Source organism: Eubalaena glacialis, chromosome 14 (assembly GCF_028564815.1).
Source record: "Eubalaena glacialis isolate mEubGla1 chromosome 14, mEubGla1.1.hap2.+ XY, whole genome shotgun sequence".
Classification (NCBI taxonomy): domain Eukaryota; kingdom Metazoa; phylum Chordata; class Mammalia; order Artiodactyla; family Balaenidae; genus Eubalaena; species Eubalaena glacialis.
Window position 1 is genome coordinate 59,521,781 of NC_083729.1, and position 72,089 is coordinate 59,593,869.

General features: G+C 41.0%; 3 protein-coding genes across 3 annotated transcripts in view; 2 read left to right on the top strand and 1 right to left on the bottom strand.

Annotated features, from left to right (window-relative positions):
• The first annotated feature begins 19,571 nt into the window (after positions 1-19,571).
• Positions 19,572-29,446, top strand: LOC133104981 (gastrokine-3-like). The gene is given in 6 exon segments (XM_061210887.1): positions 19,572-19,798; positions 25,482-25,608; positions 27,228-27,288; positions 27,291-27,331; positions 28,300-28,441; positions 29,355-29,446. Coding segments are annotated over 6 exon segments (690 nt in total).
• Positions 29,447-40,125: 10,679 nt separating this feature from the next.
• Positions 40,126-46,703, bottom strand: GKN2 (gastrokine 2). Its single transcript, XM_061168551.1, has 6 exons — positions 46,692-46,703; positions 44,649-44,702; positions 44,072-44,209; positions 42,130-42,240; positions 41,328-41,484; positions 40,126-40,208 (listed from the first exon to the last, which is right to left on the bottom strand). Exons 1-6 carry the CDS (start codon positions 46,701-46,703, stop codon positions 40,126-40,128), a joined length of 555 nt encoding a protein of 184 aa, XP_061024534.1.
• A 21,430-nt stretch (positions 46,704-68,133) lies between these two features.
• GKN1 (gastrokine 1) overlaps positions 68,134-72,089 on the top strand; it is a 5,083-nt gene continuing 1,127 nt past the window's right edge. The window contains exons 1-4 of the mRNA XM_061211375.1: positions 68,134-68,178; positions 70,011-70,064; positions 70,153-70,287; positions 71,252-71,362. Of these exons, the coding sequence (XP_061067358.1) occupies positions 68,167-68,178; positions 70,011-70,064; positions 70,153-70,287; positions 71,252-71,362 (312 nt within the window). The 5' untranslated portion in view covers positions 68,134-68,166. The remainder of the gene's footprint in view (positions 68,179-70,010; positions 70,065-70,152; positions 70,288-71,251; positions 71,363-72,089) is intronic.

Below are 72,089 nucleotides of genomic sequence, written 5' to 3' on the forward strand. Positions count from 1 at the left end.
CCTTTCTTTTTTTTCATTAAGAAAGTATGGTCACCTTATCTAAGAATTCAGTGTACATACATTTTGAAGGGACAACACACATTTGCTCTTTGAGTGATCACGACCAAGACCTTCCCTAGAGAGCTGCAAGGTCAAGGCAAACCACTCACAATATTATTGAACTTGGAAAGTGACTATTACAAGATGATGAATACCTGGAGAAGGGAGGAGGAATGTGGTTTTATCAGAAAGATTCATCTCAGCCAAATCAATCTACGAATGTCAGTGTCACAGTCTGAGACCATATAACCACCTAGAATGTTACAGAATAACCCCTTTCTCCCCAGTGTCATGATCCACTGAGGCAAGTCCTATGACAGAATTGTTGACTCTCCAAGTTGGAAGAAACACAAGAGGTGGCCTCAGACACTCTGCAGGAAGAGAGAAGGAAGGAGAAAAATAGCTGAGACCTGCCTTATCAGCAGGCAGACACTTTTCAGACTACTTTCACTTGACAAGTTCAGAAGGTTGCATGCCAGAAGGGCTTCTTGGAGAAGGTCTTCCATATCAGAGCGATAGCCTAAGTGTCTTGTGACAGAACTGTTGCTGAGCATCATACATTTCTTTGTGAAATTAAAGTCTGCATGTGACCCATCTTCATTAAATGCCATTCATAGAACAAAGAGAAAAAGAAAATTGAAGCCATGAATAATCGTTAGGTAATGTTGGAAGAGCAGATCCATTTACAGAGTCAAACTTCGGGTTCCTAAACAGAAAGGGATGGTCACTTTTGCCTTAAAAGGCTTAGTTACCTCCCTAAGAAAATCTCTTTTTCTTTTTTCCCTTCCATGGAAAAAGGTCAGGTTACAGAGTCAAGTTCCAATCTAATCATATGATGTCATAAGACAGAAATTTAGTTTAAGCAATCCTTACAAAGCGATATGAATATATGACTGGAAGATGACAAAGTGAATTTTAGATAAACACCTTCAATTAAGCTTGTTCTGATGTAGAAGTCCAGGGGACCAAAACCATTTATATGGTCTTTCACATACCTTACAAAATTATTATTAGTGAATTATCTGTCAAGGTGTTGTTTAGGACTCATTGATTAATTATCTCTGGGGATTTTGTGCAGTTAGGATTGAAAACAGCACCTAAAAGAAATTCTAGTGAAGGATAAGAGCAGAATTCTTTAAATAGCCAATCAAACAGCTAAATGGAGTTTGGGTAGCCGAGGAATAGAAACAGGTAGGACTTGGTTTAAGGAGATTGCTACAGTCACCTGATTCTACCACTCTCAGCACATAACAATCATTGGCTTAGCTAAGGTGAAACACCCAAGTGAGCTCTGTAATAAAGCCAAATGACCAAATGTGTGATAAAAAGAATTCCAAAATATGCATCCCCCAGCTGTTATTCCAGGCAGAAGAATGGCCATTCTCTGTTACGTGGTTGACATACTTGTGAGTTGTATCAGCTTTCCTGAGATAAGGTTAGAATGCCTGTCTTCTCGGACAAGTTGAAGGCAGAGGCTGTATTCCATTCATTTATCCCCGGAACCTAGTATGAAGCTGGGCACATAGTACATGCTCAATAAATCAATAAACAAAGAAACACACTTTTGACATGAGGCCATCACATATTTATCTGCCTTGGGTTTTCTATAGTACTGTAAAGAGAATTGAGCTTAAAGATATTCAAGGGAATCTACATTTAAATTAAGGATACTAATCTTCTTAAGTGTCCCAATCTTTCTCAAAACTGCTGCTGCATTGAATCCCTAAAGGCACTTACATCTCCTGCCTCTTGCCATCCACTTTCTATCCCATGCCACACCAGCCTACTCTCCCTCCTTGGTGTCTCCTTTGAAAATACTGAGATTCTTTTTTGATTATTTTTCTATGGATTAAGTTTTTTGGGAACACTGGCCAGGGCTTGACTCATGGGAATCCTTCATCCACGTGGCTGAGAGACAAGAAGAGTCTGGGCATCCTCCAAGCAGGAGGGCACACCCTTCACCCTTTCCAAGCCACCACTCTCTTTGGTAGTTTTTCAGGATCAAAGTGTCTGGACCCCTTCTTTTTCTTACTGTGTTTCTATAGGGTTGCTTTTCTTCTCAAATGGATTGAAGTGTGGTCTCCAGGAAAAAAGACAAGGAGATTGCAGCTGCCCTTGGGCTCTAAGCTTAGAACCTATGTATAGCCAGAGAGGAGGTGTTCCTCTGCCTGGTCCAGTTCAGCTCATCTGGAGATTACATTAGGTTCGGGGCAAAATCCTCATAGAGATACAATGTTTTTGCCTAGAGCGTCCCCCTGCTACATGAATGTTGGTCCCTTGAACTTGTGATATCAGCCAGCTCTCTAAGGAGTCAGGAATCTTGACCCCCGGCCAGAGCCAACTTATCATGGCTAATAATTCATCATTCACCACCACCTCTAGAACAAATGTTTATCAAGCACCTACACTGTGTAATGCACAGTGGCACGAGGCTGGCAGCACTCACAGACATAACAGTGACAATAAAAGGCTGCCATTTATTCAGGTCCTACTCTGTGCCAGGCACTGAGCCCCATGCTTTATGGTCATTATCTTATCTAAGTCTCCCCCAAACTCTATGACCTAGAGTCATAAAGACATTGTCTCCATTTTACAGAAGAGGAGGCTGGTTGGAGAACCAGGAAGAGGGAGATCCAAGATTGACACCAGCTCTGTTCAGTTCCAAAGTCTAGTCATTCACTGCAACACTACTCTCCATCCCCAAGAGGGGCTGATCTGATGGACTGAGGGGGGTAGCAAAGAGAGCACAGCTGGGAGGAAGAGGATAAGCCATAGAAAGGGGCACATCTTTGTCTACAATGAAGGAAGAGAGGAAAAGATGGGCAGGGACACAGCCATCTGCCACACTGGAGGTGGTAGGAGAAGTTGAGGAACTTCATACTTAATATCCTCAATTTCCTCTGGGAAGTGAGAGGCAAAATCATTTGGTGAGTAAAATGAGTGCAAGGATGGGGCAGGGGTAGTTAAGATGATGATGATGACAGCAGCAAATATGGAGTTCACTATGTGATGACAATGCACTAATTTATTTACATGAGTGATCACTTTTAATTCTCGCAATTCCATGAGATAGGCACTATTTTGGATTCCAGGAAGCCAAGGCTTATAAAGTGAAACAGTAAGCCTATTGGAGGACATGGACTAAGTAATAGAACTGGAATTTTAATCCAGGAAGTCTGATTCCAGAGCCCAGACCACTGAGGGGAAAGTGAGAAGACCGCTTGGGATGCGTAAAAAGATGACTCCTCACACACTTTTCATTTAAAAGATAAACATTGGAAAATTAGTGATCTGATAGGTGGTTTGTGGGGAGAACTTTAGCTTAGCAAGTTAGAACAGAAAATGGAGCAGCAAGGTCAACATGCCAAGGAAGCATTTAGAGTTGCTAAAACTGGAGTTCAGGAGAGAAATTAGATGTAGAGTTTTTATAGTAATAACATATCATATATGTATGATATGTTACAGTCTCCAGAATTTTGACTGAGTGATACATTTCAACACATATATATATATAGATCCCAACGTTCATGAATGTCAGTAAAACGTATCATTTCTGTCCATAAAATTCAGTTAAATATAACATAAATTTGAGGCAACCCCTATAGAATCTCAACCAGTCTATACAAGTAGGACTAGAGCCATTTCCATTTTTACTAAAGTCATCTCTACTTTGAATTTCAGTAATATGGAAGTAATACTGTAAACTTCAGGAGTAAAGTAACTTGGTCCGCGGAACCACAGGGCTGATGGCAAATACTGTAGGCTGCCCTGAAACAGTACATAAGCTGAGTGTACAGGTGAAGGAAATAGATGAATGGTCTGTAGCACCAGAAGCAGTCACATTTACAGCAAGACAAGGTCCTCCATGGAAACAGCCAGTGGGTTCAGCAGTGAGAAGAGGAGGAGGACAGCTGTGAAGGAAGCTGCCAAAGACCAGAGGGAGAGGGTCTTGGGGAAATAGGGGCTTTCCAGGGAGAAGATAAAGATTGGCTCCTGCTTTATTTCCTTTGCTACTTGCTGTTCTTTACTTGGTACAGAGCCAACAAGAAGTTAATTTCTCCATGGAAAGAAGTTCTTTCACTGCTGAATTGTTGCTGATGCAGAGGCCAGGATCCAGTGTCACTCACTCAAGTGTTTTATTAAATGAACAAATGTCTCCTGTAAGTTGGTAAAATTCTTTAAGAGGATCTTCAACTTTTTCTTTTTACCGGTATCACCAAAGTTTCTCAGACATTTTCCATCCCTTCCTCCCCATGACCCTCTGTTGACTATTCCCCGTCACTCTCAGTCAAGCCCACAAACTCTTGCTCTGCACACACGTGGCACACTTGTTTCCATGCTCTGTGGAAGGAAACTTCTGCAGGGCCTTCATCCACGGGGCTCTCACCAAGCAGTCAACCTTTTGGCGTTCCCCTTTATAGCATCTTTAAGCTGCATCACCCCAGTAGCATAGTGGTATTCCCACTTTAGCTATGAATTGAATCTGTAGGTAAATTTCTATTCTTTCTATTCCTAGGAATAATTCTTTAAATTTTGAATATTTTATTTTCACCTTTGTGACTTGAAAATATAATTTAAAATGTATTGCCCAGAATCAAACGTAGTCTCGCCTAGGACTTCCTGCTGTTCAGAGTGTGACCCAGTGGTCAGAAAAACTTGATCTTTGCCCTGATTAGGCAATTTCCTTAAGCCCTCAAAGCCATAGATTTGCCACCTATAACGCATGGATAACAGTGTTTGGCATAAGGCTTAGCTCTAATAACCATTATGAATGTAGAGATCTGTTCATCTCCAGGCTTTGAAACCAGTTATTCTCCTTTTCAGATAAAATCTTGCTTTAAAATTTGCTATCTTCTCTGTCTTTTATCGTGCCCTAAGCTGTGGTTCAAACCCTTTTGAAAACTACTTAGAAAATTTTTTTTAAATGATTAGATGAATACGTAGTTAACTCATTGAATGGGAAGTTTTCATTCCTTGGATGGCCCATTTCTTTTATGCTGACTAATACAGCCATTAGAATACTCCATACAAGAGAAAGTCAAACCCTGAACACCAACGAAGTTTCCATTAGCTGTGTCTGCAAAAAGAAAATAAAGTTCATGGAAAACTGAGGTCTGCAAACCCAGGAGAAATAGGAGGAATCCTCCAGCTTGTCCTCTTATGGCCACGTGGGTGTGAATGAAGTAACCGCAGTCAATAGAGGTAAAGGAAAGGGGAAAGGTCTGGGAAACCCACAGCCTTTGTAACACAAGTTCTGGAATAATTTATTTACTGCCTCTTCTCTCCCTCCTTCCCACCCTCCCTTTCCTCCTTCTTTCTATCTTCCCTCCCTTCCTTCCTAAATATATGCTTTGAATGTTAATTTCAAACATTTGATGGTTTAAAGGTTAACCTTAGTTTGAAGTTTAACTTTTGTAATATATACATTTAAGGAAAGAAAACTTGACTAGTACAATACTCTCAATTCACTTCCATGTCATCAGATCCTCACCATAATCCTGTGGCAAAAGCAGGGCATACAACATTATCCTTTTTTTTATTAATAGGGAAGCCAAAATGCCAAAAAGTGAAATGACTCTTCCTGGGTCCTTGTCAAAGACATCTTACAGTCATCCTGAAAGTCAGGACTGAGGTCTAACAGTTAAACTAGGTCTAAGCTAAAGTGAACTGGGAAATAGGCAGGGTTTTTTTTTTTAAAGAGTAAGAAATATGCTGGACAGCATCAGAACAATGAATTTAGTAGGTTGGTTAATGGTTTTAATAATTTCAGGCTCTTAATACAGATTTAAATATTCTACAGAATGTTTGCTGACAGTATTTTAAAAATTGGAATCAGTAATTCAGGCAAAACAAGGCACAACCATATCTAATCTCTCTCATATATAGGACATGACATTTTCTCTATGTTAATCTAAAAATATTTCTAATGTCCCAAATATGTCCAAATATAAAGTAATCCCTCCCATTTTTCCCAAGGAAAGATTAAGGAAAGAGACAGATTGGGGAGAGGAGGGGTACGTCTTGAATATATACCTTTTAAAGATGTAGAAGAAATAGTCAAATCTTTACTTATATTATTTCATTTAATAATATTGATATGTATATTTAGAATAGTGTTACATAAAATATGAATTTAAAATTGTTTCCATTTTCACATTTTTCAAAAGATTGCATTTAAACGCTTTACGTGAATCTTCAACATCACTGTCATCACTTACGTCATTTTTGAGTCATTTATCACATCTTCTAGACCTCATCATTTTCACTTTTAAGACGTCAGCAACATCAGCCTTTCACTAGAAAACTGATCCCAAACACAAACGTGCCTTTGGATAACATTAGCTGTCAGTTTTTCAATTGTCCTGAGGTATGTATTCATAACCTATCCAAGGTAACCATGCGATTTGTTGCTTTTTAAGCTGATCTTCAAATGGCTTTTATCCCCCTTGTAACACTGGGTGGTTGCAATTGGGAAGCATACATCCAGAAATAATTATGAAATATGGGTTAAATTTCTTTGCTTCTTTTTTATTTTATCAGTTCAGACAGACCTCAATAAATATCCAACTAAGGTTATTAGGTTGATGTTTTCTTCAAGCAGTACTTCATTGGTCGAGAGAAAGGAATTGAGACAGTAATTGTAGCATGAGACTTTGTAAGTCCTCAAATATAAGGTGGGCTCTTCTCTGAGGGAGATCTTTGGGGGAAATCTTGGTCTTTCACTTGGGCCTCTACAACAGCTGGTCTGCAGGGCTTGGTGCCGTGATTCTGGGAGAGAGTTTTTCCAATTGTCTCTTAACCATCCATTCTCTGACCTCCTTGCGGAATAGGGTTGCCTATATGCAACACCAGGAGGGCCAGGGAACTCTAGGTCAAGATGGGTCTCTATCAGTAGGATGCATTATCAACCTGCAAGTATGCTCCTGTATGTTTGAGACATCTCTATACAAGGCCAGAAACAAGGTCTTGCGTCAATACATAAACATGGTTCTCTTCCTAGCTGCTTTTCTGGCAGAGTGAGAAGATTCCAGAGTAACAGTTTGAAATGTTACACATTCATTCGTCATCAGAATTTCAGTAGCTTTTTCAGCACAGTTGACATTTAGACCTCTGAATGGGGACCATCTCAGAATGGACCATGTATGGGGAAAAACGTGGAAATGACAGCCATTCCAGAGAAGGCAGAAATGAGAAGCTCCAATTGGAAACTAATTATAGTTATCCTGCATGCGCTCACCCCCGTCACGCTCCTCTGTATCTCTCTTCTCATTGAAGATTTTGCTCGTGCGGCAGGCAGTGCCTGATAGCATTTATGGGCATCATTGTGATGCTCTTCCCAGAATGCTTTGGAAGAACTTAGCATTGCCCTTTGGTACCAATGACTTATGAGAACGACTTGGACCATTCTATTGCCCCCAAACATTGATAGATGTCAGGACTCTAAAATAGCTGTAGAAGCAGTTGCCAGCACATACTTTGCAAACAAAAATTATAGAGTGGTGGATACCAATGACAGAACTTTGGGAAAGAGTATTCATCATAAGATGAAGTCAAGTGGTTCACACATTGGTGTTTTATCAGTTGGTGATTGTTGTTAGTAAACTCAGAGGTGTCCTACCAGGCAGATCGCCTCTGCCCAAAGACTGCCTGAATCATAGATGCCACAGAATTCTGAGTGGAATGTATTAGTCAGAACAGGACCCATTCAGAGTTCATATATCTCCTCTGATGTTTTGTATTGCTATTCAATTTTCATGAGTATGTATCTTATCCTTAACTAGTTTATGGTTGGATATTTGGAGTCCATAGGAAGAGAAAAACTTAATATGGACATTAAATTTTTGTCCAACTGTTTGAAGATTCTTGGTAGTGGTCAGAGATGACTGACTGAAGGGGAATTGAGTGGAGCCTTCATTTTCCCAGAACCTCTGAAAACAAAATCAGGCAGAGATAGGGCTCAAGGGAAGATGTTATAGCATGAGGGGACATTATTCTGTATGCTTTAGAATATAAAAGAAAGATATGAAAATAATTTCATGCTTTGGCATTTTTATTAGCATTAATCATTCCCTTCTCTGACCTCTAATTTTATTAAACACCCACTGTATTCTAGACACTTGGATACCAACTTGTCCATAGCCATTTCTTTCTCTACAATTCCCTTAATGTTTTCTATAATACAATATTTAAAAACATAGTCTTTTGTGTTACACAAACCTTTCTGTGTGTCATACAGACCACTTATTGACCATATGAACTTGAGTTGATTACTGAATCTTTCCGAGATTCTGTTTTCTTGTCTATGAAATACTATGTATAAAGTAAATAAGCTACAAGGATATACTATACAGCACAGGAATATAGTTAATATTTTATAATAACTTTAAATGGAGTATAATCTATAAAAATATTGAATCACTTGTACACCTTAAACTAATACAATATTGTAAATCAACTATATTTCAATAAAAAAAGAAATTAAAATTAAAATTTAAAAAAAGGAGATCAAAATACTACTTACCTCATAAGGTTGTTGTGAGACTAAATGAGATAAAGCCTATAAAATAAAGTCTACTACTGGTAAATGGTAAGCATTCATTATCATTATTTAGTGCAAGTTTTTCTTATTTTATTAGATTGAGCCATTTGCAATTGCCATTTTTGTATGTCAAAATGGTAGAATATTGGTGGCTTCATGTGATTCAACTTCGTGTATGTTGTTCTTCTGGATGGGCTTTATGTTGGTTGCCATCAGAGTTAAGGAGACTGATCTCCTTAATAGTGTACATAAGGAAAGGATTATGGTGTCCAAAGGCTGGAGGTCCAGGCTTACAAATTTTAAGTTTATTTCAGTCAGATTACACTTCTTTGTATAACTGAGCATTTAACTCAGGGCTGTCTACATAGCAGATGATTAATAAATATTAGAGTAATTTATATACACAAAATAGCTGAACTTTAGGAAATAGGAAACTACTTTTTAAAAATCACCCTATATTCCTTAGTTATAACACTCCATTTCTGATACCTAAAACCAAGTTGACACATCATTTCAAAAACTCGAGTAGCAAATATGTATGACTTGAGTTGACCTGATTGAGTTTGTAAACTAGATCTATCATATAGAAACTATTTCACTTCAAACCAGTGACTCTTGATGAAAAACAAGGCTGTGCAAATCATAGCATGAAAATGGATGTTGTTAAGGGTGAGGGTTTCAGTCATATCTCTGTCCCTCTCCAAAAAATGAAAAGAGATCCCAGATCAGGAATAAAAGGAGCTAAAAATTGCAGAGCTCTCTCTCTCTCTCTCTCTCTCTTTCTCCAGCCCGGGATGAGAGTACCATGAGAAGTCAAAGGAAGCTTGGGATCTTCACACCTCAACCCATGCCCTAACCCATCCAATGCTGCCAGATCTAAAAACCATAGTTATAAATGCAACTTTGGTTCCTAGTCTGGGTCCAGAGAAAACAGTTTTGTGATGGTTGTTTAGATGCATGATCATTGGATGTACCTCAGGTGAGTTCTACTAAAAAGCCAACTTAAGATATATAAATGTAAATTTAAAATATAAATCCAGAGGATGTTTTAAAATCTATAGAGACAAAAAGTAGATTAGTGGTTGCAAGGGTATGGGTGCTGGGGTGGGTGGGACTCGGGGGTGTTAGCTAAGGGATGCAAGGTTTCTTTTTGTGGTGTTGAAAAAGTTCTCAAATTGACTGTGGTCATGTAGTTGCACAACTCTGTGAATGTACTAAAAGTCATTAAATTACACACTTTAATTGGGTGAGTTATATGGTATGTGAATTATATCTTGTTTAAGATCTTTAAAAGAACAAATGGGAAAAAAAAGAAAAAGGAAGAAAAAATTTATTTCACAAATCTTTAATCCTACCATGAAGATATATAAACCCTGTAAGCATTTTGGTGTGTTAAGTCTTTCAGTCTTTTTTCCATGCTATGAGAGGTTTGTAGTAACCTACCTTTTTAAACTTAATGATATAACTTGAATATCTTTTTGTGTCACTGTGCATTTATATAATCTTTATTACATGGCTACATAATACTCCATTTATTTGCACAGACCTACATGTCCTTACCCAGTCTTTTATTATTAAATATTTAGATTGTTTCTTTCTTTCTTTTCTTTTCTTTTCTTTTTTTTTTTTTTTTTACTATTTAAATACTTCTTTGTACCTAAAAAACGAAAATGAACAGGGAGAATCTTTGATAAAAGACTAGATGATCTCATAAAATTCTCAGTGGTACAAGCAGAAAAATTGACTTTTTCCTTCCATTAAAATGCAGGCTTACATTGTATAAACATGTCTCTATAATACATAAATAGCTACTGTGTGCTGGCATTGTGCTTTGTGCATCTAAAAATGACAGCAACTATCTGTCCTTAAATCAGGCCTGAATTACCACTTCATAGGCAATATTCCTAATTCCTTTTAGATAATAATTCAAGGTAATGGTATATCATACACCAGATGGTAGGTTGTTCTCTAAGACGTGCTTTGCTTTCACAAGCTAAACCATAGAATCCAATAATGTTAGTGCCTGAAGATCATCTATTGAAGCCCTACATCATTATATAGTAGATGTGAAATCTTAGGCCTAAAGATGTTAGATGACTTTTCCCAGGTGACTTAGTCTCTAATAGAACTGAGATTTGAACCCAATTCTCTGTGAGTCCAGAGTATTTCTGCCATTTCACATTGGCACCCACAGCCAACCCCCTCTCTACAATACCTTCCCTGCAATGCCCAGCTCTAAAAACCCTTTCCCCCATCAACCTGTGGTGTGAGAGAAGGAGCTTGATCTGAAACAAAATTCTCTTTTTCCACTGCTAATATAGTTAAGAATTGAGAGAATGCTATCTGCTAATGCAATTAACACTAAGATGTGAGTGGCAATAGGTTACTCCTCCAGGGAACATACGTGTTTTAAAAGAAGAGAAGTCACCAGTATCAATACGGCTGTCTTCCAGACTAAGATGATAGACAATTTCCTTGTCTCCAAAAGGATAGTGTTCTTCATGAAGTTCATGAATGAGCACAAGGCAGTGCAAACTTTAAGCTTATTTAAAACTCAGTTTTAGTGGAGGCCAGGCTGAAAGATTAAAAGGAAACAGACATGAAACGTTAAAAAGATACATTTTGTATTTCTTTAAAAAATTATGCCCAGGGAAGCAAGACCTAATTCTCTCTAAATTCTTCCCGATGACCTCATCCCCCACTTGCTGCCCACATGAGGATCACCCCCTTTCCATTATGGGAATCATCTGCCCTGACACGTCCTGGACGCTGCTTCTCCTTCCAGCCTTTCAGCACCAAATATTGGACACACATTCTTTAGAGGCTGCGGCTGCTGCTGCCTCATGCGACCAGAAGCCACACGCCACAGTCTACCAAGAGTGATGGAACGGGTTATCACAGATCAAATTCCTGTGGCAGTCACTTCCTCTCCTTATCGGGGAATCGGGGCTTTTTATGAGGGACGGGGTGGATGTTAGCTCGTGCAGAGCACCAGCAGTCCTAACAAGCCTGACTTCTTGCAGTGCAGTCTGGGAGGGAGCTCTCAGCTGTGCTAAGAGAGGATGCTTTTAAAGAGGGAGACCAGACCGGCCAGCCTGGGGCCATCAGTCATGCACTCACTCACCCACAAAGGCCAACTGAATGCCTATAGTTGCCAGACCTGGCTGGGCACAGGGGAGATGATGAGTGAGGCTTGTCCTTGCCCTGGAGGAGGGTGCGTGGACAGTACGATAAATGTGCAGAGTGCCGTGGGGACCCTGCCCTGTCTGACTGTAAGAGGATCTAGGGATTACCAGGCTTTACTCACAAGAAGACCGACACTCAGCAGGTTTAGCATCCATCGCGTGGCCCTCCTTGAATGGGTTGTGCCGCCCATATTAGAACTCAGAGCTGGCTCCCTGCTCAGCACACTCCGTGCCCTGTCCACAGTGCCCTCCCCCGAGAATCTATAGGATAAATCATAAAGAGAGACGTTCATAGGGTCTTTATTCACACATTGCTTCTGTCATTTCTGGGTTAGATCATCACGACTTGTTGAGGCTGTCTTTAAACAGAGATTACCTACTCAGGAACACTTCTTGGCGTAAAACTTTCGGAATATCATTCCCAGATTTATTCCCTTCAACTCTAAACCAGCTCAAATACTCACCATTAAGAACATTCACATAATACAGTGTTATAGTAGAAAAGCTCTCCTCTCCTTTATTTTGTCAAAAAAAGAATAAATAAATAAACAAATGTGTTGTTTCTAATCTTTTTCCTTCTCTTCCTAAACAATTTCTTCCCAAACTCATCAGGTGGGACCCAGCAAAGTAGGTATCCATGCTGGAAGGATGGAGAGTGGGAACCATGGTGACCCAGAGCAGTGAGTCAAGGTCTGAGTGGGGTGCTTCCCACACAGGGAAGGGGTGCTGGTGGCTCTGGAGGAATCGATCACTGCAGGATGATTGATCAAATAAGTAAATATATTAATGGTAACAGGAGTCAAATCCCTCACTGTCAAAGAAGGGAGTTACAAATATGGAAAGTGGGAAAGTCAAGTCCCTCACTGTCAGAGAAGGGAGTTACAAATATGGAAAGTAGGAAACTAAAATGAACCCCGTGGTGTTAAATTTAAGTCAAAGTATTGGTGTTAACTATGATTGTCAATTAATATAGATCTAAATGATATATGGTTGATAAACTGAAAAATTATCAATATCTATAGATATAAAATGCAATACATATATATCTATTTCTAAACATGTATGACTATTTTAAAATATGTATGTACGTACATATCCTCCCTCACTCTGACCACTGAGAAGGTAAGGGCAGAGATACTGCGATATGAGTATCTCTGTGAGCACATCTTGAGCCCAGATCCTGGCTTCTGAACGTCACTCTCCAGTTAAAGGAACCAGAGCTCCTTTTAGAAATGGCTGATTCCAGGACTGGAGCAGGGAAATTACAAGATGAGCCTGGAACATCTGTTGTCCTCAAAAGACAGTAAGGAAGAACACAAGGAATGATAGGGGCACTCAAAAGGAAACAGAGGCCAGTGGAAAACCTTCCCTCTGGCCAAATCGAGGACAGTTTGAGCATCCAATAAATAATCATAGTAATGGATTACAGCCCATTGAATAAAATCGGAAACCTGGCATTTACAGATACAAATAAATAAATGAATCGATTGAATATTCAATGAGAGATGGGATAGTTACATGGTTCCAGAGTATCTCTCAATAAAAACCTCATTAAGTATAAAGGGAAAAGGAGTGACTGACTACATGAAAAAGCTTGGCAGAAGCCACCTTAATCAAGGGATCAAAGTAAGCATCATCAGTAATCAGAACAAAACAAAGCCAAGCAACCCCCGTTGGGATGCAGTGAGAAGAATACAGCATCACTTCAGTGGTACTCCTGCCAGTGGTGTATAACCTGAATTTAACTATAAGAAAACATCAAATAAAAGTAAACTGAGGGACGCACTACAAAATAACTGGTCTGTAACCTTCAAATGTGTCCAGGTCATTAAAGTGAAGGAAAGACTGAGGAACTGTTCCAAACTGCAGGGAACTAAAGAGGCATAACAACTAAATGCAAGTCGTGATTCTGAACTGAATCTTTTTTCTATACAGGACCTTAATAGGACAGTTGGCAAAACTTGATTGGGAGCTTAAGAATTAGTTGGTAACAATGTACCAATGTTCATTTCCTGACGTGTTGGTTGTATTGTGGTTCCACAGGTAGAAGAATGCCCTGGTTTGCAGGAAATGCAAATAATTCATAGGTAATGGGCATCAGGGTGGCAATTTACACTCACATGGGTCAGGAAAACAAGGTTCTTTTCCCTCTACTTGCAACTTTTGTATAATTTTTTAATTGTGTCAAAATAAAAATAAATTATAAATAAATAATGTGGAACTAGTGCTCATCTGTTGATGAAATGTAGGAACTATTCTGCTCCACCCATTCTTCCTTATTTATATTGGCATGTGAACCCCTGGTTCGCACCCAATGAGACCATTAAAATGGGATATTAATTTGTTACTTTGAACAAGAAAAGCCCCTAAGCAGTGAGCATTGCAGCATTTCCTTTTTAGCAAAGGCATGAGAGGTGACATTCAGTTGACCAGCACACTGTTTAATTATTAAAATTAAATATCCCAATGCACGCTAACTAGCTCTGGTGCTCAGTTTTTGTCTCAATGCTGTAAATAAATTGGAATAGACCCCTTGGTCTGGGAACATGGGAACAGTGTGAAGCTGTAGCTGGCCCCCTGCCAATCTTTTCCTCTGTGGCAACTGACATTGAAAATCTGCTGTGTGTGCTTGCATGTGTGTGTATGTGCGCATATGCACGTGAAGCATAGTGGTAAAAGAGGCCCAGAAACAGCAGGCATTTGATACTCCTCCCAGCTCCAACATTCTAACATTCTCAAATCACTTTTGGAGGGATCCCTCCTGCACTGTTGGTGGGAATGTAAATTGGTACAGCATCTACGGAGAACAGTATGGAGGTTCCTTCAAAAACTAAAAATAGAATTACCATAGGATCCTGCAATCTCATTCCTGGACATATATCCAGAGAAAATTGTAATTCAAAAATATACATGCACCCCTGTGTTTATAGCAGCACTATTTACAATAGCCAAGATGTGGAAATAACCTAAATGACGAATGGATAAAGAGGATGTGGTACATACATGCAGTGGAATATTACCCAGCCATAAAAAAGAATGAAATAATGCCATTTGCAGCTACATGGATGGGCCTAGAGATTATCATACTAAGTGAAGTAAGTCAGACAAAGATAAATATTATATGATATCACTTCTATGTGGAATCTAAAAAATAGTCCAAATGAACTTATTTACAAAACAGAAACAGACTCACAGACAAAAAAAAAAAAACCTTATGGTTACCAAAGGGGAAAGCGGGGAAGGGATAAATTAGGAGTTTGGGATTAGCAGATACAAACACTGAGGTCCTACTGCATAGCACAGGGAACTATAGTCAATATCTTGTAATAAACCATAATGGAAAAGAATATGAAAAAGAATGTGTATACATATGTATAACTGAGTCACTTTGCTACACACCAGAAACTACCACAACATTGTAAATCAACTATACTTCAACAACAAAAAATAGTGGAAAAAAAAAAATAGTGGAACCATCGAATCTCTTTTTGGATGTGTAGGCTCTGAATTCCCTCCTGCAAGATACAGAATAGCTCTCGGACTGAATTTCTGAGTTTTACAATACTAACTTTTATAATACAACTGAACAGAATCGGTAGTAGAGTCAATTATGGAATCAGATTTGGGGCAAGTTACAAAAATTATCTGAGTCTCAGTTCCATCATCTTTAAATTAATAGTAATAAGACTCACCTCGTATACCTGATGTGCGAATTAAATAAGATGATACATGGCGAGAGGCCAGGATGGGGCTGGGCCCACAGGAAACCTTCAATAAACTGTCACTATTATGACTATTTAGTTTGAAAGGAGGCACAGAGACAGTAGCTGTGTGGCCTTCAACAAGTCCCACAACCTCTCTAATTCTCATTTTTCAACATGAAACACATACTGAATGCTCCATCGAAAGCCATCGTCCTCTTCTGACGGAGCAGGCTAACCCACTAGCTTTAGGAGCCTGGGGTTGAGGATGCCATGGAGGCTCTATTTCTACCATCACTCCTGCTGCCCCCCAGTCTTCCTTGGTTAGTTCTTCAGAGGGAGGCAAGGGTCAGAGCTGAGTGATGCAGAAGACAAGTGGATTTTCCAAGGGAATGGACCTGGGTAAAGAGGTGTGGACCAGAGGTGCAGTCCAGGACCCCTTCAACCGTATATTGAGTCCCTGTTTGGGGTTATAGAAGCAGTTTGCTGAGAAATGGCATGGGGAGTTGGATAAATGATGACTTCCGAGTTTTAATGAATCACAAGCAACAGCCCTCTGACCCTACCTGGGCAGCTTCTTCTCTCCTGCAGTCAGAGCGGTAACAGCTTCCTTATACCATCTTCGGCTTGCTGGGTTGTGCCCTCTAGTCTTTCTGGATGGTCAAAGATCCCCCAGGAACAGCTCTGGGGATGTCACTGATGCTATATGATAAGATGCAGGAATGGAGTTGGGCCACATAGATGCTGTGTATTGGAGTCTTAAGGAGCAAATACATAACACCATTATTTCCAGGTTCAGATATGGGAGTTAGACGCACTCACTAGGAGCAGATATACGGAGATCAAAATATCATCTTTATTACCAATAAGAGGTGGGTTGGTTTTGATGTTTGCCCACGGACAGCTGCAGGCCAACACACAGGGCCTGTCCCTAGGGGTTTACCACACTGCTGCATGCAGAAGATGCCAAGTCTGCAGACAGGCATATCCTGAAGGGAGCCTGGAAGGAGGGGGCTACCTATGCCAGCTCCCTCTCCCCCATCACCAATCAGATAAGGTACATCTCCTCCCCTAGGAAGGAGGGAGGAGGAATAGGGCAAAGCTGGAAGCATTTCTACTCTATTGTTTCCCTCCTGAAGAATGGAAGAAATGCCCTCCCCTCCATGGAAACATGAGGGTAGGGGGTTACTGCTCCCTAAACAACCCCCAAAGCTCAAAACTCTGGCAACAAAGGTGTATTTTTTGCTAATCTTTTTCACTCTGGGACTCAGGAAGACAGAGTAGCCTCTACTTGGAATATCACTGTTGCTTGCTGCAGAAGGAAAGGGAATATGGTGCCACAGATGTTGGCTCCTAAAACTTCTGCCTGGAAGTGACACATCCCTCTTCCCTTCACATTCATTGGCGAAAACAAGTCACATGGGCAAGTCTGATGTCCATAGGGCAGGGAGATAAAATGCTTTCCTCCCTCTCAGGGAGGGGCATCCCATATTTGAAACAATAATACAGTCTCCTTTACCTCCTTCCAGTGAGAATAGGGGAGATCTGGCTAAGTGAGCACAAACAATTCTGCTCTGGTAAGGAAGGTGGAAACTTTCTATGGTGACAGGTAAATAGCTGGTGACCTACCAGGAAAGTATATCTGATATTTTATGAACTGCTGTACTTGGCAATTAGTCTGTAGGTCATGGGCGGTAGAGAGGTAATCGTGAAGGGCCTTGAACAGCACTTTCCAAAACCAGAACACTAACCAGGGAAAAAGGTTAGATATCAGGTAACTTGGGGATCCTGGGTGTGGAAGAAAGAGGCAGAGGAATAGCCCGCTAACAAGATGGCATTATAGTTGGAGCTTGGGCAAGGAGGTAAGGCGGGCCTTCTCTTTATAAGGACAGGGACTTCCCTGGCGGTCCAGTGGTTAAGACTCCACGCTTCCACTGCAAGGTGCACGGGTTCGATCCCTGGTCGGGGAACTAAGATCCCACATGCCTTGCTGTGTGGCCAAAAAAAAAAGGTTTTGAGGACGGGTACAGAAGAGTATTGAGTGTTGGGTGGCTAAGTTGGAAATGAGATACGATGTGAAGGAATCTCAGGGGCTTAGAGAGGGGCAAGGCTTGCAGCTGTTGTCCGGGGGGGCTTGGGGTGATCCTTGATCCTTGAGTAGGAACACGGGTGGAAGCGTACAGGCCACAGCCACCAAAAATCTCTATTGGCCACACACAGGGGTTTGAATGGGCAGCAGTGGCTGCACAGGGAGGTGACTTGACCCAAGAGAAACACTTGGATCAAGTGTTTCTTGGTCCTCCCCAACCCGCCCTAATAGTTCAAACTTCCTTGTCCTTCTCCAGGGGCCAGACCACTCCCCAATTCACTCAACAAATTATCCAGCGTCCCCTGTTGCCAGGCCACAGGGTCAACTGGAGCCCAAAAGAGAGGGGAAAGTGTCTTCTTCCAATTCTCCTTATTTTATTCCACTTACATAGGGATCTACCACCATCCACTTGGGGTGTAGGGTGGGATTAAGGAAGAATGGAGTGAAGATGGTTTCGCTTTTATGACTCTTCAAATAAAGTGTTATTTTTTTTTTAAGGTTGTGGAATGCTTGCTTTAAAAATGTTTGCTGTCTAGTGAAATTTTTTTTAAAAATCTAACACAATTTCTGATTCTATTCACCGGATTGGCTAAGGTTTCCATCTTTTTCCTGCCCCTGCCCCGTGCTGGGCCCTTCGAGCTGATGTTTTCCTTTTAGAGGCACAGTTCCTGTAGACCTGCTTTTTTAGATGGTGGGAATAAACACCTCCCCTCCCCATGCCCATACTTGCAATAATGAATCCAGATTCTGTGAATTTAGAGGAAAAGAATTCACAAAACACAAAGAGGAGCTATAAGGCTTGCATGTGTGTGGTGGGTGAAGGAATCCCATCCTTCTCCCAGACCAGAGCACAGCTCGTGTGTGTGTGTGTGTCTGTGTGTGTGTGTGTGTGTGTGTGAACATCTGAACTACACTTGCACAGAACCCTTCTCTCAGGCCCCCCTGCAGGCCTCCCTGAGTCACAGCCCCGCCCTCCCAAAGAGTTGCCCCAATTTGCATTATAAGGCAAAACTGAGGTTTCTGACTTCTCTTCTTAAAGCTGTAGGAAGTAGAAGCAGCAGGTGCTGAGAGGCGTGGCCCGGAGTCACATTTCCACCGTGACTCAGGGAGTCTTCTTGGAAAACAGGTCCCAGAGCGTGCTCGTCTTCAGCAGCCTCTCGGTGATAAGCGGTGAGGGGTTGCCCTGTGCTGCCCGGCGCTGCCTGGTGCTTCTCCCAACATGACTGCCTGCTCTGCCCATTGCCTGGGGTCCACGGACTACATGCCCTTGGCCTTGGAAGCACCTCAAGAGGCTCCTTGTGGGCGACAGTAGAACCGAGAGAGGTGCCACGGGCGGGGCCGCAGCAGATGCGGGGAATGTTGCGAGGCAGGCAGAGCCCAGTGGGTCGGGGCAGGTGTGCAGGTCGGGAAGTTCCAGGAAGGGAGTAAGGGTCACAGCGGGAGGCGCCCTGGCCTGGGAGTAGAATCAGGCGGCAGGGAGTCTGGGGCCGAAAAGAGTTGGCGCTCCAGGGAGGCAGATGTCCAGGGTCAGGGAGACCTGCGAGGCTGGGTTAGGACCAGGCCCTGAGGACCCGAGGCAGGACCCTGGAGCTGGAAGAACTGGGGAGCTGAGCTCAGAGCCAAGTCAGCCGCTCAGGTACAAGACCATTATTGGGTCCAGATGTAAAATAAAGCCCCAATCCTGAGGCATAGGACAAGGGCTCAGTAACCAGATCCCTGAATCACCAGAACCTTGAAGCAACTGGCTAAGGCTGTCGGAATTAGCATGGCCTAGAGCACAAGGGATTCCAAAGTCGGGGCCATGGTTGAGTGTGACTGTGGTCCTGCTGACCCATGAGGCATGAACCGATCTCCAGGAAAACCACAAGGTCCCTGCCTGCCTATCTTCGAATAGCCCCTCACCTGCTTCCTGTTGCATCTTCCCTCCCCAAGCCCTACCAGGTAATCTGATAGTGACAACCACCTGACCATGTCGCAGCTTCCCACGCCCTTGGCAACCTGTACATTGACCCACCCAAATGTTCTCGGAAGGTCCCGCCTGCTTTGGAAGCCCCACCAACTTCCCATTCAACCCCAGTCATCCCATCCTTGAAACAATAACCTTCTTTGTCCCAGTTTCCCCATCTCTGACTGACAAAAGGTATTACCTTGGTGAAGGGGATGAGTTGGATGGGAAACCTGGAGTCATGGATGCCATCAGAAGTGAGATGAAGATGATGACGTTGGGAGGAGGGAAAAGGCAGATGTGAGATATGTCACAAAGGAAAGATTCAGAGCTTTAGGGACCACCTAAATTAGGGAAAGGAGAGGGGGACACACAGAAGTGACACTAAGATTTTGAACATAGTGATGACGGTCCTGCACACATTTTCCTGCTGTCGCTTTGAATTTTAGCTTTCACTAATTTTGTTTTCCTTTTGTCTGGTGTGGAGAAGTCTGAAATCTGCACGAGGATGAAGTGGAAAGAGCAGTGGGCTTGGCACGGAGGGTGTGGGCACTGCATCCTCCCAGACTGGCTGCATGTTTCATTCTTTCACCTATAAAATGGGGAAAGATCACCTTCATCACCTATTCCAAGGGAAATAATGTAAATGAAATATTTGTAAACTATGCAAAATAAGTGTAAGGTGTTACGTGCAGATAATTGCCAGCTCACTCTGCCACAAGCGTTCTCCTCTCTCAAGGGCTTCCTGGCTTCCCGGGTCTCTCATGAGAGGCCCGAGTTTCACCTTCTTTGCTCCTACCGCCACCCTGTGGCTGCTTTGCGAATTGCATGCTACAGTTAGGGATGCTAAGGAAGAAGGGAAAAAATGACAAGTTTACAAATAGAAAAGTATTTGTTAAGTCTTTCCGAGTTAGTTAATAAATTCAACGCATTGCCAATCAAAAGCTCCTAATAAGTTGATTCTAAATTCCTATGGAAGACTGAATGGGCAAGAATAGTCAAGACAAATTTGAAAAATAAGAATAAAGAGGGGGAGAAAAATATGTTAGAAAGCTGTAGTTATACAAACTGGGATATTGTCACAAGAGTAAGCAGATGCATCAGTGTAGCACAATGGAAAATCCAGAAGGATCTCTGCATATATGGGAATTTAGCATACAATAAAGATACTATTTTAAATAAAAGGGGGGAGAATTCAATAAATGGGATTAGGACAACTGACTGCCCACTAAGACCTACGTGACACTGTCATAAAACTTAATCCTAAACGAATTGTAGATCTAAACTTACAAAACGCAACTATATAGTATTAAAGGAAAATATTTGGGGAGTAACAAAGACTTCAAAATATTTTAAAACCCACAAAACAAAACCATAGCCTAAGTGATTGACAAAATTGATTACATCAACATTCTAAAAATTCTGTTCATCAAAAGAGTGTAAACAAAGTTAAATAAGTGAAAGTATGAGAGAAAAATTTTGCAACAAATGAATATTATATAAAGAAAATCCTACAAATGAATTTTTAAATGACACAAAACAGGAGCAAAGTATAAAAATAAGCAAGTCAAAAGAAAAGCAAATGGTCAATAAGCTTATGAAAATATTCACTTCATAATCCAAGAAATGCAAAGTAAAACAATTATCATGTCATTTTCACCAATTCGACTGCAAAAATTGAAAACATTTAACTGTCAGAGAGAGTCTGGGAAAAGGACACTCATTTTGTGTTGGTGAATACTGTAATTATTCAATAAACTATGCTATATCTATATTGTGCACAAATGGAAAAGGATGAGGGAGATCTTAGTGCATGACATAGTACAATCTCTGGATGTGTTGAATGAAAAATCACATTGAAATGAAATACAGTACGATACTATTAATGTGAACCATTAGAAACACTACAGATTTTCTATGGATGCCTGTGGGCATGTGTGTATGTGCGTGTAGGTATGCACAGGCAAAAGGTCCCATCAGATGTTCACAAACAAAATATGGTAGTCACCTTTGGAGAGGAGATGGGAATTGAGGTGCTGGTCAAAAGGGACGCTAGCCTTAACTTTCATGTTTTAAAAGGATGCATTATTTGTGTAATTAGAGACTTATTTAAAGAAGAAACTGACTAACATGATAGATGGTATTTTCCAAAGATGGCCTCAACGATATGTCCAATCCCTCCTGCTCTTGGCAATGTGAACTTGCCAATCCCCACCTCCATCAGCTTTCAAATATCAGAGTTGGCATCCAAAGCCAGATAATCTAGATGACATCCAAGCTAAGCCTATGACCACTATTCAACACTGCTCTGACTAATTAACCCTTACAACAATCCTATAAGGTAATACTGCCAACATCCCCATTTTACAGAAGAGGAAGCTGAGGCTCATCCAGGAACTACAAATAGCAAGGAACTAGTTAAAAAAAGAAAGAAGAAAGAAAATCTTATGGAAAAATATTCAGTCATCTCATCTATAATCAAGGAGATAGAACTAAAACAAAAATAAGATATGATGTCATACTTAAACCATTAAAACTTTTAAAAAAGAATAATGTTTATTGCCATAAAATTTGTATATGCATACATTATGGGTGAAAGTGCAAATAAACAACAATACTTTGAAAAGCGTTTGGGCAGTGTGTATCATGAATCATAATGTGTTTCAAACACATAATGTGTTTCAATTTCAATCTACTTCTGGGAGTTTATCTTATAGAAATAATACAAAAGAATAAAAATGTTTTCACACCAAGACATTCATTGCAACATTATGCATATAATTAGAAAAAAAAACCCTTTTGGATTTTGTATTTGTATATCCTCTGCTTCCCCCTGCTTTTTAAATGTCTTTAAATGATTAATAGAAATATATCGTTATAAAAAAAGTAGAACACCACAATTATTTATGGAAATTATATTAATAAATTCCCATGGGAAAATACCAGGAGAAATTATGCCAGAATAATCATAACTTTGTGAGAGTATTGGGGTGAACTTTATTTTCAAGATGTTCAGTAATGTTCTCATCCTGTTTAAAGATTTATTTTATTTATTTATTTATTATTTTTTTACAGTAGGACCTTGTTGTTTATCCATTCTATATATAAAAGGTTACATCTGCTAACCCCAAACTCCCACTCCATCCATCTCCCAACCCTCTCCCCACTGGCAACCACCAGTCTGTTCTCTATGTCCGTGTAGGACAAAACTGTTATGATGCTTGTCTGTCTGCCAATCTCTTTTCCTAAATCATAGTTTTTGCCTTAAAGAGGCTGGGCCAGGAAATCCCACCCTACAGTCTGGCACAGGATGGGTTTCTTCCTGCCACTGGGTATGATGCCGGCAGGCAGTAAAGCATCAGGCCATCCAGAAGCTCGTGGTCCCCGCCCCTGTGCCTACGGAGGGGAGTCAGGCCTGGAATGTCCACGGTCCACAGTCCCAGCCCTGCATGCCTGGCATTCTTCATCATCCAGGCCTGTCTGCTGGCAGCCGAGGTCCTTGACAGTTGGTTCATCTGCAGTGGGGTTTAAAGCCAATGTCTGCAACTGCATTATTCTGTTATCTAGATTGAGGATTAACACCTCTATTGATTTGATGGGGAAAATGGCTCCGAAATCCCCCTTGACAAGCTCTCTCTTTATCAAGAAACCACTCTGATCTCACCCACTTAGCCATTCACAGCAAGTGCCTATATGAACTGAAATTAGGCAGCTCCCAATCTGCCCGCTCTGTCCAACTCCAAGAGACAAGGTAGCAATAACTCAAGCCTGGCGCCTCACCCTCACCCCAAGGGCCTGGAATGAATCTGGAATGAAGCTCATAAAACCCAGACCGGCTTTCAGAACCCTTATTACCAGGAGATAACACGTCTCCACATTCACTCATACTGGCCTCCAATCCGTTCTCCGCAGAGAGCTGGAAGAGGTTTCTTAAAGACCCTCTGGTGGCTCCCATCACACAGATAATAGAAAACCACCCAGGCCCAGCCTCCATGGCCACCCAGCCTGCACCCACTACCTTTCCCACCGAGCACTGGCACTTTTCCCAGCCTCTGCTGGGGACACGCTCTTCTCCCTCCTCCAGAGTGACCCACGCATCCTGGTTGGCCTGGCACTTTCCTCTGGCACTCAAGAAACCTCTCAGTCCCCAGCAAACCCAAACCGTGCATCAGGTTGCTTCCCCACCCAACCCCACACGTCTAACTGGCCACACCCAGGCTTCTGGAAGGTCTTAGCCCAAAAGTCACTTCTCAGAAAGGCCTGACCCTTCCCCAACTACTCCCCCGGCATCTGAATTGGGTCCTCATTGCTATTCTCTCTCGTGACACTCTTTTCAGCTGAGGGCACTTCCGGAAATTATTTACTGCTTCATTCGCCATCATTGATTGAGGACCTAGGTGCTATTGTTTTATGGGCTGGGGATACAGCAGTAAACAAAGCAGACAGGAGTCCCTAACTTCAGAGAGCTTACATCCTACAGGAAGAAACGGTATGATTTTTAGAGGCAAACTACATAGAGTGATCAGTGTGACAGAGAAAAAGAAAGCAAGAGGGGAAAGAGAATGTCAGGGGTGGCGTCCTCAGTCTTAGACAGGGCTCCCAGGGAGGTTACATCTTGATCACAAAAGATGAGGAAGTGTCTTTATTCCCATCCTGCCAGACCTACTAGAGAATGGACTTGAGGACATGGGGAGGGGGAAGGGTAAGCTGGGACAAAGTGAGAGAGTGGCATGGACATATATACACTACCAAACGTAAAATAGGTAGCTAGTGGGAAGCAGCTGCATAGCACAGGGAGATCAGCTCGGTGCTTTGTGACCACCTAGAGGGGTGGGATAGGGAGGGTGGGAGGGAGGGAGACGCAACAGGGAGGAGATATGGGGATATATGTATATGTATAGCTGATTCACTTTGTTATAAAGCAGAAACTAACACACCATTGTTAAGCAATTATACTCTAATAAAGATGTTTGAAAAAAAAAAAAAAAAGATGAGGAAGCAAAACTTGGATTCCTGGGAGTAAATGTTCCAGACAGATGGAACAAAATGTGCAAAGGCCCTGAGCAAAGAACAGTGAAGAAGCCAGAGTAGCTGGAGCTGACAGGTGAGAGGAACAAGAGTTGTAAGTGAAGGCAGAGAGATAACAGAGGTCTGACCCTGTGGGACCCAGTAGGTCCCTGTAACTCATGTGGCTTTTATACTGCATGAGATAGGAAGCTACAGCTGGGTTTGGTCTGCCTTGGGATTTAACCGGGGTGCTCTGACAAACACTTGTTAGGAGGCTTTCAAAAGATTCCAGGGGGCGGATTAAATGAGGGTAGTAGTAGCAGAATTGATGAGAAGTTATTTAATCCTGTATATATTTTGAAGGTACAGCTGAAAAGATTTTCTTCTCAGTTGGATATGGTTGGGAAGGAAAGAAGAGTCAAGATGACTCCAACAGCACTGACCTTAGTGGAGAGAAGGATGGTGGTTCCATTCACTGAGATGGAGACTGTGGGCAGCAGTTTGGCAGGGGTGGAGATGAGTTCTGAACGTGTTGACTTTCAGATGGTTAGACATCAAGTAGAGAATTAGATGCATGAGTCTGGGGGTCAAGAGAGAGTTGGGCTGGACATACACACTTGAGAATGTTTAGAGTCGAGACTGTATTTAAAGCCATAACACAGTGGGTGAAATTACTAAGTGAGCTAAGTGTAGACAGAAAAGAGGAAAGGTCTAAGGACTAAGGTCTAAGACCATCCACATTTCGAGTCTGGGGAAGTGAAAGGGAGAAGGCTGGTCATAACGATGGAAACAAACAGGAAAACATGTGTGTCCCGGAGGCTCACTGAGGCCCACAACGGTGTCAAATGCTGCTGTTTTGTCAAATAAGAGGAGGTCTGAGAAATAACCTTTGCATTTAGTGTTGTAACAGTCATTAGATTTGTTAAGGGCAGTTTCAGTAGTGTCTTTGGGCTAAGCCTGATCTCCAAAACATCAGTGACAGCCATCCACTGGATCGATCTGTTGGGACCCAGAGCATCCATGTCAATGCCTTTCGAGGTATGGCCAGCATCCGAGACAACAATGTTTTGAATGAATGGGATGGAATCTTGGACTACGAGAACGTAAGATGTGGAACACGTTCATTACAAGTGCCAAAGAAAGCCTTGCCTGCTCCAACATTTTGCCTTATGCTTTTCCAGAGAGAAGAGGACCCTGTCTACATAGACCTTCTCTAGGTTTAGGATCTTGAGGGAATACATCTCTTTAGATAAGGGACCAGCTTTCTTGCATTTGCAGTGACTTCTTTTTGAGCCAGTGACCGCAGTAGGAACTTCTGTGATCTCTAGGGATCCCACACCCCTTTGTGTTCCTCTCCTGTGTTGACTTCACAGGGCTCCTGAAGGCCTCTGAAATAAGAGAGCCATTTCAAGAACCCAGATTTCTTATAACTGGTATGCGCTATGGAGGTCTTTTGTCTTGATCTCAGATTTTAATCAGTTTATTTCAAAAGCAGGAGAATAATTTATTTTCACTTTTAGAAACCTTGCTTCCACTTGCCCAGATGGTTGGGTATGGTGAGGTATGACCTGGCAGAAAGAGGCAGGATGGGGAAGGGATGCCTCCCTGATAGAAAAACTCTATAACCAGAGATGTGGCTCAGCCTTTGTGCACCTCAGTTTCCTCATCTGCAAAGCAGAATCAACAGCTGCCTTTCCTACCGGAAAGGGCTCTGAGAGGATAAAATGAAAGAGAAGCCCACACTCCTTACTCCCTGGATGGGCTTCTGCTGTCCAGCCCCTGCTGTTTGGAAGCTCCCCTCTTACTTCCACACTGGACATCTCAGGACAGACCGTGCAAACACAGGCTTTCTCTCTGCTCGTGCCTGGACCTCCCACGCTCTCCTTCCCAAACACCATCTCCCTCACTCTTCACCTGAGCTGCTCCTGATTTCCTTGAGGACACAGCTCCCGAGTCCTCCACAAAGGGATGCAGTCCAGGGATTTCCTGTTTTAAGCCAACTCTGTTTTAAGCCATAGAGACTTTTCTTCCAACGAAAGATTTCACAAAATGCCACTCTATGGAATGCTCTGGCTGGAGGAGGGAGATGGGCTCAGTCAGACCCAGCTGGAGAACCTCGGCTTTACTGCAAAACTCAGAGAGGCTGAAGGTCAAGTCCAGGGCCACGTCAGGAGTGGTCAGTGGCAGGATCAGAGCCAGGATCTGAGTCTAGAGGTCCGGACCGAGGCTCCTCCTCACCCTGTACATCCAGAGAGCAGTCTGTCTCACACACTGGCTTCACAAGCAGGCAGTATCTTGTCTCATCCTTTCATGGCATCCCCGCGGGAGAGGGTCTACTTTTCCTGCTTTACAGATGGGGAAGCTGAGGGTCATGGAGGCGGCTGAGGACCTTGAACAGGACCTTAAATTCAGCTTTGTTTCTGGGGCTGATGCCCTACCCCTCCAGCCCCACCAGTCTGTGAAGGGTATGGAGAGTGCCCCGGGGGATACCTTCCCGTGATGCCTGCAGCAGTGACAGTGCCACGGGCCCTCGGGGACAGCAGGGACCCGTGTGCATTGCCAGTCCTGCCGCTGGCGCTTTGCTCTGGCGCCCAGGGCCGCGCTATGCTGGGATGCTCCATGCCACAGTCTGAAGGACCGGCTACGTGCAGCACTGATGGCAAGTAGGAGGCCACTATGTTGTGACTGAATGAATGACAGGGTTCTGCTGTGTTGCTTTAAGGCCCTTCTGGAGGCTAAGCCGTTTAGCAAGATGGCCTGTGTCCTAGCCAAGATGGATGAAGCTGTCCAACTTTGGACGATATTAGTAAGGCCCTGGACCACCAGGTAAGTGAAACCAGCTCACTGTGGTCCCCTCCTAGTTCGGTGTTTTCCAACCCTACATCCTGACCTCCTAGGATGGTGCTGTATACACAGGGGAATTCAGTTCATACTTGTTCTTAATGAGCATGAAATTCTATCACCGTGCAAAGGACTCCAAGTCCAGTCCATGGCCCATTTAAATTACATCGTATGAATGAAAATGGACCAGTGAAAACTTCATACAATGACATAATTTTAGTTTATTCCAAAAGGGTGTGAGCTACATGTTAGTGAATATAAGTAGTTGAATATAAATATTAGAGTGAACTAATAGAGTATTTTTATCCTCATGCCTTCTCTCCTCCCCTGCACACCCTTTACACACATACACGCATATTATCTTTAGTTTAAAATGAACCCAGACTGCTGAAACTCTCTCCCTCTCAGCCTCTTAAATGACAAGGGCTGTCAAATAAATTAAAAAGCAGCAGGAGGTCCTTGGCAAATCATTGAAATCTGGCATCATTTGCTTAAATAACCCGCCCAGGACATTTGGGCAAAATGAATGTCCATTTCAGGTGGGTTGCTGATTCTTGGGGAAAAAAAATGCACTTTGGGTCACATAAAAATAAAACAATTTGTCAATTTTTTTAAAGAGAGGTAGGAAGTATTCCCCTCATCTGATTTATAACAAGTAAAAGCATGATATAAATGAAACATAATTTTAGAGATGAGAAAAGCACTGGAGGCTGGAAGAGTTGAGAATTTAAGGGTGAAAGGAGTATAGCCTTTCAGGGACACACAGGCTCACACACAGATTTTTTTGGAGTAATGTCATCACCTTGTGGTCAGACAGGATATTGCTGTTATAGACAAAACTCAAGGGCAAGTTCATGGCTACTTTTGTGCACTGGAATAGGTTTCTCGCTCTTCTTCCTTGCTGCACCACCTCTATCTGCTGTCTCACCGTTTTGAAAGGCCACCTCTTCCAGGCTTCAAAGCATTATCCATCCACTCGAGGCCTGACCTACGCTGTTTTACCCAGCTGGGTCAAGAACTTAGCCCAGTATGGAGTGCCCATCAAGGACGTGTGCCGACAGGTCCCCACTTACTTTGCCCAAGAGCAAAAAGAAGGTGTGTTAATAACTAGAAACTCAAGACCATGGTTGAGGCAAAGGGTGCAGTATGATTTTTAGGTGCTTAGCAAATTCTAATGACAGTTTTCAGGTCAATTTCTTTGCTACTGGGTATAAAAAATAATGAGCCCGAAATGTATGCCCCCCTGGTGGCAGCGAAGATTTCCTGACACCAGGGATCACTGAGAACAGGCAGCAGAGTTAACTTGGCTTTACCAGAAGGTTGAGGACAGTCATTTCACCATCGGGATTGGACAGCTGGTGATACTCTCACCTGACCCACAGTTTCATCCTCCCCTCCCCTCCCCCTGCCCAAGCAGCACTGTGCTTGGCATCCTACGTAGGAGGCCCACTGCTTTGGGGTTCTCAGTCCTCCTTTTTCTCTGGCTGTCCAGATGCTGGGAGGCAGGACCCTGATAGTTATAGACCACATGCTGGGAAAGGAACGGCTCAGTGGCTGGCATCCCTGCTGGGGATATGGTGGGAGATCAATGGTGACGGGCTTGGAAAGCTACCAGATAAGACTGCAAAATCTGCCTGCTGCTCCAGATAGAGTCAGTAACCACTTCCCATTAAGCTGTTGCCTGTCACTTACATCTTAGCGTAAACTAACCCAATGTACAAGGCTTCTTCATAACAGGAGCTTCCAGCAGGAAAACACAGAGAACTTGAGGGGCTGGGGGGTTAACGAGGATGATCAAAAAGAGATAAAAGAAATAGGAAAAGGCATATAGAGTCAGTTAGTGCAGCACTGATGAGATCTTCCATTTTGTTCCCAAGTCTCTGGCTAGTAAAGTTGCGCTGAACATCACATCTGATTTAGGTGCAACTCACAATATATCCACTCTACTTAGGGGTCTTAGAGCGATTAAGTGATCTTTTAAATAAAATGCTTCTCTTTCTTCCTAAAGGTACTGCACTGGCTATTGACCCCAATTCCTGTTTCGAAGTCCAAATTCTGTCCTTGAGACTCTCCATCTGTGCGGAGTTTCCTGGGCTCTGAACTTCCAGGTCGGCCACGTGGAGAGCGGACCTGCCTGGATGGGGCCGCTGACCTGAACCCAGAGCTCAGGGACCCAGCCCACCTCTGCCGATGGGAAGCTGCTCATTTCAGACCTCCACCTTCTACTTTTTGACCCAAGATCCGGCTCTGTAATCTTAAAACTGGGTACACTTTCTCCCTCTGGATTAGAACAATAAAGTTTCTCGCCTCCCTGGTCTAGCAGATGAGCCCTCCCTGCCTGCACTGTCCTCTCTCGAGTTACTGGGTTCCCATCCATGTGCTGTCCACGCCATCATACACCAACATGGTGCAATGGAGGACGTGTCTCTCCTAGAATGTCTCATTTCTAAGGGCCTCTCTTTAGGATGGCCCTTGAAACACCCCTTCAGAATTTGGGCCATAAGTAAATAAATAACAAAAAGACACTAGCCACAGCACAGACTTAAGCTTTCAGGTCTGAGGTCACATCTCAGTCACCTGCAAATTGATGCTGAGATTCTATGGAGGCCTATTCACTCTGGCCCAGCCTGCACCATGAAAATCCCTGAGAGAGAGCCAAGCGTATGAACAAGGCCTCCCAGACCTCTCTTTGGAACTGGTCTAAACCCCTTCGTGGGAACCCCCAGGCATTTCCCTCTGTTACAAATGAATAAGGGACCTGGTCTCTTTGCACTGGTCCTTTAACTGTCCATCCTTATAGCTGGGAAGGACAGAAAGTCAGCCTCGCCCACAGCACACAGAACATCCCTGGTGCCCTCACCTTAGACGCCAGGATAAACAAGGAAAGAGTCCTGGAAATACAGACACAGATGTCCACCAAAGGTCGTGCTGGAGTTTGGAGTAAATAGGACAGGACCGGGGTGGGGCGGGCTCAACAGCACATGCGGGTGGCGTGGAAAGCCTCGGGGTGATCTCAGCACCGATTTGCCAAAGACAGAGCTGAGCGCAAGCTTTGCAGAGTCATGATGTGGTGTGGTTACCTACAGTCATGAATGGAAAAGTGACTGCATGGGAAAGGCCCAAGATAAACCTCTAACTGGGCTTAAATAAGGTATGGTTGGACTGGCCAGGGGCTCTGAAACTATGGATTTGGTCACTATGCAGCTTACTATGCAGCTTGTCGAGGATAAGGCAGATGGAGATACCTGCACAGAGCATTCAGGGTGGAAGTATCAGATGTGACAGGCCAAGGCTTGGTCGACCAGAGGCCCAGAGAGGACCACAAAGCAGGGTCCGGCCCCCAGGGCTTGGCCCAGTGAGTCCCGGAGTTAAGTCCCCATGGCTGTCAGTCCATCCTTGACCGGTATCTGCCGTATCCCTGACATCTATCCTCCGGCAACTTCAAGACCAGTCCCTGTCTGGTCCCATGTGCCTGAGTCCCTGTTACAGTTGCCTGGACCCCTGCTCCCGAGTCCTCTGTGATGGCGTGTGGGCTGCTGTCTACTGACAGCTCTGATGCCCATCGAGCCTTCCCCTCCGGACTTCTGAGCTTCAGCTGCTCCTGAATTTCCCATCATCTCCGGGCTCCACCTGACCATTATAACATACCTGTTACTTCCAGGAGACTTTAGACACCCCCCACCCCCAGGCACCCACCATGCTTATCTCCATCTGTTACCATGCCTGCAGACACTCTGCCAGCTAGACTGCTTTCCTCCAGGAAAATCTAGGTTCAAGGCCTGCTGCCCTCTTATGCATCATCACCCTTGGCTGCCGTTGACTCCGCTGTAATACCTCTGTACCAGCTCTGAGAAACAATAAGTACAGGCTTCTAGACCTTACAGGGCTTGTCAAGATAGGTTTTGGTCCTTCAGGTTACAAGCTCAATCTTTATCTCATAAAGAATCTTCCGTGCATGCAGCAGGATTTAGATCCTTTGGGAGTTGGGATTGGAAGGAACAAAATTCCAAAATGTCATAGGCTGGGTGACTTGTAAACAACAAACATTTATTTCTCACAGTTTTGGAGGCTGGGAAGTCCAAGATCAAGGCACCAGCAAATCTGGTGTCTGGTGAGGGCCCACTTCCTTGTTCATGGACAGCTGTCTTCTCACGGTGTCCTAATAAGGTGGGAGGGACAAGGGAGCACTCTAGAGCCTCTTTTCTAAGGGACTAAGCCCATTACATTGGGGATTAGGTTTCAACATATGAATTTTAAGGAGACATAAACATTCTAGTCTACAGCATCACCCTACTGATGGCCATTGTTAACGTTTATCCTTAAGAGTTCACCTAATTCATCACTCAATGAAATTTACCATATTTGAATCTCAAACCAGTGCCCATCATCCTGACCCAAACATAGTCCATGTGTATCAAGACCACGTGTCTTCTGTTTAAAATACAATCACACTGATATTCATAACAGACTGTTTCCTCCATCTGTGATTGAGAACTCAAGCTTCTTGCTAAGTCCTTTGCAATAATCTTGGAGTGTCCCTGGAAGGGCCTAGGAAGTAGCTAAGAATTAGCTCACTCACCTTCTAAGCGGGGAAATCTTCTACTCTCTTTTCTTTCTTTTTTTTTTTTTTTCGTTTTTCCTGTCTTGGCACAGCTGCTGTTATTGACCTCTGCCGACATCTCCAACGCTGCCTCTTAGGACTGGGCCGAGGGGACTGGGAACCCACAGCCTGCTGTGCTCACAGCTGAGCCATCTCTACCACCTGCCGCTCCTCCAGTGACCATGCGCCCTGGGCAGATGCTACCATCTCAGCCTCAGGAGCCAGAGGAACTTGGGCCTCTGGACTCATCTCAAAATAGGGAACTGTGTCTCACCTGTCGCTTTGGTGTCGGTTGTTCACACTGCTGCAATGTATGCCCTGGTTCCTTAGAGGAAGTGTAGTGAAAAACAGGCGTTTCTCTTCTGTGGCTCCTGTGGTTTCTACCACAGTCTCCACCCACCACCCTGGGGCCTGGAACATGAGCCCTTTGGACACTGGACTGGGGAAAAATCTGAGCACAAGACATCACAGCGTGCTCGGCATTGCTCCTCCCGTCTAGGACTCGTTGGGTACGACCGTATCCCAGCTCCCTCTTTCCTGAGCTTTCAATCTCCCTTGGCTTTGTCCTTATCTTCCTGCAAACATGCGCTGGAAGGATGGTCAGAGGTCCTTGGTCATGTCTGCAGCCCAGCTGGGAACTGCACAAAACCCTCCCTCCAAGAAATCCCTGAGATTCTTCCAAAAATTCCACCCTTGCCCAGGAGGCCCTTCTCAGAAAGGAGGCCCAAGACAGAGGTCAAATTCCCTGCCTCCCAGTTCAGAGAACGATGCTCCAATGACATGGTTCCTTGTAGGGGGACTCTTGCTCCCTTCACTAGCCCCACCCCTTCCACCCTAGATGGAGGCACCCCGAACTGTCCTCATCACGCCTGCCTCTCCACAGCCTCGGGGAAGAGCCGACTGGCCCCGAGCCCCAGGTCTGCGGGTGTGGGTGGGCTGGCTCACCAGCCGAGAGTAGTGGCTGCCCGGTGCTTATTCTCTGGCTCCCTGCCCGCTCCATGCTCTCAGCTTCCCCAGGGGTCAGGAGTGGGGCCCATTATCCTGCCAAGAATGTGCTGCTTCTCCTCTTCCTGCTGCTGCCTGGGGTAGAGAGACCGTCCCCGCAGTTTAAGCTGTATCTGGGCAGTTATTCCTACGGAGCATCTTCATTGGCCTCGTCAGTTTTGGTGATGCTTTTCATCCAGGCAGTGTCCCCAGCCCTCCTCCTGGAGCTGACCTGCTGCTGATGGTGGACCCTCGTCCCTCCACAGCACTCGGCCCCTGGCCTGGCTCCAGGCAGCTGGGGCTGGAGCACGAGCCTTACAACGCAGCTCTGGGTTTCCTACAGCAACGGCCAACTTGAGGTGTTTCCTAAGACTGCCACAGACTGGGTGGGCCTTCTTTGTATTCAGTTGTGTTTTACATTTTAAAAATATATAAACGTTTTTAGTGAGGTATAACATACAGTAAAGCGCACAGATTTTAAGTACAATGAATTTTTACATATATACACCCATATAGCCATCACCTAGATGGAGATGTAGAACATTCCCTACACCCTAGAGGGTTCCTTCATGCTACTCCCAGACATAGCTTCCCCCAACCCTCACCCCAAGGGAGTAGAAAGGGACATTGATGGAATCTGAGGAGCTCTTAGCAAAAATCAAATACAGCCCGGCAGGACCCATAGAGTGAGGGCCAGCTTCAGACTGTAAGGGGCTGGCGACTACCCCAGGATTCGCCCTATTATAGCAATCAGTCAGGGCAAAAGGGAGAATAGCGAGGCTCCCAAAGGTAATTAACAAAAGGACAGGATGCTTGCCCATTGACCAGGCACCATGTACCTGAGGCCATGCTCTGATGGGTGAGACAAAGGTAACTTTTCAGAGGAAGGTTGAGAGGTGGGCTGCATCATTAGAGGTAGTGAGGTGTGTCACTTCACTAGGTCACATGCTACAGCATGAGCAGGAGGGACCCATGCCAGGGAACCCTTCACTAGTGGCTAAAAAGAAACAGGCTTACCACCTTACAGTGGGTAGACCCCTAGACCCCCAAACACCAAGAAACCCTTGATTCAGTTCCTGTATGTGTCCTGAGTCCTTCATATCAGAGTTTCTGCAACCTCACACATGGTTCCTAAGGGAGCAACAGGGCATGGTGTCTGGACTAATAAAAGGAATAGCAGGCCAAGCAGAGCTAGACAGGGGGCTCCAAGTACCATTTATTTCTCAGTCATTCTGTGAGTAGCACATAGCACTGCCTTTCTACGGCACAAGTGAAGCAATGTGGTGAGCCCAGAATTCCCAAAGGAGTTGTAGGGGTAAGAGACGTAGAGGCAGTAGTGTTGGGGTGGACCCAGATCCTGGGATATGTGTGCCAGTTGGACTAACTCCACCTCTTTCAGGTGTATTTGTAAGGAATGCTTTTTAGCTGCAAATAAAGAAAATACAGTCACAGTGACTTAAGCAGATAGGGATTGATCTGTATCATGTGAGTCCAGGGAAAGAAAATCCCAGCTGGTGCTGCACTAGAATGATGTAATCAGGCATTCTAGCTCTTTCTTTCTTTCCTGAACTTTCCTCTCCAGGATTGCTACCTGGTGGTCCCCAAATGGCAGACTCATCTCCTGGCATCAGGATCATGTCCACATTGAGAGGAGGACAATAGGAAAGGACAAAGGGCAGAGTTGCATGCTACCTGAGTCTGTCCCTCTTCTTCCTGGAAGCCCCATTTAGCAGACTTCCACTTAGATCTCACTGACCAGAAGTGAGGATTTATGACACCCATAGACCAATCATAGGCTAAGGAAACTGACATTACCTTCTTTTCTTAAGGGAAATAAGATTTATCCCAGGCTTTCTTAACCTAAACGCTATTGGCATTTGGGGTCAGAAAATTCTTTGCTGTGGTGATGTCCTGTGCATTGTAGAATGTTTAACAGCATCCTTGACCTCTCTCTACCCACTACATTCCAGTAGCACCCCCTCCAACTGTGACAATGTCTCCAAACACTGTGAAATGTCTCCAGAGGAGAAAAGAAAAGACTATACTCCAATTGAAAAACCACTGATTTAGACCAAGCATTACTGAAGACTTGGAACTAAAGTAAGGAATATATCCTTAAAAATAAGGATATTTTTAACAGCTACTTAAACAAACCGAGGTTCTGCTGGAAGGAAACAGGTGGATAGGGAATGGAAATTAAGTAGTCAGTGGATTTTTTTGCTATAGAAAATTAGGAAATTCTGATCAACAATAGATGAGGAGGAGGAGTGGCCAAGATGGTGGAGTAGGAAGACCCTGTGCTCACCTCCTCCCACAGGCATCCCCCAAATTAAAACTATTTACAGAGCAACTATTGATGAGAATGACATGAACACTAGTAGAAAAGATCTTCTACTAAAGATGTAAAGAAGGGACCACAACAAGATGGGTAGGAAGGACAGATGAGGTAGAGTCAAGACCCACACCCCAGGTAGGTGACCCACAAACAAGAGGATAATCACAATTGCAGAGCAAGTGGTCCAAACCCCACATCGGGCTCCCCAGCCCAGAGGTCCTGCACTGGGAAGATGAGACCCCAGAATACCCAGCTTTGAAGGCCAGTGGGGCTTGCATTTGGGAAAGCCTGAGGGCTGTAGGAAACAGAGACTCCTTTCTTAAAGGGTGCACACAAAATATCACACACTCCAAAACCCAGTAATTTGAAAGAAGCCTAGGTCAGATGCACTTGTTGACCTTGGAGAAATTCTTGGAGAGGCAGGAGGCAACTGGGACTCACCCTGTGGACATAGGTGTTGCCAATAGCCATTTCTGGGGGCTTGTTCTCCCACAGGGGCACTGGAGCTGGCAAACACCAGTTTCAAGTCCTCCTTCTAGCCTGTTAATGCTGGGATCAGGCCTCACTCACTAGCAGTCCAAGACTCCACAGTCCAAGCAACCAGCCATGTGGGGACAGAGCCCCATCAAACAGAGGTCTAGCACAAGCCAAAAGCACCCCCACTAGCAGGCCAGCAATAGCCCTGGAGCCCCCAGGCAACCACTGCCAGTCATGCTAGGGCCCAACTTCATCCACCAATAGCTGTCAGCCTCTGCACTAGGCAGGGCCTGGCATCCAACCAGTATGAGGGCAGGACCCACCTACCAGTGTGCCCACGGTAGTCAACCCCACCACAAGAGAGGAGCCCACACAGCCCATATAGAGGACACCTCTAGAGCATATAGCTCTGGTCACCAGAAGGGAGTGCGCTGCGGGCCCCATAGGATGTCTCCTACATATCGCTTCACCAATATAGGGAAACATAACCAACCGATTTAATACATAGAAGTAAAAATAGAGAATCAGGCAAGATGAGGCGACAAAGGAATATGTTCCAAATGAAGAAATGAGATAAAACCCCAGCTGAAGAACTAAGCAAAGTGGAGATAAGCAATTCTACCTGATAAAGAGTACGAGGTAATGATCATAAAGATTCTCAATGAATAAACAACCTAACCTACCATCTAAAGGAATTAGAGGAAGAACAAACAAAGCCCAAAGTCAGCAGAAGGAAGGAAATAATGATCAGAGAGGAAATAAAATAGAGACCAAAAAAACAATAGAAAACATCAATGAAACCAAGAGCCGGTTTTTTAAATAAGATTTAAAAAAATGATAAACCTTTAGCCAGGCTCATCAAAGAAAAAAGAGAGAGGACCCAGATAAACAAAATAAAAAATGAAAAAGGAGAAACAACAAGCAATATCAAAAAATCATAAGAGAATACTATGAACAATTATATACCAACAAATTGGACAACCTAGAAGAAATGGACAAATTTCTAGAAACATACCCCCTTCCAAGACTGAATCAGGAAGAAATAGCCAATCTGAACAGACAAATCACCAGTAGTGAAATTGAACTTGTAATTTAAAAAACTCCCAGGAAACAAAAGTCCAGGGATGGACAGCTTCACAGGGGAATTCTACAAAACATAAAAAGAAGAACTAATACCTAGCCTTCTCAAACTATTACAAAAATTTGAAAAGGATGGAACATTCCCAAATTCATTCTACAAGGCTACCATTTGCATTTTGATGTATTTCCTCCCAGTGTCTACATATTTTTTAATTGAAATATAATTGACCTACAACACTGTTAGTTCCAGGTGCACAAAATAGTGGTTTGATATTTCTATACATTACAAAATGATCACCGTGATAAGTCTAGCTACCATCTGTCACCATACAAAGATATTACATTATAATTGACTATATTCCCCATACTATACTCTTATTTTGTAACTGAGGTTTGTACCTCTTAATCGTCCTCAATTATTTCACTCATCCCCCTTACCCCCCTCCCCTCTGGCAACTACCTTTTTGTTCTCTGTATCTATGAGTCTGTTCTGTTTTGTTATGTTTGTTCATTTGTTCTGTTTTTTGATTCCACACATAAGTGAAATTATATATATTTGCCTTTCTCTGTATGAACTATTTCACTTAAGATAAAACCCTCTAGGTCCATCCATGTTGTTGCAAATAACAAGATTCATTCTTTTTTTAGGGCTGAGTAATATCCCATTTGTGTGTCATTTACTGTGAGGAACAAAACTTCATAGGAAATAAGAACCCCATCTACAAGCCTCACCAAGATTTCTGCAAAAGCACCTTTGGCACACTCATATTCTGAATCATGCCTGCTCTCTTGGGCCAGCTTTATTAGAGAGATAAGCACCTCTAGCATCCTTGATGCTTTGTTGTGGTTAGAAAGTTTGATATCCAAATCAAAAAATATAGAGTGGATAAATGAATAAAGAACAAGATCCAACTATGCTGTCTAAAAGAGACTCACTTTAGATTTAAGGACACACATAGGCTGAAAGTGAAGGTATGGAAAAAGATATTCAATGTAAATGGGAACCAAAAGAGAGCAGGAGAGCTATTCTTATATCAGACAAAATAGACTTTAAGTCAAAAACTGTCACAAGAGACAAAAAAGGTTGTGATATAATGACAGAAAGCTCAATTTACCAAGAAGATATAACAATTATAAATATATTTGCACTCAATGTCAGAGCACTTAAACATAAAAAGCAAATATGGATTGATCTAAAGGGAGAAGTAGACAACAATATAATAATACTAGGGGACTGCAATACCCCACTTTTAATAATGGGTAGATCATTCAGACAGAATATCAATAAGGAAACAGCAGGCTTGAACTACACTATAGACCAAATGAACCTAACAGACATATACAGAACATTCCATCCACGAGCTGCAGAATACACATTCTCCTCAAGCGCACAGGGAACAGGATTCTATTCTATTCTACTCTCCAGGATAGATCATATGTTAGTCCACAAAACAAGTCTTAACAAATTTAAGAAGATTGAAATCATTCCAGGTATCTTTTCCAATCTTTTCCAACCACAATGGAATAAAACTAGAAAGCAATAACAAAAGGAAAATACAAAAACTCACAAGTACATGGAAATTAAACCACACACTCTTAACCATTGGGTCAAAGAGAAGTCAAAAGAGAAATTAGAAAATACCTTGAGGCAAACAGAAATGAAAACAGAATTAATATCTTCCCTCCCCAACCCTTAAGAAAGGGCTCCTTTCTGGAGAAGGTTTAATGGAGCCCCAGCTTCCTTTTAGCTTACATTTGGACTCACTCCTCTTGGGCATGTGCCTGGCCTATTCCACCTGCTTCTCCTAATAGGTATTCAGCATGACACCAGAACTGAGCAGGGTCAACTGATTTAAGGAAAGCAGAGTTAGGAAAAAGCAGAACTCAAAGTTCTGCTTTGAGTTCTGCTTTTAAAATGGTAATAACATTATAAAAACTAACAAGGATAACACAGTTCTAAGCAGTAAATTCCAAAGGAAGTTGCCAATCACAACTCTTCCCCTACCCCACTCCCACCAGCCCCAGCCAGAGGAGTAAGAACGTGTACCCACATGATTCAATGAGGCTCCTTTCCAGAGATTTTTTAATTAAAGCTAATTTGAAATTAGAACTAAGAGTTCCTTTCCTTTCTGATGATGACACAAGGAAGATGGGGACCTTGGGGCTCAGAGTGATGTTGGTTTTACCACCATGGAGAAAGCCAGTGTCAGATCCTGAGGCAGACATGTAGAGAGAAAGAGAGTTTAGACTGGAAAAAGATAGTCTGGTCGCCTTCAAGCATCTAGTTCTAACTACCCAACCAAGACCAGAATATCCCTATCCTTCTATGGTGAGATGAGACAATAAATTGCAGCCACCCCCACCAGAATTTAGCTCAGTTATTTTAACTTTCTTTACTATTGTAGTTTTGCCAGCATACCTAGCCCAGTACTAATGGTTATTAAGGAGTAGATGTATAGTGTTAGGAATAGGAGCAGTTGATGAAGACAGAAATTCTTGTTAAAGTAGTTCCTCTTTGCTCTGAACTTGTACTCGTTGACTACTCCATATGATAACCAACCATACGATCTGGGAATTTGCCCACATTATGCAATTTATTTGAAATATTAAAAATTGTTTTCCTTCTATATATTGACTTGACATTCCCAGTTAGGGCCTCACTCCTGTAAAGATTTTCAGTAATGTGCATCTTTCTCTGGGTGACGTGTGTTCCTCTCTCTCTCTCTCTTCTCACTCTGGGATGAAATATATCATGATAGTGTTTATTAAGTTTGAGTCTACTGCTTTGATGAGCTAAAAGGTATGTGAATGGCTCTCAAAGCTGGGTGCTTTGTCAGAGGGCACAGTTTTCTTCACCTGAGCAGTCAAGTTGTCTGATAAGGGTATAAATCCATCCCCCTCACTAGGTGAAGGTCAATGCCACCTGAGCCCCTGCTCTACCTATGCTGCCCAGTGTGTTGGTTGGACAGATGGGCAGCTGGTCTAAGTGTCAAATGCAAAACTGAAGACTTGTACACAGCTGATCAGCCTGTATGTGACTCACCTATATTACCTGGGAATCTTCACACTATGCACTTTACTTGAAATCCTGGCAATTTCTTTCCTTCTATATATTGACATAAACATTGTTTGGCTTCCCTTTGCTGCTTACAAGAAAAGAAAACACCCAGATATCTATAAATATAGTATTTATGTTTTACTACTGAATCTCAAAATTAGTTGGGACGTTGACAAAGAATTTAATTTGGCCGTTGGGTGGAAACGTGTGTTTCTCTGAAAAGATGAAACCAGTGGGCTGATGCCTTAAATGTGAAGGTCTGCACAGATGGAAATTCCCAAGATGCCCAGGAGCCCAGCCTTTGCACAGTCTCCAGCACCAGTATCATCTGAAAAGAGGAAAAAATTTTAAAGAAAGAGAATTAAGAAATTACTAGAATTCAGCAAACCAATGCCCTTTTGTAAATGTCTTGACTAGGGGGTGTACATGTAATTTCATGTTACCCAAGATTTTAGCTATACTTGTATTGCAAAGAATAATAATATATTAGCTTAAATATACTGACAATTCCCAGAAGTGCTCTCTGGCTCAACTCGATTAATGCTATGACATTCTGCATTAATGGCATGCCTGCATGCCTTTACTTATAAGTACTAATGACCTTATGAAAAGTAAAAATATCTTAATTTTTTCTGGGCAATAGAGAGGTAATAAATGCTAATTCTTTTCTTCTTTACCTTCCACTACTCTGGAATTTCTCTTGTTACCTTTGCCATCTGTGATCCAGCTTTTCTTTCACTCTGTCACTCTGCCATGTTTAGCAATTTTGTGTAAAAATACCAGTAATGACTGCAGTGACATATGTTACCTGCATGAATCAGAGTATTTATTCCCTGTCAGTCCACTTTGCCTGCTCTTTCTTGGACCAATTTTATCTTAGATCCTGAGACTATTTTTAAACTTTTTTGAGAAATAATTGACAAGTATATCTGTATATATTTAAAGTGTACAACGTGATAATTTGCTATACATATACATTGTAAAAGCTCAAGATAGCACATCCATCACCTTGTGTAGTTAACATATGTAACTCTTTTGTGTGTGTGTGTGTGTGTGTGTGTGTGTGTGTGGTAAGAATGCTTAATATCTACTCTCAGCAACTTTCAAGTATGCAATACCATATTATTAACTAGAGTTACCATGCTGTACTTTAGAGAATCCAATAGTTTTTCCTTTGTCCCCAGGAATCTTTTTTATTCCATCCTCTGTCTTAAGTCACTAACTTCTCCATCAGACTATGTGTTCCTTGGAGGCAGAGTTTTTTCATTTCTGTGTCTCCCTAACATTTAGCACTGTTTCCACACATCATAGATATTTAATTCCCAAAGTAAACCAAACTGAGTCATGTTTCATGTTTATTTGTATTTCACACAGCACCTGGCAGAGTGGCTGACATATTGGAGCTGTCAGAAAATATCTGGTGAAGGAATGATTTATTGGTACTCACGTGTCTTTTCAGCCACTTCCCCTTTGTACAAGGGGATATGTTCGCAGAGCTGCCTGATGGGTGATCCAAACAGGAACCAATTCACATCTGTGATCAGAGACTGCAGTGGGTTATACTTGACCCAGATGTATTTGTCGGAGAACATGTTGTTCAAAGCCTAGATCAGTAGGACAGAGTGGAATAGGATGAAATAAATTGACATAATCTGGTGTACCTTATTCTAAATTGTGACTTCTTCTCTTTTGTATTATTAAACAGGAGATGGTCAGGAATCTCAAGATATCATCTCTTTTTGACCACTTGGTCTGTAGAGAAACCTCATTATTACCAATGTTATTTTGCAGCTGGTGACAATGAAACCCACAGAGGGTGCATCCTGTGCCCCATGAAAAGACACAAAAGGAGAAATAAACCTCAGATTCCTAGCCTCACACAGTGTTTGTTTATTCTCACTATACTGTATTTCTTTGCACCATTGTGTCATTGGATATCATCACTCATTTATTCTGCCAATCACTATTTCTTAAAGCCTTGCTCTGAGAAGAGAATGTTTAGTCCTTTCTACAAAGACGCTGGAATTTACCGTAAGTTTTTGTATCGGGGGCTGTATGGTGGAACTCAAGCTAAGAGATTTATTCCTGCTCTAAGATCAATAAATGTGAAGATGCTTTAAAGTGGAGGGTACCATATCCACAATAAGGTATGATATTATGATCTTCTCCCTTACCCTCTTCATTTCTCTATGGGCACCAGTATTCCCTGGCTCAAGAACAGGGAATACTTAGGATTACCCCAGACTTACCTGCCTCTCAAAGATGTACCGTTTGAGTTGGTCCAGAGCAGGGATGGCCTTATGGTTCATCTTCAGGATGTAGCAGGCTCTTCGGGAGAGCACCCTGGAGGCGATGTAGCCCTGAAGCAGCAAGAGCACAGTTACTGCCCCTCCCAGTTCCCTGGGTCCTGAGCTTGGTGAGGATGGGCCTTGTGGAAAGCCTTGAGCATGCGTAGTGATATTTTCAAGCTGCAGTCAATTCTATCCATTCGACTTCTTTTACATAGTCATCTTACTTTTTCACTTGTCATTTCTATCTCTGAATTTGTGTAAACCCATGGTGTGTGCCCCACTTTTCATGTTTTGGGTCTACAGTCTGGGGTTTGAAAGCTTGAGAAGAAGCCGCTCTCTGTCTCTTTCTATTGATTTTGTTCTGCTTTTTCCTCAATTTGGAGTAAATACGGTATTCTTTAGAACTGTGCTTTCCGATATGTTAGTTACCAGCCACATGTGGCCATTTAAATTTAAATTCAAATTAAATAAAATTTAAAATGTACTTCCTCCGTCACACATTTCAAGTGCTCAGTAGCCACAAGTGGCTAGTAGCTTCCCTATTGGAAAATGCAGATATAGAGCATTTCTACCATTGCAGAAAGTTCTACTGGACAAGGATGCTTTAGAAGCTCTCCTCAACATACCCACACCCCCCTCACCCACCACACATACATTTTCAATGATTCTCCCCTCCCCTCCTTTACCATCTTCTCTCTATCTTTTCTCCACCTCAGACCCAAGCCGGCTGGATAAGGATGGGTTGGAGGAAGTTGGGATTGGAAGAACAATGGAGGGTGAGGTCCTTGGAGCCAAAAGGAACCTTCTGGAATCTTCATACAGAGTGGAATTTTCTGTACATAGTTCCAAATAATTATACAGCCTATAAGAGTGCAAATATTATAAATCTTTCTAGTTCCTATTTTTCAGTTCTCACAAATTGCCAGTCCCTAAAATCCAAAAATTGGCTGAGGCTGAACCTGATGATAGTGGAAGAGGTTTTATCCAAACTCTCACCTATTCTCATGCTATTTTTTTTAAAGATACTTTTGTGATTTCCCTGACATCTGCTTAAAAACAATTTCAGCACAACTTCCTTGTAAACCACGTCTTTCAAAGACTCTATGCTTTCAAATGTGTCGTGGAACTCCCAATACCAGTGGGACAGAGGCAGTGAGGAGGTTTCTATAAGAAAAGGAGAAGAAAGTCATGTTCAAATGTCCAGTGCAACGGACTACAGGCTACTTATATCCACAGTGCATAGCTCTCTCCATAGGTGAAAGCAGGCTCAACACCCAGGTGGAACAAATGGAAAACAAACAAATGAATAAATGAATCAAGGACAGAATAAGTTTCCTGAGATTTATTGTTAATACCAGTAACTGAAACTTGGAAATAGTTTAATGTTTTTAGTTAACATATTTTCATTCTTCCAGAAGCAGTATGATTTACTGCATATACATAGTCAAATGTGTAGAGTTGTTCTGGATTTCTGCTACTTTGTGACTGCTTGCTTCATTATTGTTCTTTGTCTGCATAATTTTTTGTATTAGAAGCCCTACTTCATTCATTCAGGCATTTGACAAATATTTTTGAGAGCCTGTGTGCCATGCCTGCCCTTGGGTTTTCGTCACTCTTGCAGGCATTTTCTGAGCCTGTAGTTAGCCAATAAGATTGTGCTTTCCACCTGAAAAGGTCAAGCAAATTTGTATGCTTCCTGTCTCATCACATTTTTTAATTAGAAACGGTTTTGTTTGTTTGGTTTTTAATCAATTGCTTGATTATTTAAAGGGAAAAGCAGAAGTAAGGAAATTGTGAAAGAATTGCAAGGATAGATGCTGGAATTCAAATGCACAATAAATGGCTGCCCCTCCACCCTTGAGAAGTCCATTCTTGAAGAATATAAAATATTGCTGCTTACATGTTTATAGTCAAAAATCGTGGTAGAGGAGCAAGATCCTGCATGGATGTTAATCACGGCGGTATTTTGTTCATTGTCAATTGTCATTGTCTCCTGAATAGGGCCACCATTGTCAGTTGGGCTGATGATGTTATAAACCTAGATTGACAAAAGACATAATGGTTTTTCCATAAACTATGTGCATTTGAAAGGCAACCCTCCCTGCAAAGTAAAGCCTTCTATTGCTTCAAACAAGAGACTGAACCTTGAAACATCTCCACTGGCATCCCAGACCAAAAGCCCATGCTAAAATCAGAATGCAAAGGTCTTCCTCATAGTTCACTGTATTATATATGGGCAAAGCAATGGCATTACATGAAAAATGAAATTAACCACATTTTAAAGCAATGGGGTACGTTTTTTAAGTTATTGTGATTGGAAAGAAATAATCAACCTCATTGTTTCTGTTATTGGTTATTTCTGGAATTTCATCCCACATAGGACATGTGGACTCTCTACTGTCCTTCAGATTATCTCATATCTTCTTTTTCCTCTCCCAATACCTCTAAGATATAAAGTCTATAGTGAACCAACTCACCTCATGTCCATGAGATTGTGTCCCAAAGATGGCCAGTGCCACCAGAAATACCACCTGAAAAACCGACCAGTCACATCTATTCACAATAGGGCTGTCACTTAGGGTGGGAACATGAGGTGACATTGGACAAGATAAGCACAAATATCACAGAAAACATATACTTAAGACACTGGTGGGAGGTCATGGATGGTCAACAGTCCACTTCCAAAACGTGAAACACACATTCATTCATTTGACAGGCATTTGTTGGGTTCATGCTATTTTTCAGACACAGGTTCTACCTTTGTTACCAAATTCCCAACCCTTCCTAACAACACAACCTTCTAGAAAGCATAGTTCTTATGCCAGAAAAAAAAAAAAAAAAAACTTGGGGGAGGTGAGCAGTGAGGAAGAACTCATTTTACTAAGGGGAGGACCCTAGTGGTAGTCACACTGGCTTTAGTATACAGGAGTCAAGTTTTGTTTTTTGGTTAAAAAAATTACTTAATTCCTTGAGATTGAGAGAGTAAGACAGATTTAAGTGGATTCATGGGTGATAGAGATACGATAGATTCCTAAAGGGAAACTATGAAAATCCGATGCTTGGAGGCATGATTAACTTTTGAGGCTGACATCAAGGAAAACCTCCACATTCTTCTTAGTGATACCATCAGACAAGTGTTAGGCCAGCAGACCGTGAGACTGACATGGAGGCACTGCTGACATTTTGCTGCAGTTATATGAGAGACTCATCCAACATGCTGATTCCGGTTCTGTGTTCTCTCTTCTGAACATCACAGTGCACTGCACTGTCATTGAAATTGCTGATGAAGGGGAAGGCAGATATTTTTAGGACCTGTCAGTGGGATTTTCCTACTTCCTTTTGCATCTCACCAATAACATTTTTCTCCTGGCGACTGTGGGTAGAATGTCTAACATGGACCTATATGCAGCTGTCCAACCTGCCTACTTGCATAGGGACAACCTGGACTCCTGGACAACCTGGACAACCTCTGACACTCCTATGTATTCTGTTTAATGGATCTAATACAGAGGTGTGAATAGGTGGGTGAAGGGCTAGCCACCTTAGTGGTATGATTAGAGAGAGCTCAGGAAGTGTCCCCTGCCCCCAAGTAACCACTCACCCAACACCATGATTAATATACCACTGTTCCAGGTTTGTGTTTTAGGGTTAGGTATCCTCTTAGAAAATCAAGATACCTTGGGAGAGGCAACTCTTTAAGCTGACAGTCTTTAACACCTTATAGGGAGGTATTATTTTGCTTTCTCCTTCAATAGCTCAATGAGAATAAGGGATAGAGACTGGGGGAAGGAGTTCCATTCTGGATCAGAGCATAGTCAACTAACCATCCATGGAGTACTGCCATGTGGAGCTATGGGAGAATGGGATCAGGGCTGGGATCAGCTAGAGTGGTCATGGCAGGATTACTTTGCCATGATTGCTCTGGTAAGTGGGGCCTAAGATGGGGAAATTTCAAGGATAAATCCCACATTTACTGGCCTGGGGAAGTCACATTCCTCTGTGCCTCAGTCTCCTCACCTGTGCAATGGGGCAATACTACTCAGCTCATAGAATTGTTTAAGTGAATGGATGAAATGATTCATGCAAATGTTTAGCATAGGGCCTAGTACGCACTTGGGAGATGACAGCTGCCATTATTATTATTATGGATATTATTATTTTTAAATCACTACTTCTCCTTTAGATAGTAAATACAGTTGTCCTAAAATGCCTACATTCCCTCCAAAGTTCATAATAAGGAATTATTACTAAAATATTACAAATTAAAGTTCCCTAGATATTTCCAATTTTTTTCTTTGTAATTTTTTAGTAAACATCTCAAGAAACAGACAATGGACAAATAAATATGGACAAATTAATATTCAACCTTATTCCTGCCAAAGACAGCATTAATTCAATCACAGAAGTTTAGAAGCATGCAGTGTTTGTCTAAGACCACTGAAAGCCAAGGCATATTGGATATGAACACTCTCTGCAAGCAGCCACCATAAGGGTATAAAGAAACGTAAACAAATACTCACAAGGATTTTCATTTTGCCTGAAAGGCAGAAACTGCTGGAGCAAGTGAGGCTGCCCATGCAACTTCTACCCTTTATATTGGCTTTAAGGTGTGGAAATCTCTTTCCAGAACGATCACTTTGGAAAAAGCCATGTCCATATCATTGACACACCCCAGCAAACTCCTTTATCGGGATTGAGACCCAACCACATAACCTGATATCAGCAAAGTTCATTATTCACTAGTAAAAATTTGCCACTTGGTTACTCTGTAAATATTCCCTCTTATCTGCTCTATGTTGCATTTGAGATTTCAATGTCCACCCTTTAAAAATATTACAAGACGCTTGTTCTACACAAACATCTTGTCGTCATTTATATCTAATATTCTTAAATCTCCCCTGAAGGTAAAGTCCACCGTTAAGACCTAAGTTGGGCCCTCACTCAATGCCTTTTCATCCCTGCCTTGTTTGTTGAATTCTTCCACCCAAGGGATGGATATGGGACTAGAGGCAAGGACAGTGTCTGGGGCCCTGATTTGAGGCTTTATGACTTTATTTCTCCTCCCATTTACAGTTGGTGCCAATCTCCAGAGATCCATGTGGAGCAAGGCTCAGAGATCTCTCTGCCCAATTACCATCATTAACCGAATTTATCATTAAACCTTGCCCAAAACTCCATCAAAACTATGACATATAATTCTCGTTACCTTGAGATGCACTGAGAAATCCTCAGATTAAAAAATAGAGAGAATACAGTTTAATTCGAGTAATTTTTATTATGCCACATCAGAAATGGCTACCTAGCATTAGGGTGGAATCATGAACTCAGAGGTGGGGAAATACAAAAACAAATAGTACCTGTAAATGGCAGAATTGTTCAATATTGAAAATTACTACAGTAAGCAAAGCAATAGCATAAATGATGCTCTTGTTCTACAGCTGGAATGACATCCAGCAGCTTTTTAAAAATAGGGCTTTTACAAACTTATGGTGACCAAAGGGGAAATGTGGCGGGGAGGGATAAATTAGGAATTTGGGATTAACATATACACAACTACTGTGTATAAAATAGATAAACTGCAAGGACCTACTGTATAGCTCAGGGAACGCTGCTCAATATTCTGTAATAACCTATACGGGAAAAGAATCCGAGAAAGAATGGATATATGTATATGTATAACTGAATCACTTTGCTGTATACCTGAAACTAACACCACATTGTAAATCAAGTATAGTCTAATATAAAATAAAAATTAAATTAAAAAAACAAACAAAAGGCAAGTTGGAAAATATCCATATGAATCCAATTTTCATGGCAAAAAAATTTACTCTATGTGGATAAGCATAAATCAAAAGGGAAATATGTATTGCTTGGGAGAATGTAAAATTGATAAAAGAAAGCAATTTGCAATATTTATAAGCTCTAAAAATGACCATTACCTGAGGAAATATTTCTACCATTAGAATGAATCATAAAAAATTAATCAGAGGTGCAGTAAGTGACTTAGTGTATATGGCATTTATTTTTAAAGATGTATGTCAATTAATTGGTAACAATTAAGTTCCCAGTGATATGCTTATGTTTACATTATGGCACATAAACATATTACTATGTTCCATTATGTATGTGATGCTTTAAAGCTCATTGTATGACATAGGAAATGCTTAAAATATGGTATGTTAAACAGTAGTACAAAGAACCTGTAACAGAACATAGAAAGAGTAGCACATAACACATGTTAACCTATAACACCAATGCTGTAAAAAATATTGAATATGTATTTATGTCTCTGTGTTTAATATATATGTGTATATATGTTTGGTTCAGGGTTTTTAATATAAAAGTAGTCAATGGGGGCTTCCCTGGTGGCGCAGTGGTTAAGAATCCACCCGCCAATGCAGAGGACACGGGTTCGAGCTCTGGTCCGGGAAGATCCCACATGCCGCGGAGCAACTAAGTCCGTGTGCCACAACTACTGAAGCCCACGTGCCTAGAGCCCTTGCTCCACAACAAAGAGAAGCCACCTCAATGAGAAGCCCATGCACCGCAACAAAGAGTAGCCCCCGCTCGCCGCAATTGAAAAAAGCCCGGGCACAGCAATGAAGACCCAACACAGCCAAAAATAAATAAATAAATTAATTAATTAATCAATTTTAAAAAATAGGGCTTTTAAAAAGCAGACATTTGGGCAATTTTGAGGTTACCTACTTCACTGGAATTCCCCTACCCTGGCTATTCAGCTGGGGTGATTGTAAAACGTGCTGTCTTATTAAATCTTTCTAAGATAGCAACAGCAAGAAGGATTACAGTTTTGTAGTACATCTGCAAATTTTCTCCAATATCTGGCTCCAAAGTCCCCCCAGAATCACACCTATAGATATTAGGACAGACAGAGGTGTTATACTCTACTTTGTCTCCTGTCCCCAGGAGTTCTGAGTCTATAGATCTAATAATGACAATAGTTAGCCTTTATGGAGCACTTAATATGTTCTAGCACTGTCTAAGCACTTTGCAGATATATTAATTCATTTGATCTTCATAACAATCCTATGTGTTACTTTCTAACCATGTTTCATTTTACAGGTAGGAAAACTAAGGTCCAGAGAAACTAAGTAACTTTTCAATGGTACACAACTTTTAAGGGCAGGAGTCAGGATTTGACTGCAGTCTGACATCAGAGTCCACACTGGGAACTACAAGTACCATCTGTCCTCTCTTATTAGTTGCTAAGTGTAACTTCTTGCCTTGCTGAGATGGAGGCATTAGCAAGGGAAAGCTTCTTGACCAAAAGATAGACTTGAAAATAGGCCTACCCACAACTCAAGGGTGAAACTTTTAAACTAGATGATTAAAACACTGTGCTTGTAAAAGTTGTTATAAATGAAATTCAAGAGTAAGCTGCCCAGCTCCCCACTGAGGGTGTGAAATCGCTGACATGGAAGGGCCTCCTGCTGGCCTTACCCACACTTTGGACACTCTGATTCAATGGGTCTGAGAAGGGGGCACATCCATGTGGACTTTTAAACTTCCATGGGTGATTCTAATTGAAAGAGCTCTTTCAAGTCCTTTCCAAACCCCTCTTGAGGAAACTAAGACTCAAACAGGTTAAGAAACTTGGCCAAGGTCATTTTAGATACAGTTAGTGGCAAAGATAAGACTTTTTCTTGCTATTCTATTGTTCATACTAAATAGTAAATCCACTCCCAAATACTGATTTTGTTAGTTGCCTTTCTTTATGTAAGTTTGAACCCATTTTAACTATTACCATTTTTTTAAAATTTATTTATTATTTATTTATTATTTATTTTTGGCTGTGTTGGGTCTTTGTATTTGTGCGAGGGCTTTCTCTAGTTGCGGCAAGCGGGGGTCACTCTTCATCGCGATGCGCGAGCCTCTCACTATCGCGGCCTCTCTTGTTGCGGAGCACAGGCTCCAGACGCGCGGGCTCAGTAGTTGTGGCTCAAGGGCCCAGTTGCTCCGCGGCATGTGGGATCCTCCCAGACCAGGGCTCGAACCCGTGTCCCCTGCATTGGCAGGCAGATTCTCAACCACTGAGCCACCAGGGAAGCCCTAACTATTACCTTTTTATTATGAGACCTACATCCCCTATTTTTGCAGTCTTTCTTTCTCTCTCTTTCTTCCCTCTCTCTCTCTCTCACACACACACACGCGTGCACACATGTGCACACAATTTACTTCTGCAACTCATTTTTTAATTCGTCAGGCATTTACATTTAGATATACTATAATATATGAGACTCAATACATCTAAAATAAAAGTTGTTATATTCTTTCCCCCAAGACAGTCTTTTTTTCTGGACATTGTTATTTCTGCTAACAATTTCCTCCAGGAATTTAGGCTCACCTTGACGTCATCCTTCCTTCTTCTGCCATTTTTCCTTTGTAATGTTTCGCCCATTTGTGTCTTTCTTTCCAATCCATGAGCTCAAACTCCACTTCTCGTCCTCACCACCACATACTGTCCCTGTCACAATGACTTTAATTAGTCAGAATGGTTACACTAGCTGCTGTAATAAGCAACACCTAAATCTCAGTGATTTGACAACATAAACTTTTATTTCTCATTCTCATAAAGTCCAATACAGATGACTTCATGGTGGGTGGCTCTCTTCCAAGGGATGACTTTTGTGGCTTCCATCTTCTTCTTTATGTAGCTTCCCCATTTTCAATATGTAGTTTTGTGGTTATCCTGGCATCAACAAGCTGGCAGTTGAGAGTTTAGACCAAAAGCATGAAGAAAAAACATCTGCTCTTAGCTTCTTCAGAATGAAAATGACCACATCCATGCATTATCCATTGGTGAGAACCAGTCACATGGCCCTATCTAGATGTGAGGGAAATGAAACTTAGCTCTGTGCCAAAAAGAGGAAGCCAGGCTTTGGGCATAAAAAAGGCCAAAATTGTCTTCCTGTTCCCAGGCTTTTCATTGTTCCATCCTCAAAACCAATTAATTCAAGACCTAAAAGCACTATTTTGCCTAAATTGCTCTTGTGTTCAAAGAATTTTTAAAATTCTCCATCAACTGTAGGATGAAGTTGAAGACTCTTAGCTTGGCGTTTAACTCACTATTATAGCCTTCTCCCAAACTAACTTCCCCAAGTGGTATGAGTGGAAACTATTCTAAGTGAAGGAGAGGAGATGTGTTTATAGAAGTAGAGAGATGTTCATGTACTCAATTGCCACAAAAGACACTCAAACCATTCAACTATACTTTCCTGTCCTTTCCCTCCATATCTTAGACTCCCTGCCTTTCACCATGTTATTTTCCTTTCATATTACCTTTATCCATTTTGTCTTTCTTCCTTTCTCCTTCCTTCATTTATATCTCTTCTTCCTTCTACTTTTAATGACAGCCTACCTTGTGAAAATCACCATAAACATATTCTGAAATGGATAGAAGAGTAAACCAGACCCAATGAGTATCTGTTCTCAGTTTGCTATTATAAACATAAATAACTATTAAAATATAGTAGATGTTATACACAATACTATATATAAAATAGATAACCAATAAGGACTTACTGTATAGTACAGGGAACTATACTGAATATTTTGTAATAATCTATATGGGAAAAGAATCTGAAAAAGAATATATATATATGTGTGTGTATATTACACATACACATATGAAACACCTTGTTGTACACCTGAAACTAACACAACATTGTAAATCAACTATACTTCAATTAAAAATAAAAATTTAAAAATTATAGTAGATGTTAAGTATCAGAAGGGAGGCACAAGTAATTTGCAGCGACATGGATGGACCTAGAGATTGTCATACTGAGTGAAGTAAGTCAGACAGAAAAAGACAAATATCATATGATATCACTTATATGTGGAATCTAAAAAAAGGGTACAAATGAACCTATTTACAAAACAGAAATTGAGTCACAGATGTAGAAAACAAACTTATGGTTACTAAGGGGTGAAGGAGGGGAGGGATAAATTGGGAGATTGGGATTGACATATACACACTACTACATATAAAATAGATAAGTAATAAGAACCTACAGTATAGCACAGGGAACACTATTCAATACTCTGTAGTGACCTATATAGGAATAGAATCTAAAAAAGAGTTGATATATGTATATGTATAACTGACTCACTTTGCTGTACACTTGAAACTAACACAACATTGTAAATCAACTATACTCCAATTTTAAAAATTAATTTAAAAAAAACAAAAAAAATAAAAGAGAGGCACAAGTAGAATGATGTAATAATTCAAACTACAAATTGCATTGGCCATCTCTATCAACAACAAGCAAAAACACATTTATATTCTCCATTGTTTCTACATTATATAATCACCTAAAGTCTTTCCTTTAATGACCCTAAATTCACATACTGAGGCCATAACACATCCCTGCCCCTGCTCCCCCACTCGCTTCCACTTTGATATGGTGCAGTCAGCCTATGAATTCATTTCTATGTCATTTTTTGCCATACCCAAGAAAAGGCTCAAAACTGATGTTAGAAAGGAAAAAAATATCCAAATCTAAATGGCCCTGGGATGAGGATATAGCTATTTGGACAAGATAATACAGCTCCTATGTAAGAAAGATTAATTCCAAAGCAATTTTTTAAATACATACAAACAATGTACATGATGTAAAAGAAAGAAAAAAGTAGAAGAAAATACGATAAACTTTGATCCGATTTTGGCAATGCAAAAGAAAAAGGGTTTTCTAAGCCTAAAAGTATTAGAATAAATCACAAGAGAAAAGATACATAAACCTAGCTGTATAAAATGTAAAAGGTAATTAATTGGCTCTTTTAAAGCAAAATTGTACACTTGAAACTAATATGTTATATGTCAATTATATCTCAATAAAATTTTTAAAAAGGAATTTATTCATCCTAGTAAAGGTCAAGTATAAAAAAATTTCACCTAACATCATACTTGAAAAGTCATGAAAGAAAATTAATATATTGGACTTCAATAAAGTTTAAAATTTCTGCTCTTCCAAAGATACTGTTAAGAATATGAAAAGGAAAGCCTCAGACTGAGAGAAAATATTGCAAAATACATATCTGATAAAGAATCTATCTATACTATATATAGAACTTTCAAATTCAATAATAAAACATACATTTCAATTTTTAAAATGGGCAAAAAATATGACAAGATGGTTCACCAAAGAAAATATACAGATGGCAAATACATACAAAAAAACAATGCTCAGCATCATTGGTAATTAGGGAAATGCAAAGTAAAACCATTATACTTCCATTAGAATGGCAAAACCACCACCACCACAACAACAAGAAAACAAAACTAGAAAGTCCAAGTGTTGTCAAAGATGTGGAACAATCATACATTGTTGGCAGGTGTGCAAGATGCTACAACCACTTTGGAAAACAATTTGGCAATTTCTCATAAAATTAAATGTAGTCATTGTATAACCCAGAAATCCCACTGCTGGGTATTTACCCAAGGGTAGTGAAAATATATGTATACATTAGAACCTGAACATAAGTATTTATAGTGGCTTTATTTGTAATCACCAAAAACAAGAAATAACCCAATTGCCTTTCAGCTGGTGACTGGAGAGGTAAAATGTGGTACATTTATATAATGAAATACTACTTAGCAAAAAAAAAAGACCAACCACTGACACACAACTCAGATGAATCTCAAATGCATTATACTGAGTGAAAGCAGCCAGAATCAAAAGACTACCTACTGTATGATTCAATTTATATGGCATTTTGGAAAGATAGATCTAAAAGGACAGAAAACAGATGAGAGTTTTGCAGGGGCTGGGGATGAGGGGTAAGGTCACCTATAAAGGGCACAAGGAACATTTTTGGGGGTAATGGCAATGTTCTACATTGATTGTGCTGGTGGTTTCATGACTGCATGCATTTGTCAAAACTCGTAGAAATAAGGATAAACATTCTATATATTTATAAATTATATTTCAATAAACCTGATTAGGAAAATAATATTCATTAAGTGTAAAAAATAAGCAACATTTAAAACAAATCGAAAACTGAGGGAAATATGTTCCACATATATGGGGACAAATGATAATATTCTCAACTTATGAAAAGTTTTACAAATCCACAGGGAATAAAGGGAATAAAATGAATATATGTAACATGTCTTTAATGGACAAAGATATGATTAGAGGGAACAAAATAATAGGAGATGGTTATGAGGTAACCATATCTGACACATCTTGCCTGGATTTGAATTGTCTAGGTTTTCCAGTTACTCACTGTGTATTCTTTGACAAATTATTTAACCTCTCTGTGCCTTAATATCTTCATCTGTAAAGAAAGGGTAATAAAATGGCTCCTCACAGGGATACTGTGAAGACTAAATGAGGGTACACATAGAAAGCACTTAGAAGAGTAGCTGACACAGTAGGTGCTCAATAAATGTTATCTAATATTATGGTCACTATTTATTATTCATAAGGCACATTCAATCTTGTTAGTTATTAAGAAATTGCAAACCAATTATTTAATAAGAAACCATTTATTTCTTTTAGTGAGCATAAGGTGAAAAAAGGTCCATCTTCTGCACAAAACCTCCATAACTACTCCAGCTTAAAGAGCTCACACTCCTCTGAATGTTTTGTCTCTACTGCTCATTTGGAGAAGCTGCAAAGCATAAAAGAACAGTACAGGCTCCTGGATTACATGAAAACATTATTCCATTTTTTAACTGCCATGTGACCATGGGCAAGTTGAAAAGCCTCTCAGTAAGAAAATGGACATCAGCGAGGAAGTGACCTCTCACCAGATTATGGATCTGTTGGACTTCCCAGCCACTAGAACTATGAGAAATAAATATGTACTGTTTATAAACCACTAAGTCTGTGTCATTTTGTTATAGCATCCTGAATGCCTAAGACAATCAGAGAAGGAATAAATGAAGGTAAAATAAAATCTTTTTTTTCTTATTCTTAATTGATTTAATAGATAACTATTCAAATATAATGATAAACTATTGATTTTTGGGTGGTAATGATGTGTCAGTGTAGGTTCATCAACTGTTAACAAGTGTACATTCTGGTGTTGATTTGATGAGGGAGGCTATGCATGTGAGGGCAAGGAATGTAGGATATCTGTACCTTCCACTCAATTTTGATGCTAACTTAAAACTTCTCTTAAAAAAAACTGTCAAAAAAACAAGGCAAAAAAGAAGGAAAGAAAAAATAAACAAATGTAACAAATACAAAATAGTTAAACATGTTAAATATTAATCCAACTATATCAATAATTTCTTTAAGTATGAATGATCTAAATATACCAAGTAAAAAAGAGATTGTCAGAGTGGATCAGAAAAACAAGACCCAACTATATATTATATTCAAGAAACTCACTTTAAATACACAGACACAGATTATATATAAAAGTGGGTTAAAGTAAAGGGGTAAAGAAAGTTAACTATCTAACACTAATTTTTAAAAGTTAGAGTACCTATATTAATTTTAGATAAAGCAGACTTCAGAACAAAAAAAAATTATGAGGGATAAAGAGGGGCATTACATCATGATAAAGCAGTCAATTCTTTGGGAATATATAACAATACTTAACACCCATGCACCTAACAAGAGCATCAAAATACATGAGGTTAAAAACATACAACTACAATCAGAAATAGAGAAACATTATTCTAGCTGGAAACTTTGAGTAATTGGTAGATCAAACTGGCATAAAATCAGTAAGCATACTGGTGCAGAACTGAACAACAGCATCAGTCAACTTGATCTAATTGGCACATAGAATACTTCTTTCAGCAACAGCAAAATACACATTCTTCTCAAGGTCATATGGAACATTCAACAAGGTAGACCACATTCTGGGCCATAAAACACACCTTAACAGTTTAAAAGAATAAATATCATACAAAGTATGTTCTCAGACCACAATGAAATTAAGTTAGAAATGAATAGCAGAAAGACAACTGGAAAATCCCAGTACACTTGAAGACAAAATAACACTTCTACATAACACATGGATCAAAGAAGTCTCCAAAGAAATTAAAAGGAAATAACCTAAAAAGTAACAGTGATTATTTCTGCAGAGTAAAATATGTGTCAATATTTTCTTTAATAATTTCCATGTTTTCTACAATTTCCTATAATTTACTTTTATGATCAGGAAAAAAGGTTTTTATTATTTCTTAAATGAAATATTGAAAAGGTAGAATTTATAGGCTCTGGTGACCGATTGTGGAGGAGGAAGGGGGTGAGAAATCAGAGTTGAGGATAGCTGAGGATATCTTGATTGACTGGCTGTTAGAAATGCCACTAAACTAAACAGAAGTTATAGAAAAACAGTGTGACTGGGTACTCATGAAAATAGTTTGGTTTGGAGTCTATATGATTTTGAAACATGATTATCAAATACATCTAATACAGGGGTACCCAACCCCCAGGCCACGAACCGGTACCAGTCTGCGGCCTGTTAGGAACCAGGACACACAGCAGGAGGTGAGCGGCGGGTGAGCGAGTGAAGTTTCATGTGTATTTACAGCCACTCCCCATCACTGGCATTACCGCCTGAGCTCCGCCTCCTGTCAGATCAACGGCAGCATTAGATTCTCACAGGGGCGCGAACCCTACTGTGAATTGCGCATGCAAGGGATCTAGGTTGCGCACTCCTTATGAGAATCTAATGCTTGATGATCTGAGGTGGAGCTGAGGCCGTGATGGTTGCGCTGGGGAGTGGCTGCAAATACAGATTATCATTAGCAGAGAGGTTTGACTGCACAGAGACCATACTAAATCAATTGCTTGCAGACTCATATCAAAACCTTATCAGTGAGTGGCAGCTGAAAACAAGCTCGGGATTCCCACTGATTCTGCATTATGGTGAGTTGTGTAATTATTTCATTATATATTACAATGTAATAATAATAGAAATAAAGTGCACAATAAATGTAATGTGCTTGAATCAACCCAAAACCATCCTCCCCCACCCCACCCCCCGGTCCTTGGAAAAATTGTCTTCCGCGAAACCAGCCCCTGGTGCCAAAATTGTTGAGGACCGCTAATCTAATATATACAGTTGTAAACTAAAGTCTGAAGCTTGGTAAGGTTTGATCTGTTTTTCCATCATGTAGGGATGGCTCAACTGTTCAGAATAGAGGAGGTCTTCCAGCAAGAATGAGACAGGTAATGAGAGAAGAGGATCAAGCATAGAATCCAACGGCAACCCTGAAGGGACAGATGGAAGAAGAGAGGCAAGCAATTGTTCAGGTGGTAGAAGGAGCAGTTAAAGTAGAAATGGGTGAAAGGGGTGTCACAGAAAATAAGGGAGGAGAGAATTTCAAGAAAAGAAGAGACTATCATCGTCAAAAAGTAAAGAGAAGTCAAATCATGAGTACTGAAAAGATGCCAGCATATCAGAGATTTCAGGGTTAGGCTCCTTGCCTGGTTCACTTTGAATCCCAGCACTACCAGTTACCCTTCAGACCTGAAGCCAAATTTCAACTGGTTGAGCTAGGACTGGGAGGTGAGGATGTGGACTTGGGAAAATGACATGATCCTTTTAAGAGATGTAAAGGGAAGGGAAGTTATAAGGTCTCTGTTTACGAGGAAGGTAGAGTTAAGGGAAGGTTTTCATGTTTATTTTTGGCTTGTTTTTTTAGTACTGGGGAGATTTGCCCATACAAACCAAAAAAGAAGTAGCAAACCAACAGGAAGATATTAAAGGTTGAGAAGAAGGACAGCTATCTGATGGAGGAAGGTGGGCATTGGAGGTGGAGATATTGTTCTTGGAAACTGTTAAGGGCACATTTCTCCGAAATGAGAGAGAATGAAGAATGGGTGAAGATAGTGATCAGTAGATGAAGGAATGCCAGTTCAAGAAGACTGACACCAGGACTCCCCTGGTGGCACAGTGGTTAAGAATCTGCCTCCCAATGCAGGGGACACGGGTTTGAGCCCTGGTCTGGGAAGATCCCACCCAGCACAGCCAAGAATAAATAAATAAATAAATTTATAAAAATAAGAAAACGAAGCTTGATACCGTTTATGTTCCTGGTACAGTAGGCAGGGTAGGAGTGATGTCGAGGACTTGAATAAGTTGGCAAACATTTTGAACATTTGCTGAAAGGGAGAGGGAAGAAGCTTGCTAGAGATAAGGAGAGCTGAATTCCACTGAGACTATTAGAGGCCCAGGGAGAATTATTTTTTAGTTTAAATTCTTTTCTTTTTTTTTACCTCCCATCCAAGAAGAGAGAGGAAATTGTTTGGCTTTTTCTAGATTTGAGGAAAGTGGCCAAAATTAGGAGAATCTTTTTTGTACGTGAATTTAAGTTGAAATCATCCTTGATTGAGCCCTAATCATATGGCAAGAACCATGCTAGACACAAGGAATATGAGTTCTGTCGCAGCAGACTAATAGCCTAATAGACATCCAAGACCCAAGACGTCCATCCCACATCATCTACACACACATTCAATCTATTTTAGGGTGAGACATGAAATTCTACACAATAAATAGTATCTACATTTCTAAAATATTCATACCTGTTTAAATAACTCCCTGAATATGTGCCTTCATGAAGAGATCAAATCAAATTTAAAGGTGTGTCAAAAAAAAAAATGAGTGATTGCTTTTTTAGAGAAACACCCATGGTCACCAACTAAAATATTATTTTACTGGGAGGAGCTCAAGGATATTGGAACATATCAGTGTGGGAAAGAGTAAAGAGCGTTCACACATGCAGGGAAGTGTGAGATTGACATACCTGAGCTCAGAGGCCAGGGAGGAAGAGAAGTGTTATGTGGCATTGGTGAAGATTAAATCCCTAGAATAGCTTGAGCTTAGTGTGTAGCAAATTGTCGGTTCTTGATAAGTGGAATAATTCTGACTCAACTTTTCTTTATCTAATTGTGATTAAATGGGATATTTCATAACCATAAAGGTGAATCTGAGAGTACTAAGAACATTATAAGGTGGTCCTCACAGCCACTGAACGCCCCCCTACAGTTCACACCACCTGGCTCCGCTGCTCCCCTAGGCTGACGTTTCATCCCTAGGTGTCTATACAGCCTGTCCCACAGGTCTCAACCAAAGGTCCATTTTCTGCATGAAACCTCCATAACTACTCCAGTTTAAAAAGCTCACACTCCTCTGAATGTTTTGTCTCTACTGCTCATTTGGAGAAGCTTCAAGTCATGAAAGAAAGAGTTCAGGCTCCTGGATTACATGAAAACATTATTCCATTTTTAACTGCCATGTGACCTTGGACAAGTTGGAAAGCCTCCCAGAACCTTCCTCTTACCTTACTTTGATATATCCATGTTATATGCATGTCTTGTCTCCTATCAGAGACAGCTACTTAATCTGTGAAGTGCAAAATGAAAATATGGGACCCTTTGTTCAAAAAACAGAAAAAAACTTTTTCCTTTCTTCCATAGTTTCTCTCTTTCTCTCAACCTACGATGGGGTTTTTGATTTGCTATTTAATATCACACTCCCTTGTTCATGGGGATACTTGCAAGATAATTGCAAATCCTCAAAGGCACACAGAGCCCCCCTCCTGTGACTCATCATGCAGGTGTATGTGTCTGACCTTGATCCTTCCTGCATCTGCACCCATACCCCACAGTGGAGGTAGAGGAGTGGGTTGTGGAGAGCACACCCAAGGAGGTGGGGAGAAGCAGGAGTTGGGACCACACATGAGCCATGACTCCAAGCCCCCAGGGCATGCTGCATTGTCCCATTGGACTTTACTTACAAAACACAAATTCAGAAATATAACTAATAAGAATTTCAAGTTGGCAACTTTAAAGTCCTAAGTATGGGGCTGTCTTCTGAGTACGAGTTCTGGGTAACTACGTTGGTCACATGTCCAAAGAGCCAGCCCTGCCCTCAGACAGATTTCAGGATCTTGGAGTATTAGTTTTTGTTGTTTTATATCTTTGAATCTTCTGTAGCACTTGTGCTTACTATATTTGCTGGAACATGGTAAATTTCTGTTAACTAATTACTTTTCAATGTGAGAAAATGAGTAAAGAATTGTAGGCCTGAACAGCAAATGAAAAAATTTCCCTGGTCTGGATGAGGGGAGTTGGTTCCTTATTTAAACACAGCGGGACCTCTGAAGAAAAAATACACTCCAGAATAAGTCCGAATGGATATGTTTTATTAAGCATTTCAAGGAATTGGAGACTGCAGATGTGGGTAGGAAGAGTATATAATTGAATAAACATGGAGCTCAAAATTCCCTGAAGTACCTCTGAGGATCCAACATTTTCCTCTGAGGATGTGTTCTTCTAGACGTGAACAGATTACACACCTGTGTATATTTTCTATCTGGGATGCAGAAAAGCAAACCAGTTCAGATCAGTCACTCTGCAGAAAACTCAATGATTCACAAAACCATGCTTCATTGTTCAGTCTTAGGGCAAGTCCTTTACTTTGGCCTCTTCTGCCAGGGAAGCCATGGGGATAGTTCAATGTGGGGACCACGGGGTCCTCACAAGACCTGGGCTCCAGGTGTGGCCTTCACAGCTGTAGCACTTTGGTCCTCACTGCTTAGAATCTGATTTTCATCTTCCAGTGTTCAGTTCAGTCCTTTCCAGGCCTGATTGCTACGGTTGAAGGACCACAGCATCAGCATGAGCTTTCACACCACTTTCTCTAAATTGCTTCAATATGAACAATGAACAAGGAATGTGTTATTAGTTCTGAATTAGCTCTAAGATAATTATAAAGTAACATGTTACTCTCACTTTGTGATTTCTATTCCTCATGTGGGTATATTTTCTCCAATTCCTTTTCAGAATGAAAGTACTTAACCAGGTTCGCTTATTCTTCATAGTGATGAAAAATTAAGTTCTTAGTCAATATTCTCTTTATCTCTACTTTCATGTATTTTATAGAAATGATGTCATCACTCAGCAGACATTCTTTTAGCAAGATGCTTCCAAACTCTGTTTACAACACTCTAACACTCAAGGTTAACAACCGGGCTTCCCTGGTGGTGCAGTGGTTGGGAGTCCGCCTGCCAATGCAGGGGACACGGGTTCAAGCCCTGGTCTGGGAAGATCCCACATGCCGTAGAGCAACTGGGCCCGTGAGCCACGACTGCTGAGCCTGCGCGTCTGGAGCCTGTGCTCCGCAACAAGAGAGGCCGCGATGGTGAGAGGCCCGCGCACCACGATGAGGAGTGGCCCCCGCTTGCCGCAGCTAGAGAAAGCCCTCACACAGAAACGAAGACCCAACACAGCCAAAAATAAATAAATAAAAATAAATTTAAAAAAAAAAAAAAAAGGTTAACAACCGATCAGAGGTATAATATATCTCTGGTTGCCTCTGAGGGGATCCAGAAGGTTTGGCAGATTCAATTGGACAGACATACAAACAGCAACAGAAAGGCAGGGTTATATATATTTTGGAAGGCAATGGTCCTGAAGGAAATAACAAAAAGAGAAGGCTTTGTGATGCCATAAGAAAGAGCTTCTTCCACGTTGCTGTAATTTGGAAAGAATTTCTCTCTTATACAAAAAAACAACTATGTAATAAGCATGGATTTTCTGCAATTAGAAGCTTTCTAGCAATAATTATTAAACTGTTATTCTACGTGTTCTTATTGCTATTTTTTCAGATGTGTCATTCCTGGCCACAAATACATATGGAAGATATGATAGGAGTACCCCACTGCCACAAGCTCTGAGAGCTGTAGCCTGACTTGGGACCATCACAAACTGGTGCTCAGCAAGACAGCAGAGGCAGAGAGAATGAGACAGAATCTCTGCATGAAGGGGCTTCCATACTCCAACAAAGAAATTATACAGTGAAATGAAGCGACTGACAAAGGATTAACCTCCAAAATTTACAAGCAGCTCATGCAGCTCAATATCAAAAAAACAAACAACCCAATCCAAAAAGGGGCAGAAGACCTAAATAGACATTTCTCCAAAGAAGATATACAGATTGCCAACAAACACATGAAAGGATGCTCAGCATCACTAATCATTAGAGAAATGCAAATCAGAACTACAATGAGATATCACCTCACACCGGTCAGAATGGCCATCATCAAAAAATCTACAAACAATAAATGCTGGAGGGGGTGTGGAGAAAAAGGAACCCTCTTGCACTGCTGGTGGGAATGTAAATTGATAGAGCCACTATGGAGAACAGTATGGAGGTTCCTTAAAAAACTAAAAATAGAACTACCATACAACCCAGCAATCCCACTATGGGGCATATACTCTGAGAAAACCATAATTCAAAAAGAGTCATGTACCACAATGTGCATTGCAGCACTATTTACAGTAGCCAGGACATGGAAGCAACCTAAGTGTCCATCGACAGATGAAAGGATAAAGAAGATATGGCACATATATACAATGGAATATTACTCAGCCATAAAAAGAAATGAAATTGAGTTATTTGTAGTGAGGTGGATGGACCAAGAGTCTGTCATACCGAGTGAAGTAAGTCAGAAAGAGAAAAACAAATACCATATGCTAACACATATATATGGAATCTAAAAAACAACAAAAAAATGGTTCTGAAGAACCTAGGGGCAGGACAGGGATAAAGATGCAGACGTAGAGAATGGACTTGAGGACACGGGGAGGGGGAAGGGTAAGCTGGGATGAAGTGAGAGAGTGGCATTGACATATATACACTACTAAATGTAAAATAGATAGCTAGTGGGAAGCAGCCGCATAGCACAGAGAGATCAGCTCGGTGCTTTGTGACCACCTAGAGGGGTGGGATAGGGAGGGTGGGAGGGAGGGAGACGCAAGAGGGAGGAGATATGGGGATATATGTATACGTATAGCTGATTCACTTTGTTATACAGCAGAAACTAACACAACATTGTAAAGCAATTATATGCCAATAAAGATGTTAAAAAAATATTTAATTGACCCCCCCAAAAAAAGAAAAAGACACATGCACCCCAATGTTCATTGCAGCACTGTTTACAATAGCCAGGTCGTGGAAGCAACCTAAATGCCCATCGACAGATAAATGCATAAAGAAGATGTGGTACATGTATACAACGGAGTATTACTCAGCCATAAAAAGGAATGAAATTGGGTCATTTTTAGAGATGTGGATGGACCTAGAGACTGTCATACAGAGTGAAGTAAGTCAGAAAGAGAAAAACAAATATTGTATATTAATACATATATGTGGAATCTTAGAAAAATGTTACAGATGAACCGGTTTGTAAGGCAGAAGTTGAGACACAGATGTAGAGAACAAACGTATGGACATCAAGGCAGTAAAGTGGTGGCGGGGTGGGGTGGAGGTGGGATGAATTGGGAGATTGGGGTTGACATATATACACTAATATGTATAAAATAGGTAACTAATAGGAACCTGCTGTATAAAAGTTAAATAAATAAAATAAAATTTAAAAAGAAATTATAGCATGAAGTCACGTGAGCTAAAGGCCAGCCAAGTACTAAATATCAGAATATGGGGCGAGAATTAAAGGGAAGACAAAATTCCTAAGGGCTTCCTAGATGCTGACTGTGAGGGCAGCCCATCAACACATCTACACCAGGGAAGGAATCTTGAATGGGGATATTTAATGACGGAAAAGTGCCCTGTAAGTAAACATTCCCTTCCACTCAGAGAAAAAGAAGGGAAATAGAAGTCTGATTTATGTGGGACAGCTCTAAAAGGCCCTCCAGATCTGTGGTCTGAGCGTATCGTACTCAGATTGCATCCTGTTTGATCCACACAAAGAGAGCTCCCACCCACACAGGGTGTGGGGTGAGGTGAGGTCCTGGGTGTGTGCACTGTGAGATAAAATAAGGCCTGGTTCTTGGCATGGCCTGGCTTCGAAATCTGTGGGCAGAGCAGGCTTTATTTACTCAGGGGCTGATTTGCCCCACACTAACCCTAGGCACTGGGACCACCACCTCCTTGGACTCCCTCAGTGCGTCACCATAGGCAATGTAGGGCAGCACCTCTCCAGCTGGCTCTAAAAATTAGAAGTGAATAAATATTTTGCATTTTTTATCTTCTGGCTTGAGCATCTACTTTATGCAATTCTAATTTTAAAATGGGCCCATGGAGCATCATATATGTGCCAGTATATTCTAGGTTCTATGGAGGTGACAAAAACACATCAACATGTCCTGTCTTTCTCTCAAGGGAGGACAGGAAATGTATAAAACATAGCTATCAGGGTGGGAGGGAGCAAGAGACTTGCTCATGCTTCCTTAAGACTTTTGACCTCGGTTGAGACTAGGGTGGAGGTCAGGGTTGACACCGCCATACACACATATACACATTTTCATACATACCATACAAAGTACAGAGGAAGAGTTTCTTCTGATTTTTGAAGCCGTTGAAATAGCAATATTGTATAAAGGAGGAATTTTTTTTCAAATCCAAGATTTATCCTCAGAGGCAGCACAATTGTTTTCTCCCTAAGGAAGTTGCCCCCCAGGAATGTTAATAAGTGTTAGGAAAAATAAATCAATAAAAGAAAAAAAAAAAACCAGGTTCTATGGTCAGTTAAGTTTAGAAGAATCTGGATGAAACAACATGATATAGATTTCTTCTCAACAGATTCCTGGGCACATTTGATACGTGAATGTGAGTTGTCTATCTCTAAGAGGGAGATTATTGAACCCTGAACTCTATCTATCTATCTATCTATCTATCTATCTATCTATCTATCTATTTACTTGTCATTGAGCATCTTCCAGACCAGCATTCCATAGGCCCACTGGAAAATATGTCAACCTCAACTCCTTGGTAAGATATGACTAACAAAAAGTATCCTAGGCACTGCACCATGGACCAAAGTGGATACCCATGGCTGAGTGTAAAGGCACCACGCTGTTCACTCTGACTTTGAAGTGATGTGACAATTCCTAAAGCAGATGAAAGCCTCTTCACAAAGCCCAGAGATAAACCCACACACATATGGTCACCTTATCTTCAATAAAGGAGAAAAGACAGCCTCTTCAATAAGTGGTGCTGGGAAAACTGAACAGCTACATGTAAAAGAATGAAATTAGAACACTCCCTAACACCATACACAAAAATAAACTCAAAATGGATTAAAGACCTAAATGTAAGACCAGAGGAAAACATAGGCAGAACACTCTATGACATAAATCACAGGAAGATCCTTTTTGACCCCCCTCCTAGAGAAGTGGAAATAAAAACAAAAATAAACAAATGGGACCTAATGAAACTTAAAAGCTTTTGCACAGCAAAGGAAACCATAAACAAGACGAAAAGACAACCCTCAGAACGGGAGAAAATATTTGCCAACGAAGCAACTGACAAAGGATTAATCTCCAAAATATACAAGCAGCTCATGCAGCTCAATATCAAAAAAACAAACAACCCAATCCAAAAATGGGCAGAAGACCTAAATAGCCATTTCTCCAAAGAAGATATACAGATTGCCAACAAACACATGAAAGGATGCTCAACATCACTAATCATTAGAGAAATGCAAATCAGAACTACAATGAGGTATCACCTCACACCGGTCAGAATGGCCCTCATCAAAAAATCTACAAACAATAAATGGTGGAGAGGGTGTGGAGAAAAGGGAACCCTCTTGCACTGTTGGTGGGAATGTAAATTGATACAGCCACTACGGAGAACAGTATGGAGGTTCCTTAAAAAACTAAAAATAGAACTACCATACAACCCAGCAATCCCACTCCTGGGCATATACCCTGAGAAAACCATAATTCAAAAAGAGTCATATACCACAATGTTCACTGCAGCTCTATTTACAATAGCCAGGTCATGGAAGCAACCTAAGTGTCCATTGACAGACGAATGGATAAAGAAGATGTGGCACATATATATAATGGAATATTACTCAGCCATAAAAAGAAACGAAATTGAGTTATTTGTAGTGAGGTGGATAGACCTAGAGTCTGTCATACAGAGTGAAGTAAGTCAGAAAGAGAAAAATACTGTATGCTAACACATATATATGGAATCTAAAAAAAATGGTTCTGAAGAACCTAGGGGCAGGACAGGAATAAAGATGCAGATGTAGAGAATGGACTTGAGGACACGGGGAGGGGGAAGGGTAAGCTGGGACGAAGTGAGAGAGTAGCATTGACATATATACACTACCAAATGTAAAATAGATGGCTAGTGGGAAGCAGCTGCATAGCACAGGGAGATCAGCTCGGTGTTTTGTGACCACCTAGAGGGGTGGGATAGGGAGGGTGGGAGGGAGACGCAAGAGGGAGGGGATATGGGGATATATGTATATGTATAGCTGATTCACTTTATTATATGGCAGAAACTAACACAACATTGTAAAGCAATTATACTCCAATAAAGATGTTAAAAAAAAAAAAAAGAAAGGAAACCTCTTCACAGATGGCTGCCCTCCATCCCAGGCTTAGTGATCTTTTGCAGCGAAAGAGTAAGTTTGGAAGAGATCAGTGGACACATTAAAAACATAAACAAAATCTTACCACAGCTACACTAATCCACTCATACCAACATTCTGAAAGAGATGTGGGTAGTTAATCAAGCTTTACAACCATGTCACCCAGTCCTGTGATTCCACTCCATGCATATACGGACAATCATGGGCTCAGGAAGGTTTCCAAAGGGGAAATTTATAGATCAGTGATTCGTGAGATATAGTTTTTCTCTTCAGCAATTTGATTTACTAGCTTCCATTTGTAAGAGAGAGCAGAAAAAATAATTGAAACTTTAACTCACCTCCAAGATTGTTTTGAGCATTTACTTGTTTGCCCAAGTGACAAGATCTACTCTCTGTTTCTAATGAAAACATTTTTAAAAATTATTTTAACATCATTTCTGAAAATTAAATTATCTAGAAACAAATAAGAGGACAGGGATTCCTTTTATAGCTCCAGGAAAAAAAAGAAAAAAGTTTCCTCCTTGGATATGGAGAAGACATGATGGAGGCAGTGGTATGTGAGTTGGGCCTTGCAAAATAAATAGCAATTACCAATTAGAGAAAGGCAAGGGGTTGGCACTCCAGGGTGAAGGAACAACATGTGCGAAGGCATAGAGGCATGAACCATCCTGAATATTCCCACCAGAGTGGAACTGTGGTGTAGCTGGAATATAGGTTTATAGAGCGACAGATACAACTGGGGAGACTTTGGAAACCTTATTATAAAGGACCCTCTGTGCCATTCCAGTGAGCTTGAAGTTTATCTTGTAGGCTGCCAGTGAAAGTTGCTAAGCATGGTAGAGTCAGTTTATTTATATATGTATTTTTAAAAGACAACCTTAGGGAAAATGTGGGGGAAATGCACTGGAATATGAGAGACTGATGACCAGAATGATCAATTACACAACTGCTGTAAAAGTCCAGGTGAATGAAGCTGTGGGCAAAGCCAGAGTTGAGAGTCAATTCTGACTGAGATGAAATGACAAGGTTTAGTAACTAACTGGATGGTTAGAAAAAAGACCAAAGAGAGCCCCAGATTTTCTAACTAGATGTATGGTCCTATCATCCAAAGAGCTCAGGATTGCAGAGAAGGGTATAGGTTCTGTGGGAGTAGCTAATAGAACATGTTTAGCCTAAACAAAAGCAACACAGTGGCTTGGTTAAAGGTACGAAGAGGAAACCATTCCACATTCTTACAGGAGCTGCTATCTGCAAGGCCCACAGTTTCTTGCCTTGTTTGATTTTAGGGATGATTCTTTTTCTGAATCTGAGTAATATCAATATATAAAATACCCACACCCACAGCTTCAGTTGGACCAGAAGTTATCATAAATCATACTGAGTTTGTTTTGATATCTTCAACTTCAACAAACGGTGAGTCAGATCAACTCCATGTCAAAATACCTTGCTAACCAGACGGATATTCCCAAAGGCTTCCTGGTACACCAGAACGTAGCACAGATATGGAAAATGGAGAAAGATAAGTCTTGGACCCTACCTGTTCACACCTAGCTTGAGTAAAGCTGGTCAAGTACAAAAATGAGGAGACTTTTTTTCTGAGTCCATGCCTGCCTTCTCCCCGGCTTCATTGCTTTGGTGAAGTCAAGATGAAGTTCACAGTGAGTAGATTTTTCCTTTTGAATTTATTCCCTTATAACTGGAGACTGTTAATATTCTGAGCTAAGGGGGTCTGCTTCTTATGACAATATCACTGTAATGCAAAATTTTGTAAAAATAATAATAATAATAATAATCTCCTTTCTTTTCATGGAATCATGGCATTTATAAGCATCTCTATAGAGAAGGATAGTTATACTGGGATTGGTCAGCTGCCTGAGCGTCTTATACTATGCTATCTTTAAAAAAAATTACTTTCCAGATCTCCTGATTCAGGTCTGGGCACAGAGCAAGCAGTCTCTAAGCCTAGAAAATGTCTGACTTTTCATACCTTCTTAAATTCCCTTTTTGACCAAAACTTCTGAGTATGTTCAGGCAAGATAAAAAGCTTATTATCAAAACAAATTGGTGAGAGACTTACTGTCACATTCTCCCCTGTGAAATGGATCTCTGAGTAAGGAAGTTTTACCTTGGACCCTGTCTGTAGCCCTTTAGTTATGAAAACACTTGAAGCATGAAGCTAGTGCAATATCTCACTTGTGGTTCCATGTAAAAGGCTGAAGAGTGTAGCAAATGGACCACAAAATTCTGCCAGAGTAACTGGTGGTGCTGTGTGTCTCATAACAGGATGCAAAAGGGCTAGAGTCAGGTGAATAGTTTCATGTTTTGACATACTAAACATTAAAATATATTACAGCAGACTCTGTTTCATAATGGAGTTGCAAGTGTGAAATAATTTTCTAGAAATAAGTTCTATTTTTATGTTTTGGTTTTTTGGCCACGAGACATGTGGGATCTTAGCTCCCCAACCAGGGATCAAACCCTCACCCCGTGCATTGGAAGGCAAAGTCTTAACCACTGGACCACCAGGGAAGTCCCTAGAAATAAGTTCTACTAATAGGAAGGTTAAAAAAAAAAAAAAACAAAAGAGCTCCAGACACAGGTCAGATCTGGTTTCTCTTCTGGTTCTGCCTTGAACAAAAGGTACACCTTTGGCCAAGTCACTCAACTTCCGAAGTTCAGTTTCCTCATCTGTGAAAGGATTATGTTGTACTAATTGATCTCTAAAATTTCTTCCACCTCTGAATTTTTTTAACCTCCTTCTTAAACTATCAGGGGAAACATCAAACCAATTTTTTAAATTACCTTGAATTACTAGGGCAGTTCTCAAACCATTTTGTTCCAGGCAAAGGAAATGAAGACAGGCACCCAGAATCATGCACCCTGCATAAAGCTCTGTGTTCTGAGAACAAGCGTTGTGTACTCAATGACACATGACTACATCAGGTGTCCTGGGACAGTGATTGACTTCCCTTCTGCTAAGCACATTTCACAGCCAGACACCCCATCCTTGGCTTCTCATCATTCATATCCAACCTGCTTACTAATCCATTACTTTAAAACAATTTTTAAATAAAAAGACTACTGCTATTAGGGGGTCTAGGAAGAGAAGAAACATTCAGGTCAATAAATAGGAAAATTAAATTAAATCATTTTCAGATGTGGTTCTCAGAACTTAAAACCATTTTCATACCATATATGCTATTCATTTTCAACTTTATTTTTCAATATACTGACACTTCATCAGTATTTCATAAGACCTACATTAAAAATTCTAAAACAATCAACATAATTACTTATAATTAACCTACAATTCAACATCATCATTAAAACTTTCTATGGTTAAAAAAATAGAAGACCAAAGAAGAAGAAAAGACAGACCACTCAACAGAGTGGTAAAGTTAGTAAGTATTTTTATAAGCTTAGATAAAGAAAAAAGACGAGGCCATCGTTTTGCCATTTAACAGTAGACCAATGTTATTTGTGATTTCAGATTGTCTTTGCTGGACTCGTTGGCATCTTTCTGACTCCTGCCCTTGCTAACTATGTAAGTCTCATTTTTCAAAGTGTGTTACCAAAATGCATTTGCAAAGAACCGTAGTATTAAATCAATGTCAATTTCTTGTAAATTTCAGAATATCAATGTCAACCACAACAACAGTGGTGGAAGTGGGCAGCAGTCAGTGAGTGTCAACAATGAACATAACGTGGCCAATGTTGACAATAACAACGGATGGGACTCGTGGAATTCCGTCTGGGACTATGAATCTGTAGGTAGCCCACATGCAATTTCTGTTCTTTGCAAAATGGCATTTCTTTTTTAACGACAACAAAAATTGCCTGCTAACCATAAAAAATTTAAAATGATGTAAATTCTAACTGCACATAAGCACAGAGTTATAAGTAAAAATGCCTATTTTGCTCACCCAGTTTCACCCCCTAGATATAATTGCTGTTAATAAGTTTCTCACAGTAAGTTAAAATTCATGCCAGTGTGAATAGTAACTAGGATCCACTATGCTGTGAGGCTATAAGACAAATATGACATCTTTTGCCTTACCTGCAGAAACCCTCAATAAAGACAAAAGACCTTCATAATATTACTGTTGCCAAAGCACAATCTATCTCACTCTATTGTCAATTTCCTTCTAAAAAGACAGAAATTGACATTTCATCTGTAACTCAAAAAAACCAAAGGAAATGTAAATGACAATATTAATTAGTAAGAGAGTAAAAACAAAAAAACAAAAAACAAAACATAAAAACAGTTGTTTCTAGTTAGAACACCCAGCTCTGCAATTACCAGCTCTATATTTAACAAACTTTGTACTTTAGAAAAGCCAACTCCTTATAGTTTCAGTTTTATCATCTGGTCAAATAGAAAACGAATTCCTGCCTTACCTGCCTCCTTGAAATGTTGTGAAGATCAAAGGAGATTAAAATATGATAGTATTTAACATTTTATTTCAGCAGAACAGACACATGTTGAGGGACTCTTCCCAGGCTAGAACCTGAAGCAAGTTCAACACTCAGTCTCTCCCTCAAAGAGTTTGTGGTCTCTCCTTACAAATGTTAGCAATAAATATGACTGCAAAACAGGTTCAGATCCAGCACTTTTATCCCAGTTCATCGTGATCTCAGAGTTCCATTTCCCTCTGCTGGTGAAACTAATTTCTGATGAGAAAAGCACCTTGGAGAACATAACTCCTTACCATCTACCATCTTCTTTAATAGGGCTTTGCTGTAACCAGGCTCTTTAACAAGAAGTCATGCATTGTGCACAAAATGAACAAGGCAGTCATGCCCTCTCTTCAAGCCCTTGATACATTGGTCAAGGAAAAGAAGGTAAAAATAAAAGTCTTTTTATTTTTACTCGGGGAAGTCTTATGATTTCCAATAAACAATGAGAAGGTCACAGTTGTTCCCTCTTGACCACAGTATGCTGTTCTGTGGAGCAAAAAAGGGAAAGAGGAATTGGTAATTGCCTGAGGAGAGAGAGCTGCCACCACACTCAAATGCTGTGGCTCACACCTGCCTCCACAGAATCCGATCAAAACACCTCACCTTTACTGTTAGGGGAGCAAAGCTCTGCTCACACCAGTGCGAGCCCTCAGTACTTCAAGGACTTTTTTCTGCAAGAGTTGGTTAGGGTTATTTGATGTAGCAAATAAAAATAGAGGATACCCAGTTAAGTTTGAATTTCAAATAAACAATGGATAATTGTTAGCATAAATATGTCCTATGCAATATTTGGGACATACTTATACTTACAAATGATCTGTTATTTATCTGAAATTAAAATTTAACTGGGTGTCCTGTATTTTATCTGGCAACCCTAGTTGGGGTAGGTGGGGAGAGGGGATCTATCATTCTTTAAAATGTCAGCCTGAGTTTATATCCCTATAACTGATAAGTGGGTAACTTTCACTGACAGTGTACAGAAACTGCATTCTCAGAAACTGATTATCATATAAATCAATCCAAGAAATATAAGATGATCAAATGAGGTTCAACCTTCAGAATAAATTTACCCTCAGACTTCTGTTTATATGAAAAGCTGGGGTTTCAAACC

Coding starts and splice junctions, on each gene's coding strand:
- GKN2 (XM_061168551.1), bottom strand. Junction 41,485..42,129: donor GGTACATCTTTGAGAGGCAG/GTAAGTCTGGGG, acceptor CTACTGATCTAG/GCTTTGAACAACATGTTCTC. Junction 40,209..41,327: donor GGAAGTGGCTGAAAAGACAC/GTGAGTACCAAT, acceptor TCCTCTTTTCAG/ATGATACTGGTGCTGGAGAC.